This window comes from Macrosteles quadrilineatus, unplaced genomic scaffold (assembly GCF_028750875.1).
Source record: "Macrosteles quadrilineatus isolate MER2022 unplaced genomic scaffold, UCM_ALF_1.0 Scaffold_1__1_contigs__length_201487025, whole genome shotgun sequence".
Classification (NCBI taxonomy): domain Eukaryota; kingdom Metazoa; phylum Arthropoda; class Insecta; order Hemiptera; family Cicadellidae; genus Macrosteles; species Macrosteles quadrilineatus.
The window spans coordinates 51,719,885-51,791,973 of record NW_026542594.1 but is presented as its reverse complement, the minus strand read 5'-3'; positions in this window follow the sequence as shown (position 1 = coordinate 51,791,973).

Sequence of the window (72,089 nt, the reverse complement as noted above, 5' to 3'; positions counted from 1 at the left end):
CGAATTTCAAACAACTACAAATTTTAAATGCAATGGCACAAGTAATATTTCTTTTATCCGCATGTACAATTGAGCTATTGAGCGTACTACTTGAAATTTTCTGACCTATTCAGTATTGAAATCAATGTAATTGGTATGGAAGAAAAATAAGTTTTGAAATCTTATCTATATATTTAATCGGAAATTTTATTGGAAAAATCTTAATACAAAACTTTATTTGGGTTTGGACCGCTTTCCCTTAAAAAAAAGTGTTTGACTTCATTACAAAAATTCCACTGGCGTGTATACGCCAAAAAAGAAAACCAAAAAAAAAAAAAAAACGGATACTGCTTTTGTTGTCTCCACGTCTCCACTAATTTGAGAGATACTACTGGCGTAGAAACTTGGTATGGGTGACTAGAGAAAGGTCTTGGTCTGTAGATAAGCCATCAAAAAAGAAACGAGGTAGGGCCGTTTTTGGGAATTATTTAAATTAATGAAGACTAGGTTGAGTTTAATAATGTGTCTTAGAAGTTTATTTTCATGGAGGTGTTCGATATGGGAGTCGATTAGAGTTGAGAAAAACAGTGTCACATACCTTTTAATGTGAAAATCCAACACTGGAAGGTAGCAGGAGGAATGGGGATTGGGTGAGCTCACCACGTTGAGGGACACACAAGAAGATCTGGAACTTCAGATGCACTGCACACACTTGAAAGGGAAAATTTAGTATTATTTTACAGTGATAAAGAGAGAGAGGTTTTAATGTGGGGACACTTCCACCACGAGGTGGTCAAAAGACCGAGATTGCCATAAAAAACGGCGCGGCGCGGCACATACGTCCGATCGAGGAAGGTTTTAGACGCTAACTGAATAAAATCATGGTGGGGAAATTTGAGTTTTCCATGAGAGGGAAAGATACAGAGATATATCACGCCATATGACGTAAGCATCGTATGACTTTAAGGAGAATATGAGGGAGGGGAATCGCCGCGGTGTGTGTGTGTGAGTAGAGTGGAATACATTTTACAGACTTAAAATAAATAACTAACATACAAATCAATGTTGAAAACCTATGCACACCGTTAATTAAATGTTGATAAAATTAATGATTAATTATGAAATTACTAACTACCATATTTACAAAACCATACTGAACAGGAGGTATGTAGGGTTTTAGTATCTGAAGGTATACTATATCTTCTGAAGAAAATGTTATTGTGTTCCTATCAAGACGTATATCAATCAGATCACGAAAATGTTCCCTAAAATATGCTATTGACAGTTTTTGTGCTGTTGCCTATTAAGAAATTTGCTGTTTTTTATGTGCACTTATGTTTGCTGTTAATCGTACGGATAAAGAACCTGGTCGGATTAAATTTCTAATAGATTACTTTAACAATTAGACTATTTGCACTAGCGTAATTTACATTTCAGCATCTAATGATTTAGTTGGAAGGTAAAGCTCCCTAAAACCAGATCTTATTATACTTTATGAGGGATTTTGATGAAAAATTACCTCAATACTCAGAAATACAGCAGTGTCATCCAATTTCATCTATTATAAACAGAGTGAAAAATCGTGAAAATTTTTCGTCTTAATTCCCTTAGATTATATACTTCACCAAAACATAGTAATGAACGTAAGTTTTTGTCCAAATTTAATATTGTTTTATTACACAATGATCGCATGAATAATCAGATTGAATAATGAGCTAAACTTTAGTTTTGGCCATTAACACACCCAAACTAATGGGGATTACCACCTTTTTGTGTTCGTGATAATAAGGGGTACCTCGGGTCACTTCTTCAAGGTACAGTCATTTTAATATACCTGAGTCTAGTTGTTATTTAAGATTACATTTTTCAGATAAATTTTTACAATTTACTTTAATATTTTACTTTGAAATTGCTACCATATATATGCTAGAGCTACGACTGATAAAAGATTTGACTTCATATAAATTAGTTTTGTTTAGACGATTACAAGTTTTACATAACTCAGTCAAATAGTCCAACGATTAATATTGCTCATTAGTTTACATTTTTTTTTGTGCGATGGCAACATTTTTTAAGCTTGCAACTAGACAAAAACACAATTCAATCAAGGACTACACGAACACAAGAAACATTAAAATGGTACGAATAAACAAGCATTTTGATACATTTGAAATTTTGTTTACGACATAATACGAGAAAGATAGTTTAATCCAGTAAAATTTATTTTTCAATTTTTAAATAACTACATAATATTTAAAAATTTAATTTAAAGACCATTGATTCATCATACTATAACCAAACCGAGTATTTATCAGTTGATTAACTGCATAGTAGTTTTATCTATAAGGCTAAGGCAATATAAGGTATATTTAATTTATAGATGTTAAGTGTAGCCCTTATAATTAACAATACTGGTTCTAGCAAAATACAACGCGAATAGCTAAAAAAAGTTTTTAAAATTGCCAAAATGAAAGGTATTTAGTTAAGTGCAGTTAAAGTCCAAGCAACGTTAAGTGGTTTTTCTCAAAGTCCCAAAATTACGACAGTCTCAACAAGTCCTAATGTGCTTAACACTGTATTAGTCACCCACTTCCTCCATATACTGTAAATTAAATATTGTGACACAGAATGTTTATTCGAAAATAGACACAACTATTGTATTCCACTCCCAAATATCAAAGTGGTTTTATATAACGTGGAACAATGAAAGAAAAGACACCGATGATCATTATCAGTCTATAATGAATAGCAATTTCGCAGAAGGTAGTTTATTTAATATATTGACATCATATATTTAGGCCTAACTTGTTCTTTCTTCTCCCAATAGTTATTAATTTCAATCATGAAATTAGTTTAGTGAAAAAAATATCCTCTTTACTAACATTTGATTTGATTGGTATTTTCTTCAAAGTTTCCAAACGAAATTACCGTCTGAAAGCTATAGAATTTTTTCTACCATACAGTTATCTATAAGTGTCCATTTTAATCAAAATAAAAAGAGTGTTAGGACTGTATACGTAACAATCAATGTTAGATGTATAATTGATTACAATACGTTACACACATTCCATTACACGAAATTACGTAGCATTACATAGCATAACGTAACAGTACATTGCATTACGTAACATTACATTGCATTACGTAACATTACATTGCATTACGTAACATTACATTGCATTACGTAACATTGCATTACATTACGTAACATTGCATTGCATTACGTAACATTACATTACGTAACATTACATTGCATTACGTAACATTGCATTACATTACGTAACATTACATTACAATACACACGTAATGTAATTCTGAAATCAGTTTAGGAATAAAATATCGTAAAGAGTTAGCAATTCAAGTGGTTCGCCGACCGTTCGCTATAAACAAATATCAAGCACTAAAAAAATGTAATTGTTAGATTTTCATATAAAAAGTTCAAAATTTCTATTTGGTAATATCACTGTTTTTCCAATGAATATAAAGTAGCATTTTTACTCTCTAGGGAGTAAAAATCATTTTTAGTCCCTAGGAAGAAAAAATCAGCTGTTGTAAACAGTTTTATCGATTGATTTATTAGGTTAAGTGTTTGCCTATTGTTGTCAATCGCTCGAAATATCGATAGTATAATGTACTGTAACACAGTCGTAATTGAAGAAATTATTGAATCACCTACTAAAGAGCTGCTTATTTGCATTAGCAGAATTGAAAACAAGTTGGATGTCGTTTTGAGAGGTTATCTTTACATACACATTATTTCGTTTTCTAGCTTAGTTTGTTAATTTATGATGCATTATGAAAAATATAGTTCACTACACGGGCAAAAAGTGTATTTTCAACCCTTGCTCATTTCCCGGCCTTGAATTCGCCTCGATCGTAAAACTTGACCGTCGTTGAGCTTGATCGTTGAACTCTGGCACAGCCACCTCTAATACTGTATTAGAGGTGGCTGTGCCTCTGGTCAAAAAGAGTCACTTTAGGCCCTAGTGATGAAATATACTACTGTATTAAAAGAACTTTCTTCGTTACGAGAACTTAAAAGTTGGTACTTATCATTATATATAAGTTATTTAGATAATTTACAATTGTCTGAAAATAGATTAATAGTCTAGGACAGAAATTATTATTTTTTACTTTTCTTCAAACAAAGAATACATGTGTTTGACCATAAAACATGTTTTAGTTTACCTTGGACACTTATCACAATATAATATCACACCCATCGTCTTTCCGTGACATTTGCGTACACAACTTTCTAAGTATTTTATTTTACAGCTTGTAACCGAATTACTGATATACCAAAATACCAATGTAATTTAATATTGTTTAAATGCATTTGAGATAAATATTATGTTTCCACGATTTAAACGAACATGAATACTTTTTCTTTTCTTTCCAAGCTATGAAATACCACGATTTACGGGCACTTCCCATTATGTGTTTGAAAAAGTATCAGAGATAAAGACGCAACGGCTTCTTGGCCCACTATCTCACTGGAAAGCTGGATCACGGACACTATCCTCTGATCCCTTATTGCTGGATTGGATTATATTTGCGAAATTGTATTAATTTCTTATTGGAACGTTATTTTTTACACTAAAGCCGCGTGTATTAGGTTAACAAATCAGTTAAATAAATACTTCTGCAACACTAGCTACGACACAATCAATATAAAAATCAATTGTCAATGGCATGTTTATTATATGTTTTTATACCCATTCCATCCATTTTATATGTTTTTACAAACCTTTCCATCTTTATTCCTGTTTTCTTTTATAAATACATCAAATAACATAGGCACTCAGGTTTTCTATAACTATGACTAAAATATAACCATTTAGCGAATTTCCCATATAGAGAATAAGCTATTACCATAGTACAGTACTCATGGTAAGACCTGAACATGGGACCGATTCAATTTTTCAATTTGAGGTCTCTAGAGGCCAAAAACACCATTAGTTTAAATTATTCACATAAATATTTATATTTTATATGCCCGTTAGCCCGATAACTGGAGCAAAAATAATCCGATATTGATGATATTTTGTATAGACGTGTAAACATACATTTATTTGAACGAGTTCGTGAACCGACATGATTGGGCCATGGAAAAGGGGCTTTTGTGGGTAAAAAAAATCGTTCTCTCATTTTTGATTCTAAAACATAAAATTTTGCAATTTCTTTCCAAACCATTTTGTAGAGCTTAAAAAAACAAATGATTTTGTATATTGACACGTTATTATGTGCCTAAAGTTTACGAAGAAAAAATGCTAAATTTAAACTCCCATGTTATTCTTATGGTGAATAAGTAAAATGTTGAACTTTGATTGTTTATGGACATATTGTGATCAATTGTGGAAAATGCATTTATTTCATACTAAACTATTGACATTTTACAAAAAAACACTTTTTTACTCTACCTGTTACAGCAAACCTAAGTATTTTTATATGTAACGACAGACCAATTAGCATTCTTCCCGCCCTTTCTAAAGCACTAGAAAGAGATATTCACTCCCAAGTTTCTGGTTTCTTGGCAACAAAATATTATCCTTAATAGCCTTCATTCTGGTTTTCATAAATCATACAGTGCTGAAACAGCACTGCTTCATGTAACTGATGACATACGATTTGCTATGGATCGTAGCCAATGTACTATCTTAAAATTATTTGACTTCATTAAAGCCTTCGATACCATTCTTCTAGCCAAACCCCAACTTTTAGGTTTCTCTGGCAATTCACTAAAATGGATGAGTGCAGTGAAATTGAGCAGTGTGTGTCATGATAACTTGACGTTCGACTGGAGACAAGATCCCTGCGGAGTTCCTCAGGGTTCAATTCTTGGTCCTATGCTTTTCGCCATTTACATCAATGATATCAGTACAGTTATACTACATGTAAAGTTTCATTTGTACGCTGATGAATTGCAAATCTATTCTTATTTGAAAGTGAGTGATGCAAATAAAACTATACACTTAATGAATCACGTTATGGACGTAATTGTTCAATGGGCAGAAAAGAACGGACTTAGACTCAATCCTGACAAAACAAAGCCAATAACCATAGGTCACTCACGGTTATTCAACATAGTGGACTTAGACTATTTACCAAATATAAATGTAAACGGAAGCACTATGCAATACCCGGGAAAAGTAAAAAGTCTTCGTTTGACTTTAAACCGCACATTGCACTAAACTAACGCGGCGGTAAGCACTTGTAAAAGACTGTTTGCCGCTGTTCACACACTGAAGAAGGTGCGACGACGTTTGCCTTTTCACATTAAACTCTTACTGGTCAAACTACTTGTGTTTCCACACTTCAACTACTGCAACACTGTGGTTAATGATATGACTGTGGCTTTGGCAACAAAATTACGAGTACAGAATGTTAGAATCTTTTTCAATCTTAGGCGTGATGAACATGTCACACCCTGTATTACGTATAATGAATCAATTTATAAATTAGAGGACATAAGAAAAATACGAATAATTTTCATTATTCATTCGGTCATTAATCTTGAATTACAAATGATCTTGCAAAGAATATTACATTTTCGAATGAAAGAAGCACAAGGGATACCCACTCTGGCTGGTCCACGTTCCACATTCCTCATCACAGAACAACTGTTTGTAAAAAAAAATTGTTTGTAACAGCATGTCGCCTATGGAACTCCATATCTTTTCACATTAAATCCATAGAAAACCGATCCCGATTGATGGTGGCGCTGAAAGGATATTACCTTGACCAGATGGCCGTGGCTTGGTGGGATGGCGTGCGTTAGGCCTAGATGCAGCAGAGGGTGTACGTATGTGTGTGACAGTCTGTATGTTTGGGAAGATGAAATAAATTATGCTATTTTATAACTTGTTATCTTACAAACTTTATTGTATTTTTTGTTAATATTTTGTTGTTATTATTAGTTTTTTAGAGGTTAACTGTAAGAAAGGACCATGTGGTCTTGTGTTCGCCTCAATAAAGAAGGATTTTAATTTAATTTAATTTCATTTCATAACTGTCGTAAATAATCGTTAGGTTACTAAACAACAAAGAATAATTCTAAAGCAAACAATTTTAGTTCTTGTAATTACTTAATTGTATTGAAACATGTCATGTGGTGTGGTTTAATAGTCCAACGTAATAAGAAATAGCATTTAAGTTGTGTTTCAATTGAAATATTACCGACATGTTTACACTCAAACTCTATTTTATTCAACCAACATAAGTTAGTAATCATTATGAAATGTTAGCTCAAAAGGTAATTTAACTAATTTATGTGTTCAATACCTTAACACAGTGTTGGTAAAAATGAAATAAAAAGAACATTTCTGTCCCCGCTCTTGTTGTTTTGGGTTCTACAGTATTTTGGTTATATATTTGTTTAAAGTCTAATTAAAAAGAGCATTTCTTATTGTAGCCTATTTGAATTTATTGCAAAACTGTATTGTATACCAAATCCTAATATGGTAGTCAGTGAAGATACAAATGCGTCTGACAAAGTAATACACTAAGAGTCTACACAGACAAGGGCGGATCCTGGTGAACATCTTTATAACACACTGTTGTAGTGAAATGCCATTGTAGAATGTTCTTTGTCTCTAGGCCAAGAAACACTTAACAAATAGAGCCAACATTCTAAAATACATTTATGACATTTATTTTTTGATTTAATACTGTAACACCATTTTTTAAATTACCATCATGCAAATAAAAGGTGGCCTAATTTACAATAACACTAACCTAATGCAGTGTAATGATAAATAAAAAAAAACTGAATCAAGTAATGTAAGCATTCTATACAAGAATGAAAATACAAAATAAACTAACGGACAATAAATAACAGGCAATAGCTATTAGAACATAATATTATACACATACATAACAATTATATAATAGGGACAGATGGATAGAGAACACAGGATTAGTACCAAAACAATAGTATCTGCTTAGTATGCTGATAGTACTTACACAATTCAAGACAACTTTAGCCATCAACTGGCGTTAAGAGCCGTATATCCGGGTTAGGGTTGCCTCTCAACTCTTTGCTACTAAAGTTGAAAACAACCTGGTTTATTCTATAAGGGTAGAGACTATCTCTTAACAAGATTTTTTTACACAGCCAACCAACTCTTCCGATTTTTTGACATATTTCTATTAACTAATATTTTCAAAAATTACAAATTCTAAATGTTGGTTAGGAAAAGTACAGTTTTCATAACAATGGTGTAATTCAAACACACTTGCCTCTTGTCGTAGTATATTGAAAATTGTGTTTGAAACTTAATGGATGGTTTAAAGAAATGTATATGGTTTGGAATTACTGTGCCATACAGTGTAAAATAGATAGAATGTAAGTTTACATTGTAAATACTTATTTAAAGGCTATAACAAACTTTAATTTCTTTATTTAAATGTAATAAATACAACATTTTTATTGATGATCCACCGTAGCTGTCATCTATAAACAGAATTGCAGTGAATTTATTAACTGGACTAAGAAGTTAAGAATTTTAAATCTAGATGATTATCAGAGGGTGCTTGAAAATATTGCAATTTATACACTTATAAACGTAAATGTTATAATTAGTTTTAATCCCTCGGATAATTTCCTTTAAATGATGTGCACTAAAAACATTCTTCCGTTGTGTTTTAAATATTACATCTTCCTAACAATATGGACAAAAAAGTTTTATTACATGTTCATAGCATATAAATAAAAATACCCATTATCTGTTATCTATAGAGTGTAATGTTTAGTTATACACACATTTCACGTGTATAGCTAAGTCACATATCGCATGCATCTTAAACTAACCGCTGTACCCGTTCTTCGCAACCATTCGCAACGGAGAGGACACTGAAGGGAACAATTTGATGTTTAAATCGGTTGTATAAAATATTTACACATCCGCCTTTGGTTTTAGGGAAAAATTTAATCGGACCTCTTGGTTTGTCTTAGTTGTCAAGGAATTCTAGCTTTAACAGTAACTCCACCACCAAGTTCTCTAAACTATGATATAGGGTTATTCATTGGTACAGAAGTACGGTATGATGACCGACGTGACGAAGGAAAAAATCATACTTACACAGCTTACATGCCTTTAAAGTAAGAACGTGTCTTCTCAACAAACAGACTTGTTTTCCCAAATAAAAGAAAACAAATGTAATCTGCATTACACTGGTGAAATCGCGTAAGTGTTTGCCACAAAAAACGACGGAAAGTAACGGGTTTCACCTAGTTCTTATATATTAGAATACATTTCCAAGTTTCAGTAAGGCAGCAGGGTCATTGCAAGTCAGTTGACTAATGAATTAACTACTGTTGACTAATTTTAAACATGAAGAATACATTTAACAGAGGTTTCCAGAACACAGTAACAATAAAGTAGTTCATGCATATAATTGGCTGGCTCAGCTGGAATCAAACAAGCAATGATCTTCGCCGCTTGAGTGGATTCCAACTAAGAAAGGCTCTTCCCTCTGTTGCAAAACATTACTTCTTAGTTGTTGATTCTGAAAACAACAAATGGATGCCAATAAACTTAAAATATTCAGCCAGAGAACTTGATTTTAATATTATTCTATTTTTGTCTACTCACTTTTTTAAAATGCTTATCTTTAGATCATAATTAATAGAACAGTAGGTGGTATTTGATATTATGATTAAAAAACCTAAATTAGTGAAATGCAGAAACATATATGGTTTTTATACATTTTAATTCAAACAAATATATACTGAAAAACAACCAGTTACAAATGATCTATACTTTAATATGAGTAGCGTTTGCGCACAATCGTTTCAAAAACGGTTACTATAATTTCTTCAAAATCCATGCTAGGCTATATTTTGGGAAAATGAGTTTCTCTTTAAAAGCATAAAATGAAACTTATGCTTTGAAAATAAAATTGCTTGTGATTTTAACATGACTGTCATTTTGATAATTACTATTAATAATAAAAGTTACATAACTTTTTTATTTATTATCCGATTTTCGCAAATAAAGTGTCATTCTAGTTGTAATAAAAAGAACTTTAAATAATGTGTTCCAAAATTTTGTTTTAAAAGCTGGTTTTCATGGAATTTTACGGTAAACATTTTAAATGGTGGCCATTTTATTTTTACCCACAGCGTCCAAACACACCATTTTCAAGAGTGCCACCATCGAAATTGTATTTCTCAAAGGTCAAACGAAGAGATTAAGACTACTCCCACACCTGCCTCATCAAGGAGCACACGGGTGTACATTTGACAGTGGACTAATATTTTTAAGGAGACATTTTAGTGTATAAATCCATTCAGGGAAATGGAAATTCGCTTAGTCTGCAGGTTTGCTGCGGCGGGGGTATTTTAGTTGTTTGATGTCTTAGCTAATTTCCCTATAGAGTACCGTAGTAGCTAATACTGTATATGTACCATAATACCTAGACGCTGGCGTATTTACAAACCCTAGGCGGTCTCAGCGCTCGCTCGGGTCCACTGAAACGTGGCAAAGATGACCGAAGTAAGGTTCGGCGCGTATTTGGCGCAAAATTAAAGTCTAACCCATTTGGTAACCAGGAGAAAAACTGAATGAGTGTTTACCAGTACATGAATACAAGCAGGAATACCATAAAAAGTAAACCGAAACCGAAAGAAAGTGTCAAAGCGAAAACACAGGCTTTCCCAACCAAAAACATTAAAGTAAATCTGCCTTCAGCAAAATTACATTGAACGTGTAATTTCCAGTTTTAACCGTCCGTGTATGATTTTTAATGTTCATTTATTAAAGTAGCACATGTGGTTTTTAAGGTTACAACCGCTTAATTTGTTATAAATGGTTATTTTTCTAACATACAGTAGGCCTATTGAGTCTCATGTTGTGTCACTCACATTTTGGTTGTGTTATATGATTATTGTTCTTTTGTATACACGAAGTATTATTTATTATCTTGATGTTATTATTTATTTATATAGACTACCATTAAATGGGTGACGATAACAATGTTCTTAACTCAAACTCAAAACGCGTTCTGGGAGTCTGGTATGGTATACAGTTCACATTCTTGGTCGTATGTTTTTCCATGATGCAAATTTCGTTTGAAAATTCGCAAAATATGTCACAGAATAAATTATGTAACTCAAAAGAAAAATACGTTAATTTATAAGACAAAACAATAATATTACATACACAAACATGGGTAATGACATATTGTTGTATCAAACATTGCTTTTGGTTATATGTGGCCAGACATATATTTTAGATGTTTACTGCATGCCTATTTTAAGACTAATTCTGTAAGTCACTTTTATTGTAAAGTCAGCCATATTTATTCGTGGTAAAGGATGTCATTTTATACAGGCAATGAAACAGATAATGGGTGATTTATTACTATTGATATCACATTTCCCCATTTTAGAATACAATTAAAATGTTTAGTGGCTTATATGGACATAGGTCCCTAAAAAGCTAAAACGTTCAACAAATTATTGTAATATTTAAACAACCATTTCAACGGGCTCGTTGTTTCCTTTTGTTGACGTTTTTTTCAATATATAATTTGAATCATTCCAGAGGTTTAACTCTCCTAAAGGCAACAAACATATAGTTAATTGTTTGTGAATAAATACTGGTTTATTAAGGTAGCTTTTGTCTTGTAGTTTTAAAATAATAAAAAAAGGCTTCCAAAATTCGAATTTTGGAAATTATCTACGTATAAAAAGGCATGTAACGGTGTGTTGAGATAAGCTAAGTTCTTGGTAAAAGCCGCTAAATTAGCACCCTAACCAAGACATTATTTCTAATGTTATTTGCGTAAGTTTATGTGGTGGTATTCCTCCTAAAGGTGTAATTGACTATAGACTTACAAAATAGGCCGATTTAAACGTTCAGCAGGGTCATAATTTATACCACACTGAAGTATTAATTTGCTTCTTCGTCCATATGTTAAGTATTTGTTTGTTAGTAGTATACAGATTTTATTCAATGGGTACATTATAATTTTGGTTGAGAACCTTTTTACTTTTCAGCCATTCTAATATCAATTTCTGTGATTTGAGCCATCTCCCATGTCTCTACTATTTATAATACTTTTAACTAATATATATTAAAATACTTTATTTTAACATTCTAGGACATAAAAAAAATGTCTGACTTGCTTGTAACATTATTTCTGGTTTTTTATAGTATGCCGTACATTGCAGAATTCACTGGAAAAAGAGTAATCCAAATGATAATATTGCGTACTGGCTTAGTGATAAATCAATATCACCTGTATTAGAGTAAACAAAAATCTGTTGTAGATACCTTCTAATGCTATTCTTATAGAGAAAATTCTACGTTATATATAATTTTGTGTAAAAACTTTGGGGATTTCACTCTTTCTCCCATCGTCACGGGCTCGAGACCTTTAATTTGAGCCATCACCCGTCAGTCTACGACTTCCCAGTCGCCCACAATTTTGACGCAAAGAATTGGCTTACGCAAATAATGTATTGACTAGGTGTCTATAGACTAGGGACCTAGTCCCTAAAAAGCTCAAAAAGTAAAACAACTTATTTTAATATTTAAACAAACTAAGAATCGAATAATTTATTTTTCAATAAGGATATGCCTGTACACCATATTTGTCTAAAAAAGTCACTCTGCTTGCTTTTATTGTTCTTTGTATACTTATAATACTTTTAACTATATATTAAAATACTTTATTTTAACATTCTAGGACATAACAAAAATGTATATATGTATATATACAAAAAAACATATGTATATAAATTTAATTTAGGTGTTCACGTAATATGGCTGCTGATATATAAAAAAATATAGCAGTAAATTAAGTACAAATGAGCAGCCTGAATATTATATTTTTAAAAGACTTACCTTTTGGAAAAATTTTTTGTTTGTATATAAATAAATATTATTTAGATTATACCATAGGAAAGTACTTGTCTATGATTATACAGATGATTCATCATAGAACTAGACATTATTTGGAAAACTTTTTGTTACTGATTATTTAGTTCTAAAATTTGCCCAAAGATTGGGTTTCTTGAATGAATTTGGCAATTAAAAAAATGATTTGGATTTTTTTAGGTTTTCTTCGTATAAGAAATATTCTTCGGTTGAATACATTTGATATCCTTTGTTTAAAACTTTTAAAATTTTCATGTTGTTTTTCAAATTCCTGTAATTGTGGTTAGTCGGTAAGAGGTGTTCAGCAAAGTTTGATTTCATGGATGTTTTGTTGTTACTCTTAAGAGCTTGAAAGTGCTCTTTGAATCTAGATTTGATTTAAAAGAACATCCTGCCTGACCCAAGCAATTTTTCTGCATCTTGTAGAAGTGTTCACAATCAGTGCAGTTAATTTTGCATATGCTAGATTTGTCGTAGATATCATGATGTTATTTTTATGTAGTAATGTTATTTGTTATCATGTTATAAGCGTTATTTTTTTTTTAACAATTTTGTATTCAGAATTTTGAAAAGTTTTTCTTGAAGTCGAGTTGTATTGAATGTGATGCTAATCAATTTTTCTTTCTCATTTCTTTCTTTGTTATGCTCATGATTTAGGTTTTTCTTTCTTTTGATGTTTCTAATTATTTTGTAGATGGTGTTTTGCTTATATCCATTCCTTGGTATTTAATTCTGTTAAATTCTATTTTGTAAATTTCCTTTGTCATTGGAATATTCAAAAGACGATTTAGCATGGATCTGGGAGCATATATATATATATATATATATATGAAATCCAATGTTTGTCCTTTATGCGTTACCAAACGACCATCGTGATGAAACTTTAGGGCCTTAAATAAATACCATACAAAATGAAAGGTTTAATAAGCCATATTCAGTAATATTTTATGGTTTAAGGGGTCTAATTCCCAGGTGACTAATCCAATATTGATGGTTGACACGAAAATCTTGGTATGGTTTACGAGTTTTAAAAAGTCTCGATAACTATGGATAAAGTTATCCCTGGTTTTAATAGATGAGTGAACGAAGTGAAGGAATCTATGTATCGTGTATAGCGGATTCGGAGATTATTTGTCCGCTTGTCTGTGACTGTGTTCCGCGTCAAAAACTCAAGAACCGTTGCACTTACAGCGTTCAAATTTAGCACAAATAATTATGACACTGCTGGGAAGACACCATTGAAATTCTAGACAATTCCGCTCAGAGGTATACTATTAAAATGCTAAGGGAAGAAAGGGAATTAGGTCAACGACGTAGGAAGGGGTGTATGAAATAGTAAGGGCAAGCAGTGCGGAGTGTGAAAACCGTTTTGTGGCAGTTAGATTATCTGTAATACTAAAATGCTATGAGGAAAGAGAAAAACAGGTACACGTTGTATGAAGTACTTAGGGCGAGCAGTGCAAACTGTGGGAACTGTTTCCGGCAGTTAGATTAATGTATCTGCAAAACTATAATGCTATGGGAAGGGTGGGAAACAGGTCCACGTTTTAGGGAGTGGTAAAGTTACTGGTAAATGTTAGCAGTTTGAAGTGTAGAACCCCTTTATGACAGTTAGGTTAATTTATCTGCAGTTCCAACATACTTTGGGAAGGGAGATAAACAGGCCTACGTCGTAGGAAGTGGTGAAGGCGAGTTGTTCTGAGTTTGGGAACAGTTTGTGGCAGTTAGATTAATATACATGCAATACTAAAACGCTATAGGGAAGGTTGGAAACATGTCCACGATGTAGGAAGTGGTGAATGAAGTAGGAAAGGCGAGCAGGGGGGGTTGTGGAAACCGTTATGTAATACTAAAATGCTATGGGAAGAGAGGGAACAAGTCCACGACGTAGGAAGGGATGTAGGAAATAGTAAGGGCAAGCAGTGCGAAGTCTGGAAACCGTTTTATGGCAGTTAGATTAATAAAACTGCAATACTAAAATGTTATGGGAAGGGAGGGAAACTGGTCCACGTCGTTGGGAGTGGTAACGGAAGTGGTAAAGGTGAGCAGTTCAGAGGGTGGAAACCGTCTGTGGCAGTTAGATTAATGCATCTGCAATACTCAAAAGGCCAAGGGAAGGGAGGGGAACAGGTCCACGAAGTAGAAAGTGGTGGATATGTTGTTAGCTTATATAATGTTGAATATAATGTTAACTATAACTTTAAAAGAATCATCTTACGTATTTAATATAAAGATGGATTTACCACCTATCGATAACTTTTGGAAATCCACCAATCCACCACATATATTACCAATGACTTTGGTTAAATAATGGCCGAGAAGTTATGATTGTTTTTAATTAATATTTGGTTGATTTGCCAATACAAATTGCATTATGTTCACCAGCGACACCGGTAAGTGTGAGTGGACTCTTCCATTGTTGCACTCACGTTCACTCATACTGTTACGCGCTGAATAAGCGTACTACTTACTAAGTATAGTGCACAGTTCATTGCTGAGTTAGCTGGCTAAGAAGTAAACCAACTGGGTGTATTAAATACTGGCTTGGAAATATAGCAAGATCAACTATTAAAAATCAGCTGTGTATGTCTTCTGACGCCATTCTTATGTAGAACATTTTACGTCATATCTAAATTTCTGTTAGAGTTTTAGGATTTCCACTATTTTTCTTGCCGTTACGGGATGGATACCTTTAATGTCAGCCCCCTCCCGTCATTCTACGGCATCCCAGTTGCTTACAATATTGACGCAAAGAATCGCCTTACGTAATTAATATATAGATGTCCTAAAGAGTTTTCGAACCCATTCATTTCTATTGTGTTACCAGCTGTTTAGTCAGGGATCTTACAAACATAACAAGTTTAAATTCACATAATTATGACGGATAAAAAGAAAAAATGTCAATCTGAAGAAAACCTATCCGAAAAAAGGAGTCAACAAGTAGATTTAATATATGGCAGGAAAATAATAAACGTAAACGCATCCTCCCTTGTTTGCGGTATAATAATGATACGTCTTACACTATCATTTGGACATAATGGAGCTGTAAATATTGTATTGCTATATTCACATAAGCTTTTAATCAATAACCTCGTATTGTAAGCTTATTATTGTAGCCTTTCACAATGCAAATAATAATACAATCTATATTATATATTACATTCTAGTACGATCCAAGTACAAAAAGTCCGGATATGCATTGCCTCCTGGCCTAACCATACAACCTAATTTATGATTGAAATCGCCTAATATCCTCTGGGCGACTTGTAATTAAACTACCGTATTGGATGGCTAGAGGCTCTAATCAGTTGTTGCAACTAGTCAAGCTCTATCTATGTTATTGCATTGTAAGTTTAGCATAATACAATGCACATTGTCAGACTATACGTATAGTATATGGGTCTAACTACCTACCAAAAGTAACATTTACTGTACTAGAGATATCGTCAATTCCCATGGTTTTATTAAGCAAGAACACTATGAGTAACTCAATGGTCATTTAGCTGTCGGGTTATATTTGTATGATAACAGACAAATAAATAAATCCCCTTCAAAGCTGAAAGCCCATGGTACGAATCTATGCAACATCGTCCCGACCCAGAAGTGCTTTATAATTGAGCTACCAATTAAAGAGACTATTTAACCAAATTGCATACACAAAAAACACACATTCGTAGAGCTTGATTGATAACGTACCTAAATATGGACTTTCCGGATTGTTGCATCAAAAGCCAGTTACACAAAACCATTTCAGCACTCGTCAAGTGTTCTGTCATGGATTTGACGGATTTTATTGTATTGGAGAAACCCAGCTAAAACTGTGCTCGTTAGTGTCTTTATTTCATAAACATGTACGACTGTTTGGTACTTATAATCGGCCCTGTATTTTGTTATTATTTTTTACTCTTTGTCTTCAATATGTTTATATTACTTAGTTAATTCCCTATTGATGTTTAATTATTACAGTTTAATTCTCATTTTAATTGTTTCTTTTGGTAAATGCATTACTACAATGTTTTCAAACCTCAATTATTTTGTTCTTTCTTATAAAATACAGTCCTCTATATCAGTGAAATAAGGATATAAATGATAAGGAGGTGTGATAAGGAAAGAAATAAGGTTGTGTTGCTATCCTAGTGGTTAGCACCTCGGACTTCGGTGCGGATAGGACGGGTTCAATCCCCGGCGTGTCCGCAAAACTTTAATGGGTTTGGACCGCTTTCCCTTAAAAGTGTTTGAAATTATCTCATTATAAAAATGCCACTGGCGTAGATACGAGAAAAAAAGGTCAGTCTGTGTTATGCCATTTATGACACTAAGCAACTTTCCCATTTCATAAATTGTATGGTTTGTAGTAATATTTCTACCTATTATAAATTACTTGTGGTATGAATGGGAGTTGCTCACATACTATTTAGAATTAATTTTATATTTAATAGTTTTCAAATGTAAGTTTCGTTTCAACTCTGGTGAAATGACAATTTTACCAATGTCATCTTATTAAAAACATTTTTGCGTGTAGCATTAACACATGTTATGTGTAATTAAAATTAGTGTTATTCTTTATTTGCAGACACTTTATTATTACTCACATACTAAAATTATGGTCATATTTTAAATTTGGAAGTTATTATTTTATATTTAACAGCCATTATGGTACATATTGCCCAATACATATGAATATAAAATGTTATAAAATTGTAGTTTGGACCTAAAGTGGAAAGAAAATACTTTGAACTCAAAAACCACTACAACTAACATAACCCCCACATATACAAAAAATAGTTGTGTAAAATTACAAAACCATAACAGGCTATGCTAAATCAGTCCCCATCTCAGAAAACAATGTATGAGCTAATTAATTAATAAATGACTGACTTAGTCTAGTTCTGGTTAGTATAGTTCCTTAAAGGGATAAATATTTTTTTCAAACAACTACAGCTAATAATGTGATAACATAAAAATCTTATTACTTGTCCATTTAGCTTTTGCGATTAATTTAAGCCAAACTTTGCATTTTTACCAATGAATATCCAAAAAACTGAATGATTAGATGAAATCTGGATGCATTTGAATATATATTTTACTGTAGTTAGTATTTTCATAACGATCATCGAGCTGGTGAACAGGCGTTTTAAGATTTGCTCTTGCATACAGTAACTATTACAATATTTTGGAAGTGTAAATTAATTTTCACGTTTATAATAACGCAAATACCACATTTTACGTTTAACATTGGAATATTATGTAAAATTTCAATTAAATATAAGCATGAGGTTAATAATAAATGTATTTTTTATAAATTGTAAAAATACATTAGTCACAATGCTGGCGTCCACTCAACCATTTGTCAAATTGACACCAACATGACGTTACTTGACATGCTGCCCTTGTATGTGTATATGTTGAACGATGACAATTAATTGTTTTAAAGGTGAATGATGCCGTTTGTACTCGTTAAAATTATATATTTGGTGTAACATCAATTTGGAGATATTTATAGTAGGGTGACTACCCCAGTGAATGACCGCTGCCTATGAATGACCCTTTCACTCTAAATTATCCATAATAACAGTTAAATTAAGACTGAAGTGAAAAAATTGTTTTGAAAATATATATTACTCTATTCTTTATATTATCAGTGGTTAATTATTGTTAGTTATTTATATTTATTTTGATGATTTATTTTGAAAATGTTTTTAATTTTAGTTTTTAGCTTCTGCCACCATAACAACTCCACAAAGTAAGGCATATTTCATTACAAAAGCCAAATACAGCGTTTTATATTTTCCCCAACTTACCTATCGAGAAAAATGTACCTTTTTTGTGTTTTAATCAATATATGACTCAATCTGGACCATTTAATATAAATTAGTTTTTTCAACAAGGAATTTGATGTTGAATTTAATCATTACTTTGTGTTGTGTAAAAAAAAATATATTTCAGTATCAATTTGTTAATTTAATAATATTTTATTGCAAAACAATTTCTCAGTTGTATTATAGTTTTTCACATTATTTAAATCCAAAATACAGGATGTTGTTGGATACCCAAATCACGCGTACCAAAAGACTGTTTAAGTACAAAACAAGCTCAAATGTTGGTAGACCTGTTTTCTTGGCGAAAACCTGATATCCATTGTTACATTGTTGTCTACAAGGGTTAGTGTAATAGGAATTTTACTGTCACTAAGACTACACATAGTTATTCTGCAAGCTCAAAGAGTGTGATTTTGTCGAGTAATACCTTAAAAGTAAATCTTTGGTTTAATTTAGTCTTGTTAAAAATACATTTCCAATGACACAAAACCGTTAAGGCAACAATAAAAACCCCCATATCATCTGATCGGCAATGAAGTAAATGAAATAGGACTACCAACATATGAGCTTGTTTTGTCCTTAAACAGTGTTCCTCGGTAATTGCAATTTGGGTTGCGTTAAAAACATGCTGAATTGTTTTGTTGTTAGAGAGTATGTTTTCTATAAGCTATCTAAAAAATATAAGAATATTATGAACGATTTGCTTATAGCTTTCTCCACTTATTATAAAAACCGAACAATCTATCAATTGCAATGTGTATGTTCAATTATGTTGGGACTTTCCTCAACAGAATAACCAATTAAACGTTTTTGTTTTATTATTGAATAGAGTACAAAACTGGTTATGAATAAACTAAACTTAATGCAAGACATAATTATTGTTTCAAATTTATTACAAGACACGTTTAACCATGTACCTTTCAGTTGGGACTTTGTTTTAGTTATTTTTAAAGCACCAGCACTTTGAAATAGTTGATATTTACAATCAATCCCACCGCATACATAGAATTCTAGATCATGAAAGTGTTAATCGTTACAAATGCTTGCTTAATGTATATTCTACTTGTAGGATTGCTTACGTGGTTCGTGTTACTGGATCAACCTGTAGTACAGCTCAGGTTACATAAAAGGCCAACTTATTCCCTAATATTGAATCTGAGATGGGTATGATATTGCTGCTTGTTATTCTGCACGGGTGAAGCTTTCTTTATTAACTCTAGTATTGAATTTTAGACCAAATCAATAATTGTTTAACTTAAATGGATATAATGAATACTAATACTCTATAACCTATCAAGTCGGTTTTATTTTGAGTTTCGAACTAATATTTTAGAACAATAATCCAGTCCTGAAAATGTCTATTGCATTCTACCAATAAATAAAATGATAATAGGATCCTTTCGTTATAATTCATTATACAATAAGTTATAAAATGTTTACCAACTAACATTTTAGCTAATTTAAATGATTATTGCCTAACTAATATTCTACATTCAATATAAGATTGTTTTTTATCGTTAGTTAAGCTTTAATGTAAGCTACTGGTTGATATTCTGGCAAGAGTTACCCAACAATAATCTATAGAATTATATGGAACATGTGGTACTCAATATAGACTATATTATATAGAATATTATATTAAATGATTCGCTCCAGGACCAAAATATATAGCCTATATAAGTTGTGTTTATCTAAATATTTTTTTGGTAATTACATGGCAACAATAATAAAGTATTTTTCCTACAGTCACCCAACAAGGTGGTTCTATTATGCACGTAATCTGTGTACGCTTGGAAATATGTTGGCAACACTAAAGATACTATGAGCAGCTGATTTACTATTATAACTACGATTTAACTTGTCATTTCGTGTTTATAGTTTCGGTATTTCTGAACTTTCTCGACTTTTCTTTTTAACGTTTTTAAAACATTCCTATGATCTTAATAAACAAGAAAATAATACATTTAAAGAATTTTTTTAGGCACGGAAACCACTTCAAATTACAAAAACATACGGAACTATTTCCTCAAGTCGCGGAGCAAATTGCTTGCCGAGGAAAAAATAGCGGAATGATATGGACCGGTGACTACTTTCTCTAGGGCACCTATTTGTGTTGCCAGCTGAACCTAAAAACGCGTTGTATAGTGTTTGAAATTAACACTTAAGCTAATTATTTATATGCTTTATAGTGGCTGTAGGAAAAATATAATGTGTAAGGCCTTTGCTGCACTCGAGATCGTAAACATTGCTCTTGTGTGCAGCAAAGTGCCACTTTGCTTACTAGTTACACAAACTATTTCATTACTTTTTTGTGCTTAAAGTGTTTTGTGTTTTCAAGTGATTGAATATGTGTAATCAGGCCAGTAGATATAGAGTTGACGCTGCACTACGGGACTGTTCAACAAATATTGAACTCAAAAGTTGTGTTCCTCCAGTAACTCTCTGGCATTTTTTGTAAGTTCGGTGTCTAATTGGTAGTTTTAAGTTTGGATAAATTAATGATAATTGGTTGGTTGAAGAAGTTTTTTCCAAACAGATAATATAAATCTCACACGACTAGCAACTTGCTTCATCTTCCATAAAGTTAAATGATTCATTTGTGGCTCGTTTCATTCTTGGTAATGTAATTGATTACTTAACTTAAACAGATTTTGTAAATAGTTAACAACCTATTATTAACCCTTTTAAAATATCTACTACACGTCTTGTAAAACTGATACTGCTGACACTTACTATAATTAGTGAGTTAGATTTAACAATTTTATAATAGCAGTAAAATGTTATTCAATAACATTTAACAATATTGATGAAAAAACGAAAAAAAAATAGTTACGATCTTCTTATATCTTCTAGTTATAACCATAAATCTTCAAATAGCTGATCATTTTTTTCAAAACATTTTTTTCTAAACACATTCTTATCACTGAAATTCACAAGAATCACTTTTGATTAAAATCCATGAAAATGAATATACTCTTTGACGACATGTATTTGATACTTGAAACGTTGCATTAAATAAGTAATTCCCTCAGCACAATTTAAGCGCATATATTCTGGCATTACATCAACTGAATCCACATAACCTTTAATTCAAAACTAATCTTCACAACCAACTACGACAAACCAACCGACCACTAAATTAACCACTTCAAACCATAGTAATTGCACCCAAAACCCCGTAATCATTGAAAGTGCAAAAATTAATTAATAATTAAATAATTTAATCAATTTAATTTATAATTATTATAATCAATTAATTATTGTAATTGTTATTGAACGTACATTTGGTTAAACATATAAATACTAGTAATGCACAACGAACTGCCTGACAACACGTATTATCTACCCAAGGTTAGAAAGAAAATCTTTAACAAATCCTTAAACCATCATTTTAAAAAATCGCCTACAAATGTTTCAGACTAGTTTGGCCGACCATTCTCAAAATAATATTTTTAATTGATTGAAAATTTTGGTTTGTAAGACACATTACAACTATTAAATTATTCAATCAAAGCAATGGATTAAAATCATGAAGACAAATATGGATAATTATATGATTTTCTTCAAATTTACTTGTCTAAGTGATATCACTATTTATAAAGTAGAAAGGAATCTTAAGAATACATACTGCCCAATTTGTCTTTACAATGCAAATAATTAATAAATTATTCGACAAATTATTGAAGACACAACTATTAATCGTCATTTTATTATTTAAAATTAACGAAAAGTCTCTTGATTGGGCTATCCCCTCTCCAGTTTCAGCTATAGATCTAATTTAAATCGTAAATGCACTACTGTTTCTGGTTCTTGAGTTCATCATAACTCTGTAAAGCATTTGTTGTGGAATGCGTCCAACTTCAAGGTAAATTGCATCCTTTAAGGCATCTAGGGTTTTCTCGTGAACTAACCTAGGAGCATCACTCCAATAGAGCATATTCTGCTTATTTACCGCTCCAAAAAGTGTAAGTGTGCCACATCACTTAACAAAACCCGATCAACATGAGACAGTCCCGCAATTAAGATTTCACATGCCTTCATTCGTTGTTGCCAGTCCCGTTGTATGAGTTCTTGAGCAACTACCCTCTTGTATAGATGGAGGTGTAGGTCCTCATGGATAATACGAGGCACAGTACGATTAGACAACGCCAGGGCGGATGCATGCTCACAAGCAGATCGTTGAGGAGATCGTAAAATCAATCGTATGACAATTACAATGTTTTCAGGAGTTCGGACGGTTCTTTAAGCTCCATATATCCTTCGCAATACAACACCACATGCACGGAAGTCCTTCACCCACACTAAAATGTAACAGCTTTGCGGCAGGCTAGCCGATAACAAGTTCGCAGCGCACATTAGCTGTACAGCAATAGACAGATAAAAAAATGCATCTCGAGTGCAAAAGCAAATTGCTCACTCTAACAAGCCATGTCTACTACTGAAAGTGATATTCTTAGAAAATCCCAAAGCAACAGCATCATTTGAGCCTAACCCCATTCCTCCAGCACACCCCCACTACTCACAGTGAAATCTGGAAAGTATGGATATTTCCCTTCCCCACCCTGTACAATACAAATTTACTCAGTTGTTTGAAATAAATAAATGAATATGTATAACACAATATACAGGGTGTCCCGTAAGTAAACAGCCAAACTCCGTAAAATGGAGTCCTTATTTTTTATGTGTCAAAATAAAGAGAAAATCAAGAATACAATTTTTTGTAACCGCTTCACTATCCGCCGTTTTTTTTTTTTTTTACATTAACACTTTTATATTAAAAGTTTTTCAACCAATCATTTGAAACTTGATATGTATGCTAAGGTAAAAGAGATCAACGTTAGAAAAAAATCATCTTGATTCATCTTAAGATTTAAAAATGGCGGCCATTTCAATTTTTTAACTTAAAAAAAAATCGCTGATTTAATGAAAAAACTCCAAGATCACTTTTATTTGGCATTTTTTATTTCTTATCAAACGATATCAAGTTTAAAAAGATCTATTAATAAATAGCTTAAATATTTTGAATTCTAGTTGTAAAATGGGATAGAAAAGGGATAAGCTAGCCAGGTTTGCCCCAATTTTGAACTTGTTATCGTTTGATAAGAACTAATAATTCTAAATAAAAGTGTTCTTCATTTTTTTCATTTTTCATTTTTTATAAAATTTGCCTTTTTAAATTTAAGTTTTAAAAATTGAAATTACCGCCATTTAGAAGTCTTAAAATGAATCAAAATGATTTTTTTTCTAACGTGGGTCCCTTTTACCCTAACACACAAATGTTAATGTGAATAAAATTGCGGATATCTGGTTAACGAAGCAATTTTAGGAGAAGATTTTATTCCAGATTTTCTATATATATATATATATTTACTCATAGAACCATTTCTCGGAGTTTGGCTGTTTACTTACAGGACACCCTGTATAACAGCAACAAAGTGTTATGTAATTATTATGAAACGTTATGTAGATAAAGGGTAAAGTTTAAGTTGATTTAAACTCAAACTTGCTGCTTAAAGCACATTTAGCAGAATATTATGACATGCCTTTGGCTCTTACCGTTTTTCAAGCTTTGGCCATTTTAAGAAAACGATTTTTTTTTATTAAAAAAAAACTTGCTACTTTGATTTTTTTTTGGGGGGGGAATCATATAAAGTCACTTTCAGGAATTTTATGGGTGGTTTGGCCCAATATCTAAAGGGGGTAAACATTTGTATACAGTCTGATCAGTTAGTCAGTGAGTTACACATCTGGTTTTATGGATATGTTTATGTTTATGGTTATGTTTTTAATAGCAGCTATCAACATTTAAAACAAAAAAAACATACTTTATCAGCCCTGTAGCAGTTAACACAAGTTAAGTATTCACAAGTATTAATGTTATTGAAATAGGAAAATCCAGGTAGCCAGGTACTGTAAATGGAAATTCACATGTTCTGCAGGTTTTCTACGGCAGGTTATTTTATGATATTTTAAATATAGAATTTTGTTTCAGCTACGAAGTAATATTTGAAAGGTAAAAGGGTATGCCATTGCTCTTTATGTCTTGGAAACCAGTTTCGAACTCTATTGAAATGCGCAATCTGACCCTATTGTATTTGTTATGGTCATATAGAAATGCTAACTAAATTTGGTTAGTTGGTCAAATATATAGAAACTGATATAGAGGGGCGGTAGGGTTTGATTATAATATCTGTAAAAAGTATTGAGAACTAAAGAGCTCAATGTCGTCCATTATTCCTGACGGTCCTCGAGTAGTCGGCACGGAGAGGCCATTTTTGGCATTATTAATATCCTTGTTCATGTCCCTAAACAGCTGTCGTTATTTATAACACAGTAAAGCAATTATGCGAATTTGGTTTGGTTTTAAAATCATTATAAGGAAAAATAAATTGTTCATATCCATAGGATCGTATGTAATGTATAACGACCAAATAGTAGAATAAGATAATGGCAAAATTTGTTCTGAAAAGCATGTGTACAGGAGTTAGATGGTCAATATAGTATTTTTTTTTTTTTTTATTTGTATTAGTTTGCTTAACCATAATCACCAAATCATGAACAAAAAGAATTAGAGTTATGGATTTAAAGCTTTCAATTTGGTAGTACACGTTTAGTCGCAGAAGATCATTAGAAAAACATAAAACTGCGAGCATTACCTAAATCGTTCAGTTGTGCCCAATTATATTTAATTAACCAATCAAAGGATCTGAAATTGTGAAGGTACACTTATATAAAACCAAGGTGTAGTGAAGTTGATATATATTCAATCTAGTGTCAATTAATAATATTCTATTTTCCTATATTTTAATTTTAGCTGATTGGTTATTTATTTATAGTTTTATCTGTTGTGAGTCAGTTGTACAATGTAATGTTTTGTTTGGTGTTTGTACTTTTTACAATGTTCAAATACATCCAGATCTAAATCCCAAAGTACCCATGAACTTCTGAGAAAACTACAAGTCACACCCCCATAAACCATATACTTAAAATGTTCGTCATGACGAGAAACCTCGCGCAAAACTATCCATTATTTTATATATAATTGCCCTTTAGGGTCATAATTCCTTTATAAAGGAAACTTTCCATATACCTAATGTTAAAAATACCTCAGCTGTACTTAATATGTAAATCTATCAATTTATTACCTTGTTAAAATCAGGTGTGGTTATTTGTTTGTATTACTGCATGCTGTTTTATTTACATATCCAATTTTAAATAAATTTGAAAATTTTGAGAATGGTTAAGAATTACGTATATATGCGAACTATATATGTTTTTTGTTTATTTAAGCTTAACTTAACCAATCGATTTTTAATAATACTTATGAAGTAAAACGGGGTGATCTCATTATATAGAGATCTATGGGTGAAGCTCGTGGGTAACAGCTAGTTTATCTAACGTTTAAAGTTTATTAAATTTAGACACAACAGAAACCAATTTTTTTTGTTTAAAATTTAAATTATTTAAGTAAATGTACGATACGGGCGAAGTAAACAATTTCTTTATCACATTGATTTTACATGGTATATACCTTTCGAATATTATATTGGTTTTAGTTTTCGATTCAAATAAAATAATTTTAAAATGAAAATTTTTTTTATCTTTTTTTAAGCTCAAACATAAACGTATTTTTTTATAAGCCAGTAAGCTGTTAAGTGTAAATAATGAAACGCTACTGTACTGGATACTCTTAACTGTAGAGATGGTACAGCTATTGTAAAACTAAGATAAGGATTGGTTTCCAGGCTAAAAGCTATGTTCTTGTTAACAATGTTCAGCAATTCTCATATGATACCTAATTAGATAACCTAAATAGCAACATAGAACTAATAATCATATATATTATTACCCCTGCAGCAAACCTGCAGACTAAGCAAATTTTTATTTACCCTGCTGGATTTCTACTAAAATATGCCCTTAAATTTGTCAGATTTATTTCCTATTAAAATAATATTATATTTAATGAGTAATTATGTTTGCTGCGTCAGAAAAGGTATTGAGGTGTTTTTGATTTATTTTTAATTGAAATGTTTAAAGCTTAGTATGGAATAAACAAAAGTTCCAAATTTGATTACAATATATAAATAAACAAGTTAACTACAGCGGTTTATTTATTATCCATAAGAATACCATGTTAATTTTTAATTTACTGTTTTTTAATTATCTCTGTAACTGTTAGGCGTACAACCATGCTTTCATGAACAAAATGATTTATTATTTATGGCTCTACAAAATGGTTTGGAAAGAAATTGTGAAATCTCATGTTTTTAGGACCAAAAAGGGGTAAAACCAATTTTTACCCCATAAAGCCCCTTTACAATTCATATAGTCTGATCATGCTGGTTAGTGAACTCTATCGAATAAACGTTGGTGTACACGTTTGTACAAAATTTCATCAAAATCGGATCATATTTTCTCGAGTTATTGCACACACAGACACATATGGGTATATATATATATATATTCAAACGGAGAGTGTTTTTGGCTTCTTGGGACCTCAAAGCAAAAAAGTATATCAGTGAGTAGCTTATTCCCTATATTGAAAATTTCCTAATAAAACGATTCTGAATCAACCACTTGCCGTTTTATCAAGATTTGTGTTGGAAGAAAGACATTTTTTAAACTATGGAGTGTTGAAGCCATAAGTTGTAGTTTATGGTTTCATTTGTTTAGTAATAAAGTTTTCATATTTTTTAAGTCTTGCAGCCAACACTAGACATTTTAAGTAGTTTAAGTGTTGGTTTAACTAACAGCTGGTTATAACTGTCATTGAAATGTTTACTAAAGTTATTTTATTACAGAAATATTGTTCGTTGGTTTTTGCCTACATACTATTTCACTTAAAAGTGTAATTGTTTCATACCGTGAAAGATTTGCGTTAACAGAAAATGTGTAACTTTACATCTCACACATTTGCGCTATATCAAGTTTTGCCGTAAAAAGATTAAACCCGTCAACACCTAAGCGTGTATGTTGTCCATAGTAATATACAATAACAAGGTCATGTTAGCTCAAGTATTGACAAATTTCCCATATAGGGATCAAGCTATTTCCGCAGCTCTTATGGAAAGACGTAAACCCGGTACATATTAACTTGTTTTCGTTTTTTTAGCTCTATCTTAGTAGGTATGAAGTTTATGTCACTCAAATTTTAACTTTAATATTTTTAAGCAATCCATTGCTCAAACGATTAAGATATAAGTGGTTTACGTGTTGATTCTTCTTTTTCTCTATCTTCGAATCTGTGTATGTCGGTGCACCACAATTTTACATAGTAATGAGAATTTTAATCGGTGTAGAATGTCTCTAGAAAATGTCCAATAAGCTTTCATGTCGTCAGATTGACTCAGATTGACCAAAATTGATTCATACCATGCCTTATTTTTCCCAGTAGTTATGAATGATTTAGAAACTTGGACACTGACCAAACAACAGAAAAACCTTATAGCTGGGTTTGAAAATAGAGTGCAGAGAAAATATAAAGACCAGTTCAAGATAAATGAGTTTGACATAAAAAAAGAGCCCAGAAAAATTTATAGACATACAAATAAAAAAAAGTAAAAAGTGCTTTCAAAAGTAAAAGGCTCGGATGGGCAGTTTATGGACATATGCATAGTGGAGTGACGATAATTTGACTTTGAAAAATTTATTTCATGGTTGACCACAAGGTAGAAGATTACTTGGAAGACCAAGAATTAAGTATAAAGGGCAAGTTATGAAGGGCAAACTGAGATATACTTTAGAAGAATATAGGATAGAAGAGAATGGGAGGCTAGTAATCCTCTTAAGGTTTCAGTGGTCACGGAGGTAAGAGGTAACGGTAAGTGATAGTATAACTTCGGTAAGTGATGGTATAACTCGGTGCAATTGGAGGTGGCATATAGCTACCCTACTTAAAACCAGTGTGAGTGAATCGGTTGCCAATCTCACTTTAGGCTTTTCAAATCAACACAATTGCTGTTTATTGCAAAATTAGGTGGTCACTTGACATTTGTTTACAAGATGATTTCCCGTATTAACACTGCCAGAATTTGTCTTTATGCGTGTAAACTAGCTGTTTTGAATTATTCAGTTTTTTTACAACTATACTCGATTCCCGTTCTCTGTTTACTGGAAATTTTATATTATGTGCATTCATAAGAATAACATAGTAAATGAAAAAAAAACATAATAAACGCCAATGTCCATCGTAGTATAACCATCGTAGTATACCATAGATGAAGTTATTACTATAATTTTATGGAATAGATTTACGACCAATTGGTCAAGTAGATTTCACGTGACTATCTGACATATTACAAACTTTCACTTTTATGTTCCTTCCACTTAATTCATTGAGATGATCGGTAAAGCACTAAAAATAATAACACGATCAGAGTCCCTGACTTTATTTGGGGGAAACCAAACATACAAACACAGTACATTCTCATAAACATTTGAAATAAAAAATAAAGTCTTTAAGTTGATGAATATGCAATTAAAAATAAAAACGCACCGTAAAACAATCAAATCAAATAAAATCATTTATTCAGCCAGAATTAACAATATACAATTTGTATTGGCTAAGTCAAAATCAAACAAAAGCTGGATTCATATACTCAAGAACTATTTACAAATATACAATTTTATACAATATACAATGGTGCAGATTTATATATAAGTATTTGCATCACTATTAATGGAACTGAGTTTAGATGTGAATTCTTGGACGCTATAACAGTTAAACTTAATCAACAAAGATTTTAATTGTCTTTTAAATTTCAACAGGTTTGGTTCAAGTTTAAGAAAAAGTGGAAGTGAATTAAAAAGTGTTATGCCATTGTACAGTAAGTGTGTTTTGAAGAAGGTTGTTGAATGTTTAGGAATAGGTAATGTGTGTGAATTGCGCAATGTGTATTGGTTTTTTACAGAAAAATCAAATTTAGAAAATTCCTGTTTCACAAATGTCAAAGATTCAAGAATGTAAATGGATGGGAATGTCAAAATCTTTGAACTGAAAAAATATTGTCGGCAGGATTTGCGCTTTTTTAGAGAGAAAATAGTTCTCACAGCCATTTTTTGGAGTTTAAACAACATTTTAGTTTGCTGGCACTCACATCCCCATATAGGAACGGGGTTATTAGGTTATTAGGTTATTATTATGGTTATTAGGCAGCTAGTAGACGAAATAGCACTTTGCTACACATGAGAGATATGTTTACGCACGAGCCGTAGGCGAGTGTGGAAAGTTTATCGATTGCAGCAACGGCAATTTGCACGCACGTTACACATTATATTTTCCCTACAATAACTATAAAGATTATAAATAATTAATCTTTCAAACACTGTACAACACGTGTTTAGGTAAGGTTGAATCCAAACATTGAAAGAAATAGGAAACTCTCCCCCAGCTGATCTTATTTTTAAGTGTACACGAATTGCGTGTCTAATATAAGCACTCTGTTTTGTGTTTAATGGTTGGAATACTGGAGTGTGGCTAACAAAATGATTGCGACAAAAAAATTTAGTGCGGCAAAAGTAAGTAAATGCATTAATTAGCTACTGTGCGTGCTATAATCAGTTCAAGGAAGTCCACTTTGTCAGGCAGCTGTAGGAAAATATTTATTAAATAAAAAAGAATATCATACCTTAAACAATCCTACTATGACAGATCCATTAATTATCACAAGGCTTTTTATTTCTTAGTTCAAAACAGCTATTTCCATAAATTAAACGACAACAACAAAATTATAGTGCTGCATTATGTTGTTAAACCTTGTAGCTTTACATCATAGAACGTATTTGTCTTGTTGAAACAGCTGTAACGATTCTTAGATTTTTCCAAAATATGAATACCCAAAAGGTAAACATGGGATACTAGGGGAACATGATCCGACTATGGGAACGGGGGTTTATGGGGGTTTTTATGGGGTAAAAATTGGTTTTTTCCATTTTTCACTCTTAGAACATATAATTTTACAATTTCTTTCCAGACCATTTTTTAGAGCTTAAAAGTGTTGTTGTATGCCTAACGGATACGGGATGATTTAAAAAAAAACTTTAAATTTAAAATGACCATGTTATTCTTATGGAGAATAAATAAACTGTTGTAGTTTGCTAGTTTATGGATATATTTTAATCAAATTGGGCAATTATGTTTATTTCATACTAAGCTATCATCATTTCAATAAAAACGCACCTCAATACCTTCCCTGTAGCAGCAAACCTAGGTACTCATTAAAATTAATGTTATTTAAATAGGGAAAAAATCTGACAATTTTCAGGATATATTTTAGTAGAAATCCAGCCAGGTATATAAAAATTCGCTAATCCTGCAGGTTTGCTGCGGCGGGGGTATTTATTAATACTACAATCTATTTTCATAATTTGATGGGATTATCATTCAGGCTTTATAAGTTAAAAGTTTTAATGCTATATTATATCATGACAATGCAATTAAAAGGAGATAGGGATACCATTTTACTAAAGTATCACTTGGTAAATGTCAAGTTTAAAGATTGCAAGTAAATGACAATTTCATTGTTAAACATTTGAGAACCACAATCCTAATATGTCTTATATTTTACCAGTTGCCATTAACCCTACCATTAGTCTGTGCTTAGGTCATTATCTGAGACCACCGGCCAACGTTATGGACTGGACCAAGAAAGTGCTTTCAAATAACGTGGTTATTTGCAATAAAATTTTCACGAGTCCGGTGGTTGAAAAATCCTTATAAATCTCGTTATTACATAAACCAGTAAGTACTAGTACATTTGAAATTAATTCGAATCAATTTTGCAATATTTCAAGGTTGCCATTAATAGTTTTCAGAGATTGTTATACAATTTTTGGTGACCTTACCACAAAAACATTATTTTTTTTTTTTTATAAGTTAGTGACCTAGTACAGTTATGCTTGCATACAAAATATATATTGCAAACCGTTGCAACATTTAACATTCGTAATCCCGCTTAGTCTACAGCAAAACATACCAGCAATCTAATCTTCCTGCACTGCTTACTCTACAACAATAGGCCGAGTCTTAGTTCTCAAGTCACAATACAGTACCCTATGTATCTTGCTGGACTCAAAATGTAACTAAACCCATTTGAATATGAAGGCGCACGGTCGTCCCATAATCGTGTTTCCTACCCTAATTCTTATTATGTGTTAGTAAAACAAAGAACTTAAGGATAATAACTTGAAGGAACTAAAGAACTTATCAACACACTGTTAATTAGAAGCCCTCCATTACAAGTAAGGAATAGATATGTCATAACCTGTAGTATAAAATTTTAATTTGTACCAACATCGTTTGTTCTAGTAATCGAATTGGAAAATCGTTTGTATAAAGTGATTTACAGGAACCAGGAGCAGATCGTGTAATGGCTAAGGTGTTTATGTTTAAGTCTGGAGTTGAATTGTAAATAAACTTCTGAACTTTGTTTAAGCTTCTAATTTTATCTATATTTTCTAACTAAAACATGGTGTCAGGTGTATTTTGAAACCTAGAAGAAATAATGGAAGTATCTGGAGTATTTAGGTTGCCTGAACCTATGAGCTTTAAAGGAAAGGTGAGTGAAAATTGGAAAAGATTCTGTCAGAAGTTTGAAATGTACTTAATAGCTACTAGTCATGGTAAGAAACTTAAGGATAAAATTAAGATTGCGCAGCTGCTTATTCTGTTAGGCGATAATGGCCTAGATGCATATAATACTTTTAAATTTGAAGATAATGACAGTGTCTTCAGAATTTCTAGTACACAGTTTAACAAGTTCATTGCCTATGACTGAAGAGAAGAAGAAATTATTCCAGCGTTACACTGAAGAGGACCAAGAAACTGCTATTGTGAAGAGATAGTCTCCAGCTCAGCTGATGTTTCAACGTAGGTGTGAGACAACGATCCCTGTTACGGAGGAATTGCTGAAACCAACGCTGAATGATGGAGTACAAGACAGGTTAAAAACAAGACAACAACTGCAGAAAAAATATTATGATCGGTCAGCCAAAGACTTGAGGGTTGTAAGAAATAACGAAAGAGTTGTCTTCAGAAATGAAGGACGGTGGGAGCGGGGAGAATATTAATTAAGGACCAACTCCAAGAAGTTACTGGGTAGAAGGTGATAACAGGGCTACATTAAGAAGAAATCGCCGCCATCTGAAACCCTCACTCACTCAACAGAACAATTCCCAGTCAGATCCAAGGCAAGACGAGCCAGCACAACTAAGACCTCGTCGAGAGATCAAGCTACCATCAAGATTCCAGAATACAATATAACGGTCTCAAAAGAAGGGAGAAGTTTGGTTGGTTATTATAAGTATTTTTTTTTGTAAATTCTTTCAAATTTGTTTGCTGTTTTTTTTTTTTTAGAAGAAAGATGTATTATAATGTTATGTTCACATATTACCAAGTTAAATGTATCGTATGTAAGTTAAAGGTAAACATTATCAGTCATGTTTATGTTTTTGTCTGGAGTTGAATTGTAAATAAACTTCTGAACTTCAAATGTTTAAGCTTCTAATTTTACCTAAATTTTCTAACTAAAACACATAGTGAGTCCACCCATGAAACCAAAGTCGTGGTTATCACAACACTTAGGTAATCACGGTCGTGAATAGTGGGTCGTAGTGCGACTGGTGGACCGTGAGGGAATACCTCGCCAGATAGTTAAGCTGCTTGGAACGGTTATACCCTACCACAACAAAGATACACTCGAATGGTGTTTAGACGGGGAAGCGGAATTATAACTCCCAAAATTTACCCCAATGAAAAAACTACTACGTTATTTTGACGTCACGAGGGATGGGGCCTACACACGGTCGAGAAAAAGCCCGCAACTGGAAATTTACCCCCATATATATTATTAAATAATCAACATATAACTGTTTGCTTATAAAGTAATAATACCATACCATGGAATTTTACCCCCAGAAATCTACCCCTTGTGGTCAAATGAGACAAGTCCGACACCGGGATTCTACCCCCGGAAATCTACCCTCCGTGGTAAGCTACGCTGCGTATCGGTTTGGTAAATAAACGGCTCTTCGGTTGATCATTGGCTTCTAATATCCAGTATAGGTTAGGTTACCAATTAATAAAATCAACTACAACACTGAATCTTGGCCGATACGTAGCGTGGCCGACCACGGGGGCAAATTTCCGGGAGGGGGGGGGGAATTCCGGTGTCTGGTTTATTGGAATTTCGATTAATTACAACTGTTAAGTAAACCATGAAATGTGAGTTGATTAAAAGGAATAATAATTCATTCATCCTAAAAGTTCGCTTTCGGAAATCTACCCCCAGACCTGTGACTTCAAAATGACGTAGGCGTTTTTTCATGGGGGTAAATCTCCGTAGTAGAATTTCAGCGACCTGTTTAGACTACGGACTGTGGGAATATGACTTTGGTAAAAAATAGAAACACGTAGTAGTTGTTTTCGCTACACTACTGTGAAATGACCTGTTTTCGTTACATGTTTATCACCTGCGAAAACTCATCATCACATTGTTTACTACGGCAAAAGAATTTAAAGACTATTGGTTCAAAGTTTATGTTCCTTATATCGAAGTGGTGATGACGAGTATACTGCAGACGTGGTATGTGTTTCCCGCAGACTGAGCTTGAGCCTTGATAGAAAAATTAAGACGTGTTATATACCAAGATTATGAAACAAACACTTGACGCTTGATTCATATTCACACAAGAGCCTCTATCTATAGAGCCTTAGGATAACGTAACGAGATTGTCAAATCACTTTATTAGATCGACAACTCAATGCCATGATATAAAGAGAAATGTTGATATCATGACTTTTTTATTTGTACACACAGGAAATAAATTTTCAAGCAATGTCCAATACAGTATATCTATTCTATACTTATTTAATACGCAAGCAGGTTTTTTGTGATAATTACTCCTCCGAAACTACTGAACCGATTGACATGTTTTTGGTGTCATTGGAAAGAACGTAACTTGAAGTTGTGCAGGAAACTTTTTTTAGAGAAATAATCAGGGAGTGAGGCCCTGGGGCCTTTTAAAATTTCGTATTTCTCCATAAGAGTAACATGGGTGACAAACATTGTTATGAAACTCCAGCTGTTGTCTGAAATTAAAAGTGAGAAGAAGAACATATGTAAATTGTAAACATTATATATAATATTTTACACAACTATGTAGTCCTATATGGTATATTTATATAATTGATTGTGGAAATAAAGAAAAATTCTATAACCATAAGTTATAAAAATTATGTTATTGATATATTTTAATGTAAACAGTAGGTCAATTACAATGTAGGTCATACTGTACTTTTTTGTTAAAATTTGGTGGCTCTTTGTTTTTTTTTTATTTGATCTACTTAACAAGTATTTGGATTAGGCAGTATGGACGTATGGTATCTTCCCGTTGCGAAGCACAGGCACAGCAGCTAGTTATACAATAATGTTCACACTCCTGTTTAGCTATGGTCTATATAGCTGGCTGTGAGGTGCGTTACCGCATTTTTTCTTCTCAATAATGAAATCCAAACTTTGAATACACTTAAAATTACTTAAGAAACCAAGAATAGAAGAACGAAAAAATCATTTTTTTAGTAAATTTAATAAGTTTTGTCTGTTTTATGTTTTGGTTTTAATTTATATATAGGCAATATACTTTCCTTCAAAAGATATAGACTTAATACAAGAAAAGCTTTCATTGACGTCTCTGACATAACAACTGTGCATAGGCTACAACTGAAATCAATTACAGTAGAACCTTGCTATCAAGACTTAGTTCATGGGGATTGTAAAATAAGACCTGCTATCAAGGTTGACTTCTTTTTGAGGTTTGTAATAACATGTGATTAGGGGTAAAATAATTTTAAGGGGATTTGAAAATTACACTTGTTATCAAGTGTGAATTTTTATCGAGGGTCTTCTTATCAAGGTTCCACTGTAATATATATTCTTTTGTAACGTAATATCGTAATCCTACAAGTTTTTATGGTTTATAATATAAAAAAATAATAGAAATAAGTTAAACCTTTGCATGTTTTTTTACACCTAATGACGACATTTTATTAATCCTGCAAAAGATTAGCATGAAATACCGCGATTAATACAAAAGAATATAATATTATTCTAAGTTAGCATATTACATTTGAAGTTAAAGACAAGTAACCAGTCCTACAAAAGGAACCTAGATAAACCCCTCGACAACATTCGACATAAACCATAATATAATACTAAGGATTATTTCTTTTGCCTTAGAAATAATATTAAACAGATGTATCTATTAGGGTCTTGTTGTTTTATTGTGTTTGAATTGTCGAGCATGTAAAGATTGTTTATACTTTGTTTGAAGGCTGATTTATGCCCTTAAACTTTATGTAAATATATAGGTGGTTACATTTTAAAATATCCTCAACAGATATAACTCTACTAATAAAAAAATAATAAAAAACTGAGTTGACATGGAGTATACGGAAACCTCGTATCATTTTATATAATTATGTAATATAGTCGAAGATTATCTTTAATTGTTTTGCTAGAGAATTACTTTATAAATCAGGTGATACAAATATGGGTCACTGTGGTTAAATCCTTACCATACATTGAGCTTACTTTAGTATTGGCAAACTTTGGAGTGAGAACTTTACAATGATACCTAAAACATCAAAAAAGGTTTAAAACTCGAGAAAGAATTCTGTTCACTAAATGACCCTTTCCAAATTAGTTTTGTAAACAATGTCACAATGTCATGTATAAGATGTCACATAACTGAACAGCTGTTAAAGACTCCAACTAACTCTTTTTGGTCCAACGACTAAATGTTGCCTCATACATAAACTCGGTATATTTTATAGTAATAGCTTGAAAGTATCGTAAATATATTGTAAATTGAGGATTAAATAATAATGAAACTGCTTGTATTACGTCACTCAAGCACAAAGAATTGTAAAGATAAACAGTTTATCAAATTGTTTGTCCTGTTGCCATTGTTTTTGTCAATGTTGTTGTGTTTCTATGGTCTAATTTAACCTTTTTTCCAGTCGTGTAATCATACGTTAGACATTTTTCCACGTTTAGTACTACTTTTAAAAACTGGCTAAAATATAGAAATATGACATATCTCTTTATTTTTAAATGAATTTAAGCATTGATTTTTAAGTATGAATTTAAACCCTTTGATAGTTAATTTGTTTGCCAAATGTCACTTATGTGTGTTAAAATTTTACACACACCGTTCAACAATCAAAACATAAAACACATTTACTATTGGGTCTACTGGAATTGATAATGCAATGTACCAACCAGATGCTTTTACGTTGAACTAACGACCCAACCCATTGAACAGTTTCTGAACATAACAAACACGCTATACAACAATCTACAAACATACTTAGGGAGGACATTTAGAGGTTTCCGTGAATACCCATTACAGAGTTCTATCAAGTGCTGAATTACAAGTTATATGTTTACCTCATATGTAGGAGCCGTAAATGTAACTACTGAGTTCAGATACGCACGTCTTCAATCATAATTTTATAGCGTCATACTTGTCACAGATGAAAACTCTACTACACTCGTTTATTTTTCACTTCAAATTAACGTTTTATCGTTTATTATCGTTTATAATCGTTTTATCAACAATTCTAGTTTATTACTAAATTGATATTTTATATTATATAAATTTATCTGTATTAATTATATAGACCGATTGAAAATACATTCCGAAGTCTGAATTTGGCTTTACTGTAGTTAAAATATCAATTTTAGAAAATATAAGAGTTTAACTCGACCTGTTGTTTCTGTTGTTCATTGGACTAAGAAAGAACCAACACATTAATCTAAAGTGTCAGTTTTAGTACATGCAAGACTGTGTTTCAAATAACTTATCTTTGTTGACAGGACACAAAAGTTAAATATATAATCGTACATTTATTATTTACATCGAAAATGAATAAGTAAATATAAACCTAAACCGGAAAACATACTTATTCATCAAATTAGTAACGACAAGTGTAAATACTTAATACACAATAGTGGGGTTTGCTATAAAAATCCAAGAAAACTGTTAACAATTGATGATGAAAATTTGTTTTTTCTCGTACGAAGCAAAAATAAACTTTGCAATGAAATGTAAGACGACTTTAAAATGTATTTTAATCTTACATCATTGTATAGTTTTACATTGATAATGGAACGGCCATAAAACTTGAACACTCATATCATTCTGACAACAGTAGTACTGTATGTATATATTTTCTCGGTACAAAACAGCTAGCTTTAAAATTACTAATTGCCTTACCCAGTGTACGCCCCGAGAACAGGACACACAAGAAAATACTGAAAAACTGTTACACGCCCATCATTAAATTTTACCTCTGAGTTTTATTATAGCTAAACGCACTTCTCTTTTATATAAGATTGTTCACTTGTTCAGGATTACTAACACCAACATAATTTACGTTTTTTTTTCTATGATGAATTTGTGTTTCTTATGTTAAAAATATAAAAGTGGCATACCCTATGTTGGGGGCGTAATGGGTGAAAATGAAAATAATTAATAACTCGAAGGACCAGAACTAATTAATAGTTCAAGAGAAAAATAATTAAATTAGAGAAAATGGCGAATCTGCAATTTGAAGGGCACTGAGGTCCCGAGATGGAATAAAATGTCTTGTGAGGGGCAAATGAGATTAGTTTTAGAGTCTAATTAAAACACACACAAAACTTTAGGGTTGTACCTTGAGTCCAATTATCCAAAGGTGGAAAGTATGGCAGCGGCGTCGTCTATGGTGGAGCGATGGCGGATGGCGGAGTCCTTAGACCGAGTGCTTCTGTTTTGTAGAATTTTGGAGAACGCAACGCACCCAAGTTCATAATCACAAAGAGCTCACTAATACGCGGAAGTCGCGGTGAAAACGTACGGAAAGTCTAGAAGTAATACACGGACGCGCACACACTGTCTTGAGGTTTGAAGAGTCTGAAAGCACTAGATCACAATTTAAGTAATTTAATCACAAACAAAAGGGGGAAATTAAAATGTATATATAGTTAAATGTACTATAGAGGAGAGGGAGGCCAGATATAATTAATCTATAGCCTAAAAATACGTTTAAGAGAGGTAAAATGGGCAATTAATGTCCCGAGATACGAGAAACGGAATACACCGTGAGTTATGGACGCCGACCGTGGACAGACAGACGCCGATCACCGGTTTCACTTTGAAAAATGCAATTGCGGTTTAGAGGGGTCTAGGAATTCGATGGCCAATAGGAAATGCGATTGAAGCAAACACGGTGTCAGGTGATTCATGGGTATGTAGTACAGGAAAATAGGCCTTACTGTGGCGGGAAATTCGAGCAGGCTTAGCAATCTCATTTGAATATTGAAAGCGGGAGTCTATTTACAATAAATTGTTACTGAGACTAAATAATATTACAATAAATGTGGTGATTTATATATACATTAGCATGATTAATTAACCAGTGACTTAATTAACATAATAATTAATTTCTAAATACTCTAAAAATATGAATACCGAACATTCCGGCCCCCTTGAAGCATTACAGCTTCAACAGACAATTAATTAAAAAACACAAGAGCAAACGTAAACCACACTTAAATCTAATATGTACATAGAGTAGGTTTCTTGGACTTAGTCTTCATTGCATGGCAGAGGGAAGACCTTGTGAACAGGCCGTGTGAAAGTCCCAGAAGCTGTCTTCACTGTGACGACTCGAACTGTTCCATCAGCGCCAGGGTGAGTGGAGACGATGCGTCCAAGAGGCCAGGTGAGTGGAGGTGAATTGGAGTGAATGAGCACCAAGTCTCCGGTCTTCAAATTCTCATGAGGGGTGGTCCACTTGGATCGCTGCTGGAGGGAGTGGAGATATTCAAGCTGCCAACGCCTCCAGATACGCTGGTGAAAAGCCTGGACAAGCTGCCACTGACGAAGACGATTGAAGGGCACTTCAGACAGGTGAGGTTCCGGCAGGGCAACTAATGGAGCTCGGATGAGGAAATGTCCAGGGGTCAGCACAGAAATTTCGGAAGGGTCTGAACTAAGAGCTGTAAGAGGGCGCGAGTTTAGCATTGCCTCTACTTGAATGGACAAAGTTTGAAATTGGGTTAAAGTTAAAATGGTTTCACCAATTACCCGTTTCAGATGGTATTTTGCACTTTTAACGGCACTTTCCCATAAGCCACCTTGATGAGGTGCAGAGGGGGGGTTGAAATGGAAGTTAATTCCTTTGGGGGTGGTGAAATGAACAATTTTGTCCTGCGAATCAGGTGTAAGGATGGTTTCACGGATTACCTTGCGTAATTCCGAGTTTGCACCAACAAAGTTGGTTCCGCAGTCAGAATACAGATCGGAACAGAGTCCGCGTCTCGACACAAAACGTGTGAGAGCGGCAATGAAGCCTGAGGTGGTAAGATCGGTGACTACCTCTATATGAATAGCTTTGGTAGCCATGCAGATAAAAATACACAAATAGACCTTAATATGTCTAAGAGCTTTGAGACTGCAAACGCGAACACTAAATGGTCCGGCGTAATCTACGCCTGTAGATGAGAATGGACGAGTAGGATTGACCCGATGAGCAGGTAAATCACCCATTAGAGGGATTTTGTTTCGTGGTTTATTTTTAAAGCACACAAGACACTTAAATATGCGCGAGCGGATAACGCTCCTGGCCGATAGAATCCACACTTTTCGGGCGAGTAGTGATTGAGTTAGTTGCGGACCTGAGTGCAAGTGTACCTGGTGGTAAAAGTCTATAAGCAAATTCACTACAGTATGAGACTTGGGTAGAACAATAGGGTGACGTATGTCATGAGCAAGCGAACAATGTGACAATCGGCCACCGACGCGTATGAGACCATTAGGGTCGAGGAAGGGGGTGAGTTTCTGTAATTGTGCAGAACATATTGAGCCTTTGTTCAATAATTTAATATCCGCACTGAAATGGAGTTTTTGCACTAGTTTAAAAATTGTCACTTCCGCTAGATTTAATTCACTGAGTTTTAAGTGTCCAGAGAGTTTGTTTTTAGACCTGGAATAGTTTATGAATCGTAGTACATAAGCTAGCACACGGGTTAGTTTCAACCAAGATGAATATTTAGACAATAAGTCCCATTCCGAAGGGGCGACTGTTGCACTAAGTACACTAAGAGGAGTTTCTTTAATTTCGTCCGTGGGAGTGAGTTCAGACGGCGAAAAACATGAGGGGGGCCAGTTGGCCGCAGGGAGCTGTAACCATGGTGGGCCAGTCCACCATAAGGGATGGTCAATGAGAGATGAGGCTAGAATTCCTCGTGAGGCACAATCAGCGGGGTTTTCTGTCCCTTTTATGTGCCGCCACTGATAACTGGGAATGATTTCTTGCACTTGGGCTACACGATTAGCCACAAAGGTCTTTAGTCTGTATGGAGGGGTTTGTAGCCAAGTAAGAACTACAGATGAGTCACTCCACAATACAGTGGTATTCGTAGTAAGAGAGTTAAATTGTTTTTCACAATAATGCACTAGTTTTGATAAGAGGTGAGCTGCACACAATTCCAAGCGGGGTAAAGTTACCTTTTTTAACGGGGCAACACGAGTCTTAGACAATATTTGTTTCACAATGACTGTTTTGTCACTAGATTCACACCGGAAATACACTACCGCGGCATAACCGCATTCCGATGCATCACAGAAACCGTGAAGCTCGATATCAGAGGAGTGAGCGAGCGGAAATGCTCGGGGGATCTTAATTTGACCGAGGTGGTCTTTAGTGTTACTAGTGAACACATGCCACTTATGTGCGAGATCAGAAGGGAGAGGGTCGTCCCAATCAAGACCTTGAGTCCATAGTAATTGCATGAAGCATTTTGCTACCATGATTAATGGGGACAAAAATCCACAGGGGTCATATAGTTTGGCAATAAAGCTGAGCACGGAGCGCTTAGTCAGCTTTTCAGACGGGGGGTTGAAAGCGTAACAGAAACAGTCTTCTTCAGGAGACCAATGGAGACCTAGGATGGAGTACTGGGGAAGCTGAGCGTCTTGCAGGAAACTTGGAGTCTCTAGATGTTCCGAAGGAAATTTTTCTAGAAGAGCAGAGGAGTTGGAGGCCCACTTGCGAAGTTCAAAGCCACCACGATGTAGAAGTTGGATAAGTTGGTCCTGTAGTTCAAGAGCAGCCTCAACGGAGTCAGCACCCGTGATAATGTCGTCCACGTAGGTGTGATGACGTAGAGAGTGAGAAGCCTGAGGGAAGGCATCACCTTCGTCTTCCGCTAACTGCATTAAAGTTTTGATAGCAAGGTAGGGGGAGCTGTTCATGCCGTAGGTGACGGTAGTAAGTTGAAACGTAGAGATTTCCTTTGAAGGGTCGTCACGCCACAGAATCAGTTGAAACTTTTGATCGTCAGGGTGCACTTGTATTTGGCGGTACATTTGCCGAATGTCACATGAAAACACAATTTTATGAGAGCGGAAGTTCAAAATTACGTCACAAATGTCAGTTTGTAATTTACGTCCTGTCAAAAGAATATCGTTTAAGGAGTGACCGGAACTGGTTTTGCTACTGGCGTCAAACACTGTCCTTAAATTGGTCGTGCTAGAGTCCTTCAGTACCCCATGATGAGGTAGGAAGTAGTGTGGGTGTATGTCTTCAACAAAATCTAGTTTTGTCATATGGCCGAGAGTTTGATATTCAGACATGAACGTCTTATACAAGTGTGAAAAATGGGGTTGAGCTTTAAATTTCTGCTCAATAGACAACAAGCGCTTTTCAGCAATGGGCCTAGATTGGCCTAGAATGGAGGGGTCCGTCTTGAACGGAAGTCGCACAACATAACGACCTGATTGATCACGAGAGTGTGATTTTTTATAGTATTCATCACAAAGAAGCTCTTCCTGTGACTTAACCTGGAAGTGAGGGGGTTCCTCCTGTTGCCAAAAACGTTGCAGGGAAGAGTGTAGTGAATTATCACTAACAGAGAGAAGAGAGATCGCAAAACCTGACACGGGTTCCGAGTTAGTTGCACAGGGAGCTTTACCCATCAGAATAAAGCCAAGATGAGTACCTATCACATGAGGCATGTGCGTGCCGAGGGAGTAACTTTCATGAGTCCAGAGGAGGGGTAGCAGAGAACTACCTATAAGCACGTCAATGCCACCAGGCAAGTGAAAAGTAGGATCAGCTAGAACATAGGGCTTGATTTTTGTTAGCACTTCCGGTGATATAGGGGAGCGAGGTAAGTCGACGGAAATCTTATCAAGAATATGGAATTGATGGTCAGTGGCTATTACTCGACCTGAGAGAGTTTCAAGATTCAAGTAAGTTGACCCTTTAGTACAGGAAGCCATTTGAGAAAGACCAGATATTTTGAGTTGAGAAGACTGGCGTTTTATATTCAGGAGATTCGCAGCGCGTTCTGAGAGCAGATCACACATACTGCCAGTATCTAGTAGAGCACGAAACACATGAGAGATACCCTGAGGGGAAGTCAACTTGACCAAGGCGGTGCCGAGTAATACAGTATAATTACCCGAAGTCGTACATGAGTTATTTTGGGCAGAATAATTGCTTACATCCGCGACAGTGGCGGAGATAGAGGCTTGTGAATTAACATCACCAGTCTGAGTGTGAGATGGACCTGAAGTGGTCGGGGAAGTTCTTTGACCTTGAGGTCGAAAAGACATCTGAGATGTTTGATTATTATCACCAAGGTGTAAGAGAGAGTGGTGTCGCTGTTTACATGTGCGACAAGTGAACTGAGAGCGGCATTCTTTGGAGCTATGTTCACCCAAGCAAGAAAAACAACGATTATGTTTTTTAACAATGGCGTGTCGCTCTCGAGGAGATTTATTTTGAAACACGTCACAAGTGTAAACTTTGTGATCATTTTTGTTACAAACAAAACATTTTTTATAGACAGGACTATTTTTAGTCTGAGAGCTATGAGAGGGGGGAGCATTAGATCTCGAAGTAGCTACCATGGCTAGGCCTACGTCAGACCGGAAATGCACCTTTTTTGGTATGGTTTTGTGAGGTGAAGGTTGAACGCTTCTGTGGGCCGATGACATGTTATGTATGTTAGCATCTTCTGTCTGCGAACATTCTTGGTTAAGAAATTTTATTATTTCACCAATTTCTGGTAATGAATGAGTAACTGGATCTTCGGTTTGACTGGAACGGAACGATTCAAGTTTTTTACGTAGTTCCTGGTCCATTTTACGCAAAAGGAGTGCGGACAATAGGGGGTTGTTGTCACTAACGTCACAATTTAATGCCTTAAGAGCTTGTGTGTGTTCCGTAAACAGGTTTACAAATTGGCGCAAACCTTTGAGTGAAGTTGCCGTAATGTTTGGCAGGTCCAACAATTGGTTAAGATGCAATGATTGCAATCTTCGATTGTTGTGATATCTGTCACGTAACAATTCATAGGCGACTAGATAATTAGGAGCGGTGAGATTTAAACTCCTTATTAAATTGAGAGGCTCTCCATTTAAGACAGAGAGTAAGTACTGGAATTTCATAACAGAGGATAATGAAGCATTACGGTGGATTGCAGTGTCAAAAAGATTGATAAAACTTGTCCACGTTAATGGATCGCCAGAGAATTTTTGTAAGTCCAGTTTAGGTAATCGTACTTGTGAGCTTGGATGAGTTTCTGAAACAGAAAACGATTCACTGAACGCGGAAGGGGTTTTTGGTGGTTCTGAGGGAACCAGGGTTTCAATCGTAGCTTGAATGTGAGAGAACATGTCTTCAATAGCATCTTGATCATTGGAAAGAGTCTTATCATCGATCCCTTCATCTTCCAGAACGAAGGCACGTTGAAGGTTATTTTCAAATTCACTGCGTTTCTTTTTTATTTCCAACACGTAAGCGGATAATTTCTTAAGTTGTAATGGTGTTAGAGGGTCGATTTGAGTTGATAATTCATCTACTGTAGCCTTAAGTTTTTCAAAACGTGATTTAATCAGCGCCGTAGAACGGGTGTAGATTGCGGACTTAAAATCAGATGCTTTAGGAGGCATTGTGAAGTATTCACTTGAAAGTATTCACACGAAAATGGAAGTTGTGGGTACACAAAAGGCTTGTAGCTAGGCCTATGAATGGTATTAGCTTAACAATGTAGTAATTAATTGTCCGCTGAATAATATAGAGATAAAATATTATAAATATCTAAAACATATATCCACCTACTTTGTAGCTTAATTGAGGCAAATAGTGAAAAACACTAAGTTATCAACACGTTAGATAGCAATAAAATATTTTTAAATGAGTGTGGCAGGTTTAATTCGATTTTCAAACTATAAATCAACAATTGAGCTTAGTTGAAAGTATTCAAGTACGGTAATAATAATGCACAATAAAACAAGAGATATGATAGAACAAATGAATGAGTCACATGAAAGTTCACCGTTATTTACAAAAATAATAAATGGATCTAAATAAGTTTAATGAGAGTAGGCCTCATTAATGAAACAGTGTAGAATAATCCTTAGTAAACAAGAATTGCAACATAAAGAGTAAGTTATTACCCTAATAAATGAGAAAGGAACATAAAATTATAACCATCAATGAAATATGAATCACAATACAAATACGCTAGCTAACAGTTTTGTTTATATGTACAACAATAGTAATAAGAACCAGTAAAAACGGTTATTTTGAACTATTTATTAAAATGTTAATTGACAAGATAAAATTACCTTAAATATAATATCGCACGTTTGTCAACCAAAATTACAGAGATGAACTAATTTAACTTTACTTCATTTAAAATCAAAATTCAGAAAGCATAAACAATGTTAAATAACAATGACAAATTATTGTTTATTTAGTATGATACAGTATTCAAAAGAGCAATATTGATTCAAAGAATAATAGTAAATACCTAATAATAACCTAATAGTTGGTTATTAATAATATCAATCAACCTTATTACACAATACACCTTAAATGAGAAAATGTAAACAACAACAAACGCTGTACAGTGAGTGACAGTTGAGATATGCGTCTGCTACTAGTGTCGGCCGTCTGCACGCGACTAAATCCCGCAACTAAAACTAAATCCCGTTTTCGGGATAAAAAAGCCAAGTAGGGAAAAATTGTCTACTACTAGAGAGAACAGCAAATTGTACATGATTGTGACCTGCGCAGACGCGCGAGTGGAGAGAGATTGCTAAACCACGCCCACGAACGGAACGAACGCGAGCCGATATTTTACCAATATGGCGAAAATTGAAAATTGCAGATCGCTAAAAATATGGTTGATGATGAAAATTGGCTGAAATTAATTACCACAGGACTTTAAACAATGAATCCGGCTCGAAGGACCAATTGTTGGGGGCGTAATGGGTGAAAATGAAAATAATTAATAACTCGAAGGACCAGAACTAATTAATAGTTCAAGAGAAAAATAATTAAATTAGAGAAAATGGCGAATCTGCAATTTGAAGGGCACTGAGGTCCCGAGATGGAATAAAATGTCTTGTGAGGGGCAAATGAGATTAGTTTTAGAGTCTAATTAAAACACACACAAAACTTTAGGGTTGTACCTTGAGTCCAATTATCCAAAGGTGGAAAGTATGGCAGCGGCGTCGTCTATGGTGGAGCGATGGCGGATGGCGGAGTCCTTAGACCGAGTGCTTCTGTTTTGTAGAATTTTGGAGAACGCAACGCACCCAAGTTCATAATCACAAAGAGCTCACTAATACGCGGAAGTCGCGGTGAAAACGTACGGAAAGTCTAGAAGTAATACACGGACGCGCACACACTGTCTTGAGGTTTGAAGAGTCTGAAAGCACTAGATCACAATTTAAGTAATTTAATCACAAACAAAAGGGGGAAATTAAAATGTATATATAGTTAAATGTACTATAGAGGAGAGGGAGGCCAGATATAATTAATCTATAGCCTAAAAATACGTTTAAGAGAGGTAAAATGGGCAATTAATGTCCCGAGATACGAGAAACGGAATACACCGTGAGTTATGGACGCCGACCGTGGACAGACAGACGCCGATCACCGGTTTCACTTTGAAAAATGCAATTGCGGTTTAGAGGGGTCTAGGAATTCGATGGCCAATAGGAAATGCGATTGAAGCAAACACGGTGTCAGGTGATTCATGGGTATGTAGTACAGGAAAATAGGCCTTACTGTGGCGGGAAATTCGAGCAGGCTTAGCAATCTCATTTGAATATTGAAAGCGGGAGTCTATTTACAATAAATTGTTACTGAGACTAAATAATATTACAATAAATGTGGTGATTTATATATACATTAGCATGATTAATTAACCAGTGACTTAATTAACATAATAATTAATTTCTAAATACTCTAAAAATATGAATACCGAACACCCTATTTAAGAATGACGATGTATTAAACATCTACCCAAAGTAGATAACTAATGGAAAGAACGAAAATTTTCGATGGAACCATAAACGACGAATAAAATGGGCCAGATGAAGTTGAGAAGGTCTTGAAACAGACTTGTGGGCTGAAAACAAGTAAAATTACGAGCTATATTAAACTGCTTTGGACCCAACTACACTTATAAAAGAAACTTACTTTTCCAAAACTAGTTCACTTATTGTAATGAATTTGTTCGGGATGTATATTTTGTTAACTCCAAAGGTCAGTAATTTCTTATACTACACTTCGGTCTAAACTAGCATGTTATCAATTATGCGTATGTAATTGAATGTTTTAATTCATAACGTGAAAGGTAATTAGTAAAAATGGTCGATTGTACGTGTACTTTCGTCCAACGTAGTTACTATACTTTTTTTTTTTTTTTTTAAGGGAGAGGAGGGAAAATGCCTGTACGCACACAGGTAGCCAGCCTGTAGTGTGAGACTCCTGAATCTATCGCAGACTACTCACTAAAAAACCCCCTCTACTCTGTTGGACACAGACCTGGAATTGTTTGTCACATTACTTCAAGTCAGGCCAACATGTTACCTAAGCCCTCAGGGCTCTCACCGTTTATGGCATTTGGATACTTTATGACCTACACCGCATCCCGGTCAAGGTCGAGCTTCTTGGCGCGGAGAATACCCTGGATGTAATGTGACACACAGGTCCAATTGTCCTCACCCTCCGTCATCATCGGTATGACCGTGTCCACCGACAGCAGTCCTACTAACTGTTGAGCCTCCAGGCGGGGCCTTTCCCAACGCTGGCAGTGGAAAAAGGTATGTTCCACGTCATCGGGAATGCCTGGGCAGTATATGCAATCGGGTGACACGGCTTTGCCCATCCTGAACAGGTACGACCGGAAAAAGCCGTGACCCGTCAGAAATTGGGTGAGGTAGAAGTCCACCTCTCCGCACCGCCGATTAACCCAAGGTCGGACTTGCTTTATCAGTCGCCTGGTCCAGCGTCCCCGAGTCTCCTGTTCCCAGCTCTCCTGCCACAGCTGGTAGGTGCGGGTGCGTTCCTCTGTTCGTGCCTGGTCCTCCCCACGGCGCTGATAAATTGCTTTTCTCTCCGCCGCCAAAAGTTTGACGGGGATGACTCCAGCAACCACCAGGACGGCGGGTTCGGACACTGTTCGGTAGGCGGATGCAACTCTTAGTGCTGCCTGACGCTGCACTCGGGCAAGCCGCATCCTATATACCTCCTTATTTAGAGCGTCTGCCCACACCTCAGCACCGTACAAGAGCACAGACTGGACAGAAGACATTAACAGCCTTCTACGGCTGGACCGAGGCCCTCCGACATTGGCCATCAACCGGCTAAGAGAGGAGACCACCCTAGCGGCTTTGTCCGCCGTACGGAAAATCTGATCCCGCCAGCTAAGCTTGCTGTCCACCATAATCCCAAGGTACTTGGCAGAACGAACGGTCTGGACTTCAACGGCCCCTACCCTCAACGGCACGATGGTGTCAATCCGTTTTTTTTTGTTAATATCACGATCTCAGTTTTGCTCAAAGCAAGCGAGAGACCGTGGTCTGTCATCCATGCGTTTATAGTACGCATAACTCGGTTCAGCTTTAGCTGAGCCAGCTCAACGCTACGTGCAGCTATCAAAACTGCAACGTCGTCCGCGTACCCAACCAAAACAGTTTCCTCAGGCATTTCAGACCTCAGGAGGCTGTCATACGCGACATTCCAGAGGTCCGGGCCGAGTATGGAACCTTGGGCAGCACCGGAAGTGACACTCATCGTCCGTGGGCCCTCTGTAGTGTCATACAAGAGGAGGCGGAACCGGAGATAATCCTCTATGATACGCATGAGGTATGCCGGGACGTGGAAGGTGTTCTCCAGAGCATCCAGCATATCGCACCACCTCGCCGAATTAAATGCGTTTCGCACATCGAGAGTGACGAGCAGCACAACCATTCGAGAGTAGTGGTTAAAATCCTCAGCTCTCATCACGGCTTGCTTCACCTCCTCAACAGCGTCAACCGTAGATCGCCCCATCCTGAATCCATACTGCCGAGGGGACAGGTCCCCCGCAGCGACCACGGCTGAATTCAGTCGGGAACGTATCAACTTCTCGAGGACTTTTCCAGCCGTATCCAACATACACAGAGGTCTGTAAGAGGATGGCAGGTCTGGGTCTCCCTTTCCCTTCCCAACAAGCACAAGCCTAGCTGTTTTCCAGCACGAAGGGAAAACTCCTTCGACTAGGCAGGAATTGTACATGCGCAAAAGGATCAAGGGGTTAATAGTCAAAACCTTTTTGAGAACTTCGCCGGGTATCCCATCGGGTCCAGGAGCCTTATTGTTCTTCAGGGATAGGACGGCCGCCTCCACCTCTCCAAGACTAAAAAGTGGTACGTCATCCACCCTTCCGAAATCCCGCAGTGGGCGCAACGTGTGAGCCGGGAAAAGGGACTCGACTATCCTCTCCATAGTGGCCCCATCCATGACGGAAGGTGGAGAGCGGGTGCCAAGTTTCTTGGTTACCAGTTTGTAACCCAAGCCCCACGGATTGGAATCGATATCGTCCCTTAATGTCTCCCAGCAACTACGTTTACTCCGGTTGATGGCTCGACGAAGAGACCTCCTAGCCACTCTGTAAGCATCCGACTTACGACGTCTGTCTACAGGTTCTCTGGCCCTGGTAGCAAGTCTTCTGGCTCTCAATGCTGACCGACGCAATTCCGCAATCTCGGCAGTCCACCAGTACACAGGTCGCTTATTGCACCGGGATCTTCCGCGAGGCATAGATTCATCGCAAGCGGAGACGATTAGTCCCATCATGGATGTAACTAACACCTCTGCATGAGCCACGCTAGTTGCGGGGGGAACCACCGGTGTTCCTCGTAAGATGGCTTCATTGAATTTTGCCACGTCCAATTTTTTAATATTCCATCGAACGGGCACTTGACGAAACGCGGCTACTTGTCTCTGATGACCATCCAGGACATCAAAAATAATGTACTGGTGGTCACTGCCCGTGTAATCCTCCAGAACTCTCCAGGCTCTGATCCTTGGCAAAAGGGACTCAGATGCAAGGGTAATGTCTGGGATCGTTCCCCGCATCCAAGGGCGCCGGAAAGTTGGCGTGTTTCCCTCGTTGACGACAACGAGTCCGGCTCTGGCAGCAAAGTCCAGAATGTACTTGCCCCGGGAATTGGTGAGGGTCATTCCCCACTCGACAGCCCTAGCATTAAAATCCCCACCCACGACGACGTGTCCTTTGGTATTGCGCACGCTCTCTTCCAGGCGGTCTATTTTCTCGCGAAATTCACGGATGGCCTCGTTGGGAGTGAGGTAGACACTAAAGTAAGTGACATCCCGGCACCGAACCCAAACGAAACCTCGGCCCTTCGCGTGACCCCGTACTTGTACTTTTGCTGCATTACGCGCCCAGAATGCAGCAGTACCAAGACTATCAGGGAACCAAAAAGATGGGTCCCTATCACGGTACTGGTACTGTTCGCTGACTAAGAGCGCGTCGACATCGTGTTCTAGGGCAAGCTGACATAGAAGTGCGTCAGCCGACCTGGATCGCTCAAGATTGCACTGAAGGATTCTTATCTTCGTGAAAGGACTTTCGCTTGCTGTAGTGCAGATTTGAATACACTACACTGTCCAGACCCAGCTATATGCTTCAATTGTTTGTCAGCGAGCCCATTTTCTTTGCAAAGGAAACAGGACTCGACTTGGCAGTCCTTACGGACGTGACCGACCTCCCCGCACCGAAGGCAGTTCTTGCTTCGGTCGGGTCCCTTGCAGTTTCGGGAGGAATGGCCGAAACAGAGGCATTTAAAACACCTCTTCACTTCCACTCTCCGTCTGAGCCTGCAGTTGACCCAGCCGACTCTCAGATGCTGGAGTCCCAGCACCTTCGTGGCATGTGCGTCTCCCATTTCGGCGACCGCCATCCGCTGCTGACTCCTGTTCGGTTTTGTGAGCCACACCTTAAGGAAAGCCGTTTGCCCGCCAAGCTCGGGGACAGCTTTCTTCAGGGCCTCAACAACATCAACCTCCGTCGACACACAATCAATGTCTCGAACCTCGACTAAAGTCTTTGGTTCAAGAGCACGGACGGTGCCCTGGCCTTCAACAGCTGCCTTCAGTTCGGCAGTAAAGGCTGCTTTGTCTTTCGACTTACCCAGTTCAAGGAGAACGTCCCCGTCCCGGGTTCGTCTAATCGACCGTACAACCGTATCGGTATGCTCTGGCTTAGCCTTGGCCTTAATTGCACCCAAGACCTCGGCGAAAGATCTCCCCCCTGAGGGCTTGACCAGGATTGCCTCCGTCCTGGGCTTTTTTGGCCGGGACTTTTTCGGAGCAGAGACCGAGCCGGACCCAGTTTGGGCCACGCCGGTCGGCTGTGCCTTCACTGCCACATTCTTTATAGAGGCGACCTCCGCCCGCCTCAACTGCCTCTTCTCCTTTCGGGAACAACGTTTTTCCCACGCAGCCCCAGGTGTCTCTACGACTGACCCCTTTCGGGAGCTTCCCTGAAGGGGGGTCGTAGGTAGCTGTGGTTGTTGGCTCTTTGCAGGAGCTGCAGCTATGTCCGAAAAGGATCTGGGCACAGCAGACAATAGGTCAGTCTGAGTCGCCTTGGCCTTTACCGTGGTCCTTTTGGTTTGGACGCCTTCTTCTCTTTTTTGAGGACTGTCCGATGTGGGAGGCCTTTTACGTTTCTTAGAAGGCAGTGTTCTTTCGTCAGACAGAGACACAACCTTCTCGGCAATCTTCTCCATGGCTGCCTTACTCACCACCCGGCAGGCAAAAACGAAGCCAAGGTCATCCTCCAGTTTGGCCATGCCGTTTTTGACCACTTGATTTACGGCTTTCTGGGTCCGGAAGGTGTCCAGCATAGCCTTGATCGTTGCTTCCATGTCTTGGAGCCGGGTTTCAATGTCACTCTCTGCGTCAAGATATTCCTGACGCAGAAGCACCATCTCAGAGCCTTCCGACCTCAGCGGTGCTTTGAATGGCTCCTCCGGCATCCTTACATCAGAACTGGCAGAGTGGGGGAGAGTTGCTGGCAACAGAAGCTCGACACCTACATCTCCGACGTTTTCCGCACCGTTCCCAGCTCCACTTGCCGAAGGAGCTCCTAAATGGGGGAACTCCTTAGTGCATTTGAAGGTGGCAGGTGGGGGAGATGTCCTCACGTTTTTCGGTGGTGGCGACCGCTGCACCTTGGAGCTACGGACAAAAGCGTTCCGCTCCACTTCCAACGTCTTTTCTGGCTCATTTGAGCTCTTAATCAAAAATGTGTTATGAGGGGTTTTATTGTTTTATTTTTTTTTTTTGTTTTATTTTTTTTTTGTTTATTCCAGCGCATTGTGCGGCAAGGAGCGGCCCGGAATCAGTCAGGAACGGGTATACCCTCGGGGACAAAAACCCCTACCCCAGTTCCCCGGGGCCTGACCTCCGTTTGCCCAGCACCGGATACCTGACGTGCCGGGGGTCGCCCGTCGCAATGCAGAGCCCGACCTCTACATCCATGCCGCACTCCCTGACCAAGTACCGAAGTGGCTGGCTTCTCACGACCCACTAAGAATACCCATCGGCAGTGCAGAGCACACATCAACCCCTGCAACACAACAGGGGCACTCCCAGGGACTCCCAGTGAGTTCGTCGGTCACCCTTTTAGTCGCCTCTTACGACAAGCCCGAGAAGGCTGCGGTGCTATTCTAACCCGGTACCGCACGGGGTCGTAGTTACTATACTAGCTGTCTTATAATCTTAAAAAAATACTTTCAAACTGTACTTAAAAAGTTTGGGATAGAAGGACTGGAAACATTAATTTTATCAGTTCTAAATATAAGTATGTTGGCTCATTCCCTTAAAATTACACACATCTCACCATAGCCCCTTATAAGAAATCGGCTGAATTCAAAAAAGTTCAGAATTGAGAACCTACAATAACCAGAACGCGTTAGCAAGAAATTGTATCCTACCATGAAAAGAGTTTTATTGCCTTCACAAGAAGTTATTGTGGATAAATCTTTATCAGACTTCGCAAAAAAATCACAAATCGTGATCAAAACGATGGGTGCTTATTTAGCCGGAACTATTTGTTAAGACTGATCATTGAAAAGCTAAATTAATTACTCCTTCTATGTGAACCTGTTTGAACTATTAACACTCACTGGGTTGACACAAGATTTCCTAAACTGATAGAAAACATTGAAATAGGTTACTTGTACCTTTGACTATTATTGAACCTAACATTATGCCATGTCATTTACTCAATGGTCTACAGACATTATTCTATGTAAAAGATTTGTTGCTACATCATAATTTATCGTAACTGTTATTCTATGCCAGGTATTTAGGCTAATGTATATAGCCTAAACGGACCGGCTAATGTAACGGGAACCGGTTTTTGGTATTTTATGAATAGCCATATTTAAATTTCCCTTAACTACTTGACTTTGTAATTAATATAGCCTATGTTGCATTGGTTGTCTCATTTTAACTGGATTTTATTAGTCTAAGTTTCACTGATTATCCAAATTAGAAAACTTTCTTATTTTATATATTTTAAAATTAAAGTTTAAATTATATTAATTAATTATAGTTTATTCTTGAATGTTTTCCAACCAATTATTACCAATTATTTACCAATTATCTGTCAGTCATGTTTCATAAATCTCTATTTTTTTTATTTATAAAACTTCCTTAGTTTGTAACACTGTATCAAACTTTCCCGAAATAATCATGATTTTGATCAGATTTTTGATTTGATTTGGTTAATAGATTGGTACATGCCAAATATAAACTTTTCCAACGGTAAGTTTAGCCTTATCACATTTGAGATAAGGCTATTAAAGAGACCCTCAATTTGAAAATTTAAAAGCTTTATTATGTAGAAAAATGTTTGCCTTTAAAATCATCTAGTTGGTTGTTTTAGGAATATCCTTTCAAAACTCCATAGGTGTAAATTTAAAACATCTAATCTTCTGTAACTCAATCAACATACACTTCTTCCTACCGGGTTTTCATACGAATTGTAATAACTAAATCTAGTTTGTCAAAACAGTTTCTTCTACAACTGAACGTCACATAATCTGATTTGAGACAATGTAGAAAATATATATTGTGAGGACAGTGAATCCACTCTAGACCTCTTGACCTAGTAGAGATCACTGAGGAGCAGTTATTTAGAGAGTTTGAATTGATAGTCCAATATACCACCAGGTTGTTCTCATTGTAGCATTTTTAATTGGTTTATTTTGTTTGTTTGTAAATGTTTGGAATGAAATTATAATTTTGTAAAGTTAAAAGAAAAATTGTCTTGTAGATCTGCAAAAATAATTTTAAGAATTCAAATTACACCATTGTACAAGCAAGGAAATTTCTAGAAACATTCAAACAGTCACATTCAGGTTAAGTAAACGAGACATCATTGGGGGAGGGGGGAAGTATTTAAGAGAACACGTAGTGCAAGGGGTTTTCTTGGTGTTTCAAACAAGTACAGTTGTGGACCATAAGTCATGTTAGTTTCTGTTACCCCAATTTGGGTAAGTTTCTATAAGTTTTGATAATATGTATGTCTTATGTACTCCATTGCAGGTTATTTCATAGTAAATTCTAGTGCAGTATTCTAATATTAATGCATTTTTTAGGGCTCACGAATCAAAAAAGTACTATAATTGAAGAAAACATAAGTAAAGGTTATGTAAATCAAGAAACAGTAAATCTTTTTGACTATTACGTAGCATATTTGAGCAGAGCAAAATAAAGAGAAAAGTTAATTTTGAACTAGAAGTAAATGTGTAAATTTTTATTTAAAAGCAAATAAATAATGTTTTTATTTCCTTGAAGATTTTTATTGCTTCTACACTACATCATAATGTAATTTATTATTTTACTGTATGTTTTATTGCCCTGATAATGGTGGGATAAAAAACATTCATTTTCATAAAATGACGTTTCAAACTGCTTATGTTGGCTGAGCTTAACACCAGTATTTTAACTATAAAATACAGTCCGTTGAACTAAAATGAATGTTTATCGTAAAGATAATGTTACACGTTTTGTAAAGTTTTTACATTATAAAACATCAATTAGATTTTCCCAGCATTGAAGTGAATATATATAACTTCATTATTCAGGGCCATGACATCGACACCTTTGGTTTATGGATCTTTAGAGCCAAAATACTGGCTGTTCGAATATGCTTGACATGCCTATTGCCCATAGCAATGAAATGTATGTTCAGGACATTCCTGTCAATTTTTATACGTGACTGACATTATTAATATAGGCTAGGTAAAGGGTATCTGACAATAAATTGTAAATACCTTCATTAATTTTTTTTTTAAATGACACGAGCAATAACAATTAACACAAACACAAATGAATGATGCTTATTTTTAAAACGATTAGTTTTTATTGTTACCCTTTGTATTGAATATATTTTTTCTGGGAAGCCATTTGTATTCTATATTTATAGTAGAGCTATAATGGTTCTAATTATATTGTTTAAGTACATACTTTTATACATTTCGTTAATGATTTGATGATTTTTACTCAAAGGACTCATCTATAATTTTGTATTCTTACTGTAAATAAACACAAGAAGTGGACTTTGTAGTCGTATCAGATTGTTATAACTCAATTTACAGCAGTGTGATGGAAAATTACTATCGGTAAAACACCATCTGTTCAACACATAACAATTGGCTATAAATTACATCCAATGCAGCCTCTAGCAATACGAGGGCTATTCTCACCTTCGTTAACTGCACTGATGTGATTCTATAAATTCTGCTCTACTGTCAGAATCGAAATGTTACAGATCGAAGTTTTGTTTATTTATATATTTTGTTATTTACTTTAGGACTGTTCTTGTCATATTATTAACATAGCTTAAGTATCTCCTAGATGTTTAACCTAAACACAACACTGTCCTAGTCCAAACAAAAATATTTTGTTAGTTACTATAGGTTTTAGGTTTAGCTTCTGCTATATACTTACTCTACTTTTATCAGGATACTCGCTTATTCATCTACATTTGGCGTTTATGTTTATATACCAATATGCTGTGAAACGCATGCTTGTCTATTACTAATTACGGCAAATAATAAATGTTTGACCTTTTTTTATATAAGGCGTGGGTTAGAGTGTATATTTGTTATTGTGTCCTGATTTAGACAATATTGAATTTATTGAGTTGAAAGTGCAAAGGGATGTAGTGTTGGGGTTACTGTTCACCTTTGTATTGAAATTAAAACGTGTAAATATTTAGTAACGTTTCATTAACGAGACAAAAGTATCACAAAGCATTTTACTTGATTCAATTATCATCACTCAGTATGAAACTTAGAAAAATAATCTTAAATCAAAATAAAGAATGTTAAGAGTTATTATGTTTTTATTTGTCCGTGCTTAGTAGCCTTATAATATATTTTTTTGTTTAAATGACACCTTTTCTTTGCACAACACACGTTAAAGATCAAGGGTGAAACTGTAAAATGTTAATCGCTTAGATTGCCTAATTGACTGACACCCATACTGTCTATGTATGACTCTTTGTTTATCTTTTGTTTGTGGGGTAGCCAAAATAGTTTCCAGCCAATTTTAAACATGGGTCCATTATTCTGTTGGAGTCAGCGACCACAGAATTACAAAATCTTTATTCTGTGGTCGCTGGTTGGACTATTTGAAAAGTGGTTGGTTGTTGCATCCGTTATGGATCAGATTTGTGCTTTTTTGACATTATGGGACAGTTTATCCAATGCAATCTTTTTAAGTAGTTTTAGCAAATTTCCCTATAGGGAAGTATTTATAACTGTAGGTGGCTCGGTAAGACTTAGAACCGGGACCGATTTACTTTTTTCATTTTGATGTCCTTAAAGGCTAAAAACACCATTATACATATATATATATATATGTCCATGAACAACTTGAGTAATTTTTTTCCGATTTTGATTTAATTTGGTTTGAAGGTGTAAGGCGGGATAAACTTGAATGAGTCCGCGAACCAGCATGATTGGAACATGAAAACGGGGTTTTATGGATAAAAATTGTTTTTTTTTTATATATTTATGACCCTCAAAACATTCAACTTCCCATTTCTCTCTAGACCTTCTTAATGAGAAAAAATATATAATAATTCAGTATATCAAAGTGTTTTTGTACGGTTATTGGTTAGGGAGAAAAAAAATTAAATTTATAATTCCCATGTTATTCTTATTTAGAATGTTGTCAAATGTTGTAGTTTGCTTGTTGTGTTGTTGGATACATTTTGATCAAACTTGGCAAATTTATTGATTTTGTACTAAAATATAATTATTTTACTTAAAACACACTTTATTCAGCAAACCTAGGTACCTTATTGTTATTTAAATACATTAATTGAAAATCATTTAATTGAAACCTGCCGTCCAAACAAAATTTCCATTTAATAATGGAAATTCGCTGGGACGGCAGGTTTGCTGCGGTGGGGTATTTTTAAATTTATCGTGGTACCCATCTGATTTTAGGTAATTTTTACACATTTTAGGTAACTTGGATACTAATTTATATAATAATAATAATAATACACTACTTAAAATGTTGTAATAAATACTCTTGATAACAATGCCAGTACTCATTTAAATAAGATTACTGAAAAACCATTTTATAGTTATTAGTATTAGAATAGCCTTTTACTTCATCCATTGTAGAAATGCTGTTAGCCTTTTACAATACTTCTCTAAATATTCTGCATATGTATTGTGCGAAAGTATATTAAAAATATTATTGGTTATGTATGTAATTAAATTTTTTCAATAACTAAAATATTTGGATAGCTAAATACAAGCAAAGCACCAAGCTTATGATTGTTTAAATATATTATATTTTAAGTTAAAATATACCTTACCCATAAAATATTATTGCTTTACAGCATGTGTTAAGAGAATGCTTTTATAATTATTATATAATGCAGTTTTTTAAGTGACATACTCTGCACTCTGTGAACTTGTATCATTCTCAACACGGAATTCAAAACAGGAAATATTGTTCTGGTCTGGAGCCATCATAAATCATACAAGAAGTACCATATACTCAGATGTTGAGAGAGCAAATGTGAAAGAACCAAAATAAAAATGCATTAAGGTAAAACGTGTTACTATAACTTATAATAATTTTTTATTCAGATTAGTCATTTACTTTTAGTAATAGTCATTCATGGTAATTGTTTGCCATTGCCAATTTTGGATTCGCACCAAGCGGGTTTTTTTTAGCAATTAGTTATTGTATGTCTCTGTGTCATGTCAAAAACTAAGTGTATACTTGCCATCACTAGCAACACCGTCGAAATCCCATATAGAACATTTATACACCTTAAGTTGCATTGATAACAAGAATGTTGGTCGTAGACAAAAGTATACGTTAATCGGAAATAAAATATTTACTATAAAGTAGTGTGTTACAGCATGGAACCATTTAGATTACAGATTGCAAATAAACAGCCAAGAAAGTTTCATTGCTGCTATATTGTGGAAATATCTTTTAATTTGTGTAATAATTACCATATTTAATTGCTGGATTGATGATTATTGGAATTGTAACACAAAATCGTTGCTGTAGGGGTAACAGATATTACCATTAACGGCGCGGAAAGACCTCAGCCGTTTTACCTTTTCATTTTGATGTCCCAAGAGGTGAAAAATTACCCCCATTATTTGAAAAAGTTTTACACATGTGTGTCTGTTTGTGTTGAGTAATTTTGTTCTGATTTAGATACAATTTTGCATGCACGTTTTTTAAAACGTATTCAAACTTGAGGCTAGATACAATAAATTCAATTAGTTTGCTAACCAGCATAATACGCGGATCATGTGTTACAGGTTCTGACGATTTTCAACATAAGTTTTATTTTTTATTTTTTTTTAGCTTAAAACATAGAATACCCAATTTATTTTTTACTTTATTTTTTTGTTACATCTATCGTAGAGCTTAAAACAGTACAGAGAAAACTATAAAATTACTGTAGGCCTACATTTAAAATCTCTATGTAAGTATTGAAAATAAAAAGGAAAATGTTGTAATTTGCTTGTTTGTTTATACAGACTGTCCCAAAAGTCCCGGACCGGTTTAATATTTTCCAAACGACAACAGATAAATCAAAAAGATTTGGTACATCAACACCACACCTAAAAATCTACTTTTTTAAAGGTGTATAAATTTTCTGTCACATCATGGGGACGTCCCGCAAGGAGACAGAAGGAAATCTTTAATAGAAGCATAGGTTGACATGTACATACAATTAAAGGTCTTTACTAGCAGAATATAATGCCACAAATTTGAACTCAAACTGACAACCAAGTCAAGAATGACAGTGGTTCAAAGATTAATTTAATTTGCATTGCTAATATACGCTTACTCCTCGGGGGGCACAGCCATAGGAATCGGAAGAAAATTGTTAACGTAAGCCTAGGTCGATATGCAAATCAAATTAAAGGTCTTCACTAGTAGATTACAATGCCATAAACTCAAGATCAAAAGAACGCCTGAGTGAAAAATGGCAGTCGTTCAAAGATTCAAAATGGCAGATTCAAGAAATCTTTTAACGGCTGCCATTTTTTACTCAGTTATCCGTTTGAGTTTAAATTTGCGGCATTATATTCTGCTAGTAAAGACCTTTAATTTGATGTACATGTCAACCTATGCTTCCATTTAAGATTTCCTTTTGACTCCTTGCGGGACGTCCCCATGATATGACAGAAAATTGATAGTTAAAGTAGAACTTTAGGTGTGGTGTTGATGTGCAAAATCTTATTTATTTATCTGTTGTCGTTTAGAAAATATTAAACCGGTCTGGGACTTTTGGGACAGTCTGTATATTTCTAAACACATTTTTACACTTTATTTTTTTCATCCTGTACTAATAAAATATAAAAAAGGTTTTCCCTTTATCGTAGTAGTAAACCTGATTTCTCATTAAATGTAATGTTATTTAAATAGGGAGTAATTAATATTACACGACAATGGAAATAAAATATAGTCTAATTCTGGACGAAACTGAGGTCCACCCTACACCAAATGTCAAGTTCCTTGGATTGATCTTAGACGTGATTCTTAGATTTCATGACCATATCAAATACATTTGAAAAAAACTCAGTTCTGGTATTTTCGTTCTGCGTAACCTCAGGAACAATGAGACTCTGGAGATATTGTCGACGGCATACTATGGGCTAATTTATCCTCACTTAGCATACGCCGTTCCTATTTGGGGTTGCGAGTGCCAGCAGACTAAAATGTTGTTTAAACTCCAAAAACTGGCTGTGAGAACTGTTTTCTCTCTAAAAAGGTGTAAATCGTGCCGTAAATATTTTTTTTTATTAAAAAATTTGACATTCCCATCTATTTACATTCTTGAATCTTTAACATTTGTGAAACAAGAATTTTTTAAATTTGACTTTTCTGTAAAACACCAATACACATTGTGCAATTCACATACATTACCAATTCTTAAGCATTCGACAACATTTTTCAAGAAGCATTTACTGTAAAATGGCATAACACTTTTTAACTCACTTCCACTTCCTCTTAAACTTGAACCAAACCTGCTAAAATTTAAAAAGCAATTAAAATCTTTGTTGATAAAGTTTACCTGTTACAGCGTCCAAGAATTTGTAAATAAAATATACTCGATGAATAGTGATGTAGCTTAAATATGTATATAGAACTGTATAGCTTTTAGTACTGCATAAGACTTCTGTAAATAGTTGTAATGATGACTTATCCAATACAAATTGTACAATATTTTGTTAATTCTCGCTTAATAAACGATTTGATTTTATTTGAGTTGAATACTGTTCAAATTGAATCAGAGGAATTGAAATTTTATTATTCTAGAGGTTTGTTGTGGTTAGGGTATTTTACATATGAATTATATTTAAATTAAACATATTTTTGAATAATGCAGATATAAAAGATTGTCATTGTACAAATTAGTGTTTTATTTATTTCTATTATTTATCGAAAATATGTTACTCTAAAACTAGATTATAGACCGAAAATTAACATCTATTTAATGACAAAAAGAGATATGTTTTGTTTGTAAAACAGTTCGATGGTACAGTTATTAGATTTTGAATACCCGCCATAATGAGGGTTGGATATGAATGTAAATTACAGAGAACGGGTTTGACATCGCTAACTGGCGATTATATGTCATGGCTGGCTCTATTGGCTATCTAATTGACACGTGTGGTTCGTTATAAATTACTTAGCAATCCCTAGGCTTAAATTGCATAGTAATGGCATTAACACAATTAAGTTAAGTGACTTAAGTTTCTAAAGCTTTGGCATTAGAAATTTATGCTTTGAACTTTAAGTTTTGATAAAGGTAAGTTTCACACTGTAAAGTTGCGAATGAAAATTAGGGTATGAAATTCACAAATAGAACGATATATCGTTTTAATTACAGTGGCACGCAAGTTATGCGTATATAGTGAGAATAAGTGTTTTTTTTTTACCTGCCGTGTATCCAATGAAACAAAACGTACTTGGTTTCCAACAGTCATTGCGCTTACTATGTACTTTGTGGTAGAATGAGGTCGAATAAAAAAACACAACCTCGCTTTAACCCATTCAGTCGACATTTGTTTTTAAACAGGTATAAGCAAGTATATTGTTTATATACAAAATACTATATACTCTTTATATATTTTCATAATGGTGTAATATTTCATTAAGATATTTACAAATTAAGTGATGAATTTTTACTTTCTGCGCATTCCTTTGTTTAATTGTAATATAAATTGCATATTTAATTCAAAGTTTTAGGTTACATTTTTACAAAAATAATATATTAATAAAAACTAAATTTCAATTTTCGTTAAACTAAACAAGTCAGTAAAATTAATATACTATTTTAGATAAAAATTAAGAAAGTATTAAATAGCCTTTCGCATCTCACCTACCTTAAGCACCTTTAGTACCTTTAGCATTTCACTTAATTTTGGATTTTTTATGTAAACGTATTATATACCTGCGTATAACTTGGAACATAAAAACCAAATCATATTCACTGTGTTCTGAGTATGGCTGCCCATTTTTTATTGCCTTTTTAGTAAATAAAATTATTTCTTTTCCTATTACCTTATTAGGTTCTAGCTAGTTGAGAAAAATTAACTAGGCCTACATATTGTGATTAAAAACAATCAATACCTTCCCTCAAATTATTGAAATAACTTAGTACCGGTATCATAGTTTAGAGTTCAATAAAATGAAAACTCGATAGGAGTTTACATCTGAAAATTTCGAATTGCCTCCAAACTACCACCTTTGGGAACGAGGGGGTGAAAATTTACACACACCCATTCACTATAAAATATTATATACCTACCTACAGTACCTTATATACCGGGTGTTTGACAAAGAACTCCCTGGTTTTAAAATGTATTTAATTATCGCACATATGTATTGCACAGTATACAAATCACATTGGCTGATACATAAAATTAAAGATAATGAATTGAAGTTTTCTTTACACCAGCACACCTCGATATGTGAACCATTTGTCGATATGCAGATATCCAACCGATTTTAACTTATTTTTATAGTTAGTTTTTTTATTATTTATAAATTAGTATATCAAATGTATATACTACCACCCCCCATATATATATATATATATATATATATATATATATATGAATATATATATTCATATGTATATATATATATACTAGCTGTAACCCGCGGGCTTTGCCCCGTTTAACTTCTTAATTTTAAAGATTATCTCGTTCGCATGGCTCAATCACGTCCTGGTTGAAGTTTGTTCGCTCCGCTCACTCACCTTTAGGTTGGAGCTCGTTCGCTGCGCTCACTTGCCTTCAGGTTAGCTCGTTCGCTACGCTAACTCGATCGCCTCCAGGTTGAAGTTCGTTCGCTCCGCTCACTCACCTTTTGGTTGCAAATTAGCTGTTGTCATAACTGTAAAAGAAATAATAGTGCTGCACCCTGTTGGTAATCCTTGGAACTTTAATGCTATTGAACATCATAGAACAGAACCAACTTGTTTAGTTGAAACAGCTGTTAAGATTCAATAAATCCATTTCTCATAAGGTTAACATGGGAAACTCCAGAGCCACTGGGGCGGAGCCCGAAAGGATTTTTGAAATAAGAATATGCCTATATGTTAATCGGGAATGTGAGCTATCATCATGCCAAATTTCAGCCCAATCCGACCAGTATTTTTAGCGTTCACTTGTCACAAACATACATCCATACATCCATACATCCATACATCCAAACTTTCTCATTTATAATATTAGTAGGATGAATATATATATTCATATGGATATATATATATATATGAGTTTGAACGGTTGGTGTTTTTGGCCTAAAGGGACCTCAAAAGGAAAAGTTAAATCGGTCCCGGGCCCAGGTCTTACCATGAGTACTACGGTAATAGCTTATTCCCCATATGGGAAATTCGCTAAAACCCATTATTTTTATTTCTTCTACTTGGTGGTGTTCTATGACTTTCCTATGTTTCCATAGTTTGCATAACGGCTCTTTCAATTGTTGTTAAGGAATGCAGCACCGTGTTAATTCAGTTTTCTTTTTATTATATCAAACTGTCCAGTTTTCTCGGTTTTTTTCAATTGTAACATTTACGCCAACCCAAATTTAAATATTAAATTTTTCAACCTTGTCAGTAAATGTTGGTAGAATACACTTTCTTAAACTGCAACTAAAATATTAAAGCAATTTTATTATACAGCTGATCATAATGTAAACAAATATGTTCTTCATAAGGATAACGTGGGAACTTTAAAGACCAATGGGGCAGAGCCCAAGAGACTTAAAAAAATGCAAGGTATGTTTGCAAATTTACACACCTAGACGAACATTTTGGTATGTAATATGTGTGGTTGAATCTTAAAACAAAAAAGTCTTATTGTTCACAAAGTTTCATGTAGCGTATTAATAACTAAACTAAAAACTAACACAAATACACACAAATGTTTTAAAACTAACACTTCGGCAATTTTGAAGCCTGCGGGCAGAGTCCTACGTTAAAATCAAAGTGGAAATAGTTTTATACAAACGTCAGAGCTGTAGCTTTTCTTGTGTTTAAAAGCCGAGTTCATCTGTAAGTGGGCAAACGTATGGCAAAAATGGGTTTAAATTTTAAATAGAAAAACCTAATAAACTAATGTATGAGCTCTAGATGTAGAGGAACTCATTCCTCTCAATTGTAGCAAAGCGTCAAGTCTAAGTCCTAAGCTTAAAAGTAAAGAAAAAAATATTAGTACTGTATACACAACCTTTTGTGTGATAACTGCCTTTTCGAAGAGTTAATACGTTGTAAAACGTCTCAGACAAATCTCTGTCGTGCCATCGTAGACATACGAGTATACCCAGTATAACGAACATATGTGCACAAACGGGGCTTTATTGGTTTTGTTGTTACAACAAGTATTATAATACATTAGGGCAGTATTTACAGTACGTATCCAACACAGATTATTATTATTTATTGTTTATGCTGGGTTTTACAAATGTAAGACATTTGTACATTTGTAAGTAGAAAGATTTTATATGCAAAGTAAGATTAATGAATTTGCTTGAGAGCAGAACTCTGGCATATATTGAAATAAAACGTAAAAGTAAATGCGCTGCTCCTTAACAACCCAACCCTGCATAATACGCTCGTTTGGATTCTTCTACAAGTACGCTAAGGCTACTACTCTTCTGAGTATTCTGCCTCATCCCAATTAATTAACTATTCACATTTTATTTTAAGTTAATTTAACTACAACTAACTGTTCTTTTATTGTTTCTTTACATAATAAGCTATATGAAATAAGCCTAACTGATAAGTTTAATGACATACAAGTAGATTTTTTTGTATACAAATAAAAAATAAAAAAACATTCATTATCTCCTTAGAAACTCAGAATCTAGGGTTTAAGAAAAATTGTTATACAGAAGGGTAAAAATCAACCCTTAGAACAACTATCTTTCATCTTCAATGACAAAAGTCCTTAATTGGTCGATCAAAGTAGCTAAAGGTTAAGCCTTTTCTATAAGTTACAATATCATCCAACACTATAAATATTAAAATGATTTTTTAAATAAAGGTAAAAAGGTAGAAACAAAATTACTATTATATGTAATAAAGTTTAGATTTCTTCAGGGAAGTTAATTAAAAACAACTGTGAACCCTACAATTACTATATTCTCTTGAACTGACATGGTTCATATCTTAGTCTATTTATATGTATTTTGACTCAAATATTTCCTTTAAATTTCCAGATTTATTTATCATTTAAATAGCATTAAATTTACGGAGACTTAGATTTGCTGCTACAGGGAAGGAAACGGTGTTTTTTAAATGTTAATAGTGTATTATGAAAATAATTACCAAAATGTGATCAAAATATACTCATGAATAAGCTAACTACAACAGTTTACATTTATATCTAAAAAATCACATGGGGATTCAAATATACAGTTTCTTCTTTTATCCTACAACTACGCTTTAACATTTAAATTTATGTTTTTGATAGCTCAACATGATGGTTATAATGGAAGTTGGCAATTTTTATGCTTTAAAGGAAAATATTTGAGAAAAACCCATATTTTTTACAACTTAAAACCTCATAACACTTCGTTCCCAAGACCTGACCTTGCTGGTTCGTAAACCGATCACCTTTAAGCATTAGAAACAAAGAACAGTAGGTACTTGTGTCCTTGTAGTACTTGTAGTACATCAAGTAGTACTTGTGTTCTTAGTTTAAAATCGTAAAACCGTAAGGAAATTTCATTAAAAGATTCCCGGAAACAATATGCGGTTTTGACTTGTTAATACCTGTGATGAATCTTTTCACATATAAATATTTACTCCTTTCATGATGCCAACTAAAACCATTAAATTGTTTGAATTGCTGTAATACACTGTTATATGGTTAGAGAGATACCAACCATAGCCGAAGGTCTCGTTAGACCACAAAGCCCGGTTCCAGTGATCTAGAGTCTAGAGGGCTGTACATACAATATGTTTAACATTGTCCTAATACCAAGAATAACTCTGTGCTAGGTATATTAACAATTAACAACGAAACATGCTTCGTTTAGGGTTAAACTATACATTATTGTTTTAGCTAAATTTGTTTAAGTAGTCATTATTTAGTTAAGCATGTGTCAGGTTTCATCAGTAAATAGTCGAGAGTCGAGATTGTAAGTTAATTTAACAAGACTTCACCTAGAGTAGTTACGGTTCACATGTAGGTACGGGTAAATATGCGCGATGGAGGACCTTGCATTACTTTACACATTCAAGATGTAAAATGGATGTTTAGAGGAAGTTTTAAAATGTAATTTTCAATTTAAAGGTATATGCGTTTTAAAGCCTTGCTGCTTATCCACAGCTGCACTTGCAACTGAATCATATTAATTTATTAAAAGTCCTTGGTCATGTTTAATTAAGTATAATAAATCCACTCTATCGGCAGTATTTTTAAAACATCAATAAGTTATTTTGAATTGGAAACCGATCAAACTGTAATAATAATTTATCATTTTTGTTGTAAGTTATTTGTAAGAGCGAAGAACGATAAACAGTCTGATGAGGTAAGCATTAATAATATCATATATACATATTCATGTGGAATTTTGTAGCTATGTGTGGCCTGATGTATTCTAAAAAGTATTATATAAGTCCCGTTACGTAACAAACGATAAATAATTTTATTCCTATCACGATTTAATTGTTCAATGGCAAATGTTTATCACTAATTCACTGAGTCTAGTGGACTACGTAATTTCTTGGTGGGATATAATCAATAAAAAGCTAGAAAGAGATTTACTGAATCAATTTAGTTTGGCTTGACATATATCGTTTTAATACAACACAAAAAAGCAAATTTACAATATTATTAAGTATGGCTATATACTGTATGTAATTTAATGCACACTCTTTGAATGTTACACGTGTTTTAAACTCTTATTCAATCAGAGAAAAAGGGATTAGTAAATGAAATTAAAATTGGATTTTCACTTTGTTATCTCAACCAATAAAAACTGGACTGGGATATTTTAAGTGGTTATTGAAAGGCTGTATTATTTAAAGTGAGATCGATGGTGTGTGTTTGAGCTGGATTAAATTTAAATGTCAACTTTTAACCCACATTTGTAATTATTGATATTTATAAAATGTTGGTTTATATGCCGGGTTGAAACCTGCATGCAATATAACTATGGTTTTAGAGCCACAAAACATGTAGGCATACTCAATCTTTGAAACCAAAATTTATTTGTACATGATTAAATTTTATCAAACATATAAATACATAATAAAGGTCTATAAAATACAGAATGTAGACAAAAACTCATCGTCATTTTGTTAAACAAGTTTATTTATAACTTTAATCTATAATCCGTGCCAATGTTTGATGGCTGAGTAGCTTGTCCTACTTCAATGAACCGCTTCACTTCATTCTATGCAGCTGAGATCATGCCTTTTTATCGGTGAGTATTTTAATCACGTATTATTAAAATGGTACATTTTTCATAAAACTAACCACCAATTTTTATTTAAATAAATCATGGCTAAATACGTAATAATTACCGAATCAATTGAACACAAAATACAGTATTTCGGTAGTTAATATTAACATAACACTATTTCAATATGGTGCTTAACATTGACCTTTTTTGTCCTAGGACGCTAGGCACGAGCCTGGGATTGTTTTTCACATTACTTCAGGCTAGACCTAGGGGTTGCGGCACTATCACTTAGATAAAATCCATTGGTGACTTAGCGGGTATCGAACCCGGGACCTCAGGGACTGAAGTCCCGCGCTCTAACCACTACACCAGCTTGCTCCCCATTGACCTTGCAACACCTTGATATCAAACGTAAATATTATAATAGAAATACAGAAATAATAAATATATCTAATTATAAATAATAAATAATTCTATGAATTTTAAGAAAATAATTGAAGACCGTATTAAAATTACATTTCTATGGCCTAATTTAACCCGACGCTGTGGAAAATATAGACTTGTTTTACTCGAATACTAGTCATAGGAATACTTAAAACTTAAAGTGGACTGCAGACAATCCAGCATGCTATGACGTAGTAAATCCCCATTGGCCGGATTTGAACCCTCAAGGACAACCGTCGCATGCTCTAACCACTTGACCAGCCGTGTCTTATATATTATTTAAATTACTCATTTAATTTATTAGTAACCTTATATTTGTTCCGTAGCTTGTTTAATCTACGAACCGATTTATATATCATACTATGTTTAAAATTACTATGTTGGTCAATTTAGTAGAATACTTTTATTGGGAGATTATTTTTCTTAATCAATTTAATGACAGAATGAGTTAACAATATTGGATATTTTTCGTAGAATGTATAATCTATACACCTAATTAACCGTCTAGATATAAATACTTCTACTGAACAGTCTAGACTTTCGTTTCAATATAAGAATGGTAAACAGTAACAATTTCTATAGTTGAAATAATACTTGAAATATGTGAGTTTTCTCAACACTAAGCTTTTTGGCTTACTGAAGTGGAAGTTGTTATATCTATATGTTTATATATTATTACATCGCATAAATGGGATCATAATATTATATATGCTCCTGCTACAATAGTTAACAAGTTTTTTGTCGTTAAATAGGAATTGTCTGTAAGGGGCTCCCAACAACCTGTAAAAGATTTGACCTTAAAGGCCTAATATTTGCATTCTACATAATTCTATAGAAATAGATTTCAATTTGCAATTAACAAAAGTGATAAAGATGCTTACAAAATCTCTGTAGGAAAAAAGTTTGACTTTTACATCGGTAACAGGTCTCTTACACTTATGTGTAAAAGTATAACAGTTTTCAGTTGTTTGAATTCGTTGGTCAAATATGTTTCGAGTTATATGAGGGGAGAAAGACAAAATACTTGTCAGTAGAAAAGCAATCTTATTTTCAATTGATAGTTGTAGCGAAACATAACTATGTTCGTTACATCAGTAAAATGATAAACAAGTTGTTCATCCTTTTCCAAATTTAAGACTGATTTAATTTATTCTTTTTTATATAATCTGGCTTTTCTTAATCCATGTTCACACAGTTTAATACTTTCATGTATGGCTTATTTAATGAAATTAAGGAAACGCAGACTTAAGGTAGGTACCAAAAAGTATGGTTTGGGTATATTTCAAGGTTTGTTGTGTTTTTTGCATTAATAATAAACAACTATTTATAAACAATATTTTGCAAAACAATTCCATTAAATCCCGTAGAGATCGTTGACAGGATATCTGGTCCGCAGTGAATCCGCAAAAGTCTTTTTATTAACTCAGACTTACTTAAATTGAAATGTCAGGAAACTTTTGTGCATGTTTCTTCTATTAAACTAGTTTAAAGAATTTTACCATTTAAATTGAGAAGGATATGTAAATCATATATTTAAAACAGTTTATAACTGCAAATAATTTAACTTTTGTAATCATGATATTATACGATGCAGGCAACATGTTTTTTTTATATTTATACAGGGAATAAGCTGTTACCAAATCTCGCATAGTAAGACTTGGGATCTATATTTTTCTTTTTATCTCCCCAGATAAAAAAATCTAATCTATCATGGTAGGACTATAGCAACGGTATTATAGAGTAAATGGGATTAACCGAACCAATTTTCACGTTCTTAATATACGGTTTTGTTATTTATATCTAAGTCATTTGTGGAGCTTTTAATATTTGTGTAAGTTGAAACAATGTTGTACGATTAACAGTTACGAAAGTAATTCAAAAATCCCCATGAAATAAAATTATAATTGCATTCTTATGATGATTAAGTAATTGTTGTAGTTTGCTTGTTTTAAGATGCTTATCCAATTTTTAAAATTCCTTAAAAAATACTTTATATTGAGATATAGCAATAAAAAAACAATTTAATGTCTTGTCTGTGGCATAAAAAAGCAAACGTTAAAACTTACTATTTAAATAGGAAATAATTATCTGACATTACAAGATTAAGAAAATATTTGAGTATTATATTTCAAGAATTAAACACGGGAAGAATTAACTATTTACCAACATATAAAGGGCAACCCAATGAAGCTATGGTAATAAAAGAGAGGAATACTCAGACAAGATCACTTATCAGCTGTTTTGTGAACTAGATAGCAAAACTTTAAATAGGAACCACCAGTCAGCTGCAGCTGATACTGTGACGTCACGATCCAGGGTTCCCCAGTAGGCCTACGAAAGTTGTGACGATTGATCGACTAACAATTGAGTAAAGTAACATAGTAATATATGAAGACACCAAAGGGAGAACGGGGGATGTCCACAGTTTTTTTTTTTTTTTTTTTTTTTTTTTGTATGGCAACGGGTTTTTATGTTCTGAGAGAAGCTCTTTGTTCTGTAAACTGACCTGGAAGAGAAAGTGTATTTTTCATTCACGGTAAAAAGGAGGAATGTCCATCGTACTGGGAAAGAAGAGGAAGGGTCCAAGCCGCCCCACTCCTTCACCAGCTGTTCTCGTTGATCACGAAACCTTCCCGATCGGAACATCCCCCACCATCGCGCCGTTCTCTGATAGCGGGACGTCAGTTTCTTATCTTGAGGGAGCACCATAATACCTGCAAGATTGGTTAGTTTGGTTAGGTTATGACAGTTTAGTTTTATAATTAACAAATTATAAAATTGAATTCGAGGCATATAAAATTTTATTTCATGAACAGAACTAATTTTTCTATTTGTAAACCTTCATTAGATTTTTTAATTATCAGCAAGTTTAGTTAGTTTGGTTAGGTTATGCCAGTTTAATTAAATTAAATTTAAATTTAACCTGCGAACAATACATTATGACAGTGACGGTGATAGAGATAACCATTTGCCGTGAACAGTTTGGCTATGCTGATGCGCCGGTATGATTCTGAAGTGTACGGCACAGTGCCTTGGGGGGGGGGGGATGGTGTTCCGATCGGGAAGCGGGGAAAGTCTCAACTGTGTCCAGTCTGTTAACATTACATCAACAGAACAGTCACAGACCTAACCTTAAAAAAGTGTATGCACACTGTTGTGTTGTTTTGAGGTTTGCATTCATTATGGGGTGCTGTTTAAGGCCGCGACGTTCGAACTGGCAACGCCGCACTCACCCGTCGCCTGAGTCCGTCACTCGTGCTAGGCTATAAACATCAATGAGAGTATTGCTGCTCTGTATCAAACCAAAGTATTTAAATTATATATTTTAATGGATTTTAGGGTATGGTAAAATAGACAAATTAGAATCTAGGTTTTTTTTATTTATTGAAAAATTGCAACATACCACAATATGTCTAAAACTAAAAATACTAACATAATGGTTTTGGTTGCATTTATCGTATTGTAAGTACGATAAATGTGGAAATAGATGGACTTTACATATTTCCTTTGTTAATTTTATAATCTATACTATTATAAAACAATCTCATGGTGTCTGTACATATGTGTGTTATTCAATATAGTAAAAAACTACTAGACAGACTGGGCTTAAATTTTACAAAATATAGCATATAGCTACTATACCAAGAATGGTAATACAGTAAGACTGACTAACTTATTGCCACTTCAATATTTGTAGAGACTTTGGGATTTGTAGAGACTAACATCTAACAATTTCTTCGAATAAAATTAATTTTCAATTTTCAATAGGAATATTATGTTTAAGTCTACCTGAGAAAACCATTTGTTAGTGACAACAAAATTTGAAGTTTTAATTTTGAAGGCATACTGACTATAAATAATTTATTTTCTTTGAATAATTACTAAGCAAAACGCTTTTCATTTTGTAAACGATTTCAGAAGCTAGGCCTCCATATGGTTTTCCACAATATTAATAGAATTGTTTTTATCACATCAACATTCAGACTGGAGTCGGAGAATATGATGCTTTAATTGTTAGATGGTGTAGTACATATTTTTTACTAGTAGGCCTACTTAACAGAAACACCGGTTTATTTCTTCGAAGTGCTAGTTATTTAAGTTATT